Genomic DNA, 60,948 nt, shown 5'->3' on the forward strand with positions numbered 1-60,948 from the left:
CGGGCAGGCAGTTCAAGGCTCTGAAGCTTCTGAGGCCAGTACATCTCCTCCACCTTGAAGGAACTTGCCATCTTCTGGGGATCCCTCAGTGGCAGTCAGCTGTCAACTTTCTCAGGCCCTATCGTGACAAAGTGTTCTTGTACTGGCACCTCATAGCCTCCAGTTCTGAGGAGAATCCGGGCAGGTGAGAAAGATGCCGGCTGCCCCAGGTTCCATGCCAGCCTGAAACCCAGCAGCATGAAGAGCCCTGCCTATGCCAAGCACCCAGCTCCTGTGGGCCTGGCCATCAGGGGCCTGGGACCCACCCTGTTGCCCTTGCTTGCACTGACCTCCTCGCCATACTTCCTGCCCAGCTGCAATCACAAGGGATGATGGGGAGCTGGGCTGCTGCCTGGAAATCAGCTCCTCGAACAGCCAGGGCCGCGGGCACAGGAAGTGCTGAGCAAGGATTTGCTAGGGCCAAACCGGACACATTATGGCCTCTTGAAAAGTTGCCCATATAGTCACCTTAGCCAGAGTGAGACCCTATCTCAAAAAAAAAAAAAAAAAAAAAGTTGCCCATATGGAGGACACGCCTTTAATCCCAGCACTTGAGGAGGATCGCCATGAGTTCAAGGCCGCCTTGAGACTACATAGTGAATTCGGATCAGCTGGGCTAGAGCAAACCTGTACCTCAAAAAAAAGAAAGAAAGAAAGAGAGAGGAGAGGAGAGGGGAGGGGAGGGGAGGGGAGGAGAGGAGAGGAGAGGAGAGGAGAAAAGAAAAAGAAAAAGAAAAAGAAAAAGAAAAAGAAAAAGAAAAAGAAAAAGAAAAAGAAAAGTCCCCTATATGGGCTAGAGAGATGGCTTAGTGGTTAAGGCATTTGCCTGCAAAGCCAAAAGACCCAGGTTTGATTCCCCCGTACCCACATAAAGCCAGATGCACAAGGTGGTACATGCATTTGGAATTCATTTACAGTGGTTAGAGACCCTGGCACTCTATCTGCCTCTTTCTCTTTCTCTCTCAAATAAATTAATTAAATTAGCTATCAGGACTAGGGAGATTGCTCAGTGGTTAAAGGTGCTTACTTTCAAAGCTAGGGTTCAATTCTCCAACACCCAAGTAAAGCTAGATACAAATTGGCACATGCATCTGTGATCCCAACACACCTAAGAAGCCTTAAAGTTGTTCTCTGAACTACACACACACACACACACACACACACACACACAAATGAACATATAAATTGATCTTGGAGTGGTAGCATATGCCTGTAATTCTAGCAGAAGCAGGAGGATCATGAGTTCAAGACCAGCCTGGGCAACATAGAGAAACTCTGTCTCATAATAGTAATAATAATAAATAAGGGGCTGGAGAAATGACTCAGTGGTTAAGACACTTGCCTGCAAAGCCAAAAGACCCAGGTTCCATTCCACGTAAGCCAGAAGCACAAGGTGGCACATGTGTCTGGAGTTTGTTGCAGAAGCCAGAGGCCCTGGTGCACCCATTCTCTTCCTCTATCTGCCTCTTTCTCTTGCCTCTTCTCTCTCACACATACATAAATAAATTTTTAAGTATTTTTTAAAAGTAAACAAGGGGCTGGAGAAATAGTTTAGTGATTAAGGTGCTTTCTTGCAAAGCCAAAGGAAACAGGTTCGATTCCCCAGGACCCATGTAAGCCAGATGCACAAGGTGGCACATGCTTCTGTAGTTCATTTGCAGTGGCTAGAGGCTCTGGCATGCTCATTCTTTCTATCTGCCTCTCTCTATCTCTCTTTCTCTCTCTCTCTCTGTCTCCCTCTCTGTAAATAAATAAATTAAAATATTAAAAATTAAAAATATATTTATTTAAAAAATAAATAAGAGGCTACAGAGTGAGTTCCAGGCCAACCTGGGCTAGAATGAGACCCTGCCTCAAAAAAAAAAACAAACAAAAAATAAATTTAAACAAATATATTAATAAATAGAGTGTGGAAAATTACATGTGGGCCTGGAGAGATGGCTTAGCAGTTAAGCGCTTGCCTGTGAAGCCTAAGCACCCCGGTTCGAGGCTCAATTCCCCAAGACCCACGTTAGCAGATGCACAAGGGTGGCGCATGCGTCTGGAGTTCGTTTGCAGTGGCTGGAGGCCCTGGCACACCCATTCTCTCTCTCTCTCTCTCTCTGTCACTTTCAAATAAATAAATAAAAATAAACAAATTTTAAAAACAAAGAAAATTGCATGTGTACCAAACATGTGCAAACTGCTCATTATTCCCCAAACAATTCAGTATAACAACTATTTACATAGCATTCATATAGCACTAGGTATTTTAAGGCACTTAAAGATGATTTGAAGTTTATGGAAGAATGTACATAGGTTAAATTTAGGTACCAGGACTGGGAGTGTAGCTATGTTGATAGAGTACTTGTCTAGCATGCTCAAAGTCCTGGGTTTAGACTCATAAAACTGGGTGTGGTGGTTCGCACTTGTACTCCTCGCATTCAGAAGGTGGAGGCTGCAGGATCAGGAATTCAAGTCAAACTTGGCTTTATACCAAGATTGAGGAAAGCCTGGGATACATGACACCTTGTCTCAAAAACAAACAAACAAAAAAACTATTGAGTAGCCATGGGTTTTGGTATCCACAATGGTACTAAAACTTTTTAACAATACTTATTTAAAGCCAGGCATGGTGGCGCACACCTTTAATCGCAGCACTCGGGAGGCAGAGGTAGGAGGATCACCATGAGTTCGAGGCCACCCTGAGACAACATAGTGAATTCCAGGTCAGCCTAGGCTAGAGTGAGACCCTAAATCAGAAAACCAAAAAAAGGGCTGGAGAGATGGCTTAGCGGTTAAGCGCTTGCCTGTGAAGCCTAAGGACCCCTGTTCCAGGCTCCCCAGGTCCCACGTTAGCTAGATGCACAAGGGGGCACACGCATCTGGAGTTCGTTTGCAGAGGCTGGAAGCCCTGGCACGCCCATTCTCTCTCTCTCCCTCTATCTGTCTTTCTCTCTGTGTCTGTCACTCTCAAATAAATAAATAAATAATTTTTTAAAAAAAACTATTTATCTGAGAGACAGAGAGAGAGAGAATGGGCGCATCAGGGCGTCCAGCCACTGCAAACAAACTCCAGATGCACGTGCTTGGGTACCGGGGAATCAAACCTGAGCTTTTTGGCTTTGCTGGCAAGCACCTGTACTGGTAAGTCGTCTCTCAGTCCTGGAATTAATTAGGGCTTCTTGCATGAGCTTGAGTAGCAGGCATTTATAATCCCAGCTGTGCCAAGGGCAAGAAGGGAAGCAGACAGGAGAACGTGCTGGAAGCTTGAGGGGATAGCCTGGTGAAATCAGAAGAGATGGAAGACGGGGACTGACAGCCAAAAGTTGTCCTCTGACCTTATACGTGTGCGTGCCCTGCACATGCCAGTATGCACAAACATGAACACACACACCAAAAGAGAAGGGAGAGGGAGAGAGAGGGTTGGGGACCTCATGCCCCCCTGCACCATCCAGGACAGAATGTTAATGCGCATGGGATCAATAGTGTACAGGTAACCACAGCTTCCATGAGCTCTTAAACGTGATGGCCATGATCCATCCAGAAGACAGAGTTCCACAGCACTCCTTCCTACCCTGTGGCTTTGCATTCTTTCTATGCCCTCTTCCACAATGTTCCCTGAGCCTTGGTGATAGAGATGTCTCATTTAGTGCTTAGTGCTCAACACTTACTCTCAGTACTCTTTCTTGCTTTCTTGCTTGCTTGCTTTTCCAGCTAGGGTCTCACTGTAGCCTCAGGCTGACCTGGAATTCACTATGCAGTCTCTGAGTAGCCTTGAACTCACAGCAATCCGCCCACCTCTACCTCCTGAGTGCTAGGATTAAAGGCGTGTGCCACCAGGCCCAGCTTTCAGCGCTTTGATGAGTTTTTGTTTGTTTTCATTTATTTGCTAAGAGAAAGAGGGAAAGAAGCGGGGGAGGGGGGTCGCAGATACAGAGAGAGAATGGGTGCACCAAGGTCTCCAGCTGCTGCAAACGAACCCCAGACGCATGTGCCACCTTGTACATCTGGCTTACGTGGGTCCTGGGGAATCAAACCTAGGTCCTTAGGCTTTGCAGGCAAATGCCTTAACTGCTTTTCCAGCCCTTTTGTTGAATTTTTACATCTCCCCAGAAGGTTCTGCATCTTTACTTGTTGATTTTGCCCCAGTTGTGCACATAAACAGGAAGTTCCTTCTCACTGCACCCTCAAATGACACACATTGGCTGGAGCCCTCAAGTCCTGAACTCAATTCCCAATGAGATTAAACAGAAAAGGAGCATCCTGGGGGCTTGGCCAGCACCGCCCCCTGGTGGAGAGGAGAGGAACTGGCTGCCCACCTGATACCCTGAAGGGAAATGCTGCATCACCAAGCCCGCCCGCCCTGCTGAAGTACACAGAACACAGAGGGTGAAGCCTGGAAAGATTTTTATCATAGAGTTTAAGAGAAAGAAAGAAAGCAGAGCTCCTTCTGTAAGGCAGGAGGATGTTCCCAAAAGTGAGAAAGCCCAGGTAACCCTGATTGGGGTCTTTTATGGGAATTTCCTGGATGGAGGCCCAGCTGGCCAGTTCAGCTTCAGGGTCCAGGTGCTTCTTAGAAGGGGATAATCGTTCAGGAATTTTTTTTTTTTTTTTTTTTTTTTTTTTTTTTGGTTTTTCGAGGTAGGGTCTCACTCTGGTCCAGGCTGACCTGGAATTAACTCTGTAGTCTCAGGGTGGCCTCGAACTCATGGCGATCCTCCTACCTCTGCCTCCCAAGTGCTAGGATTAAAGGCGTGCGCTACTACGCCCGGCTACGTTCAGGAATTTTAATCTTCCAGGAAATGAGAGTAATTTAATTTACATTCCTAGGGTCTCACTGCAGCCCAGTCTGGCCTGAAGTTCAAGACTTTAATACAGTGGTCTTTGGTGGCCACTCCAGAACCAATCTATTGCAAAGCCAGACAAGGAAGGGCAAGTGGATAAAAATGAAGCGACATCAAGAGACTTCTATGGGCCTAAAACAGTTATCAACCTGGTTGAGGAGGAAGGACATTGAATTTACAATTTATTTTGAAAACAACAAAATACTTATAAATATTAACTGTTCGCCACCATTAGTCCTCTGAACTCCACATGCACACTGTGGCAGGTGCACACCCACATATCCACACTCACACAAAAACAAAGAGTGGGGGGAGGGGGAAGCGGGGGAGGGGAGGGGGACGACCTGGACAGGTACTGAAGCTTCCCTGAGGAAGGCCGACTTTCATAACGAGGCTGCCCTGTGCGTTTACTCACTGCTGCCACCTCCAGTCTTTGGATGGCTTTGCATACGGAGCCCACATACGCTTGTGTGTGACCATTTATACACCCCACAGGGGAGCACCTCAAGTCCTTTAGCCTAGTAGGGTGTAATGTGATTTTTATCTGCATTAAAAGACATAGGTCCTCTAGAGACTCTACTAGCAAACTGTTAGAGCTGATGAAAACCTACAGCAATTTAGCAGGATACAAAATAAATACACAGAAATCAGTAGCCTTCCTATATGCTAACAACAAACACACAGAGGATGAAATCAGAGAATCACTCCCGTTCACAATTGCATAAAAAAGATAAAGTACATTGGAATAAACCTAACCCAAGAAGTAAAGAATCTCTACAATGAGAACTTTAAAACACTCAAGCAAGAAATTGCAGAAGACACTAGAAAGTGGAGAAACATCCCTTGTTCCTGGATTGGAAGAATCAATATTGTCAAAATGGCAATCTTACCTAAAGCAATCTACACATTTAATGCAATCCCCATCAAAATTCCAAAGGCTTTCTTCAATCCAAAAATTCATTTGGAATCACAAAAAAAACTCGAATATCTAAAATAATACTGAGCAACAAAAATAAGGCTGGTGGTATCACCATACCTGATTTTAACCTATACTACAGAGCCATCGTAACAAAAACAGCATGGTACTGGCACAAAAACAGACATGTAGATCAGTGGAACAGAATAGAGGACCCAGATGTAAGCCCAAGTAGCTATAGCCACCTGAGATTCGATAAAAATTCCAAAAATACTCATTGGAGAAGAGACAGCCTCTTCAGCAAATGGTGTTTTGAAAACTGGATATATATCTGCAGAAGGATGAAAATAGATTCTTCTCTCTCTCCATGCACAAGAATTAAGTTCAAATGGATTAAAGACCTTAACATCAGACCTGAAACTCTGAAACTGCTAGAGGAAAAAGTAGGGGAAACCCTTCAACATATTGGTCTTGGCAAAGACTTTCTGAATACAACCCCAATTGCTCAGGCAATAAAACCACAGATTAATCACTGGGACCTCATGAAATTACAAAGATTTTGCACTGCAAAGGACACAGTTAAAAAAGCAAAGAGGCAACCTACAGAATGGGAAAAAATCTTCACCAGCTATATATCTGATAGAGGAGTAATATCTAGGATATACAAAGAACTCAAAAAGTGAAATAATAAGGAATCAAACAAGCCAATCAAAAAATGGGCTATGGAGCTAAATAGAGAGTTCTCAAAGGAAGAAATATGAATGGCATATAAGCATCTAAAAAAAATGTTCTACATCACTAGTCATCAGGGAAATGCAGATTAAAACTACATTGAGATTCCATCTCACTCCTGTCAGATTGGCCACCAACATGAAAACAAATGTTCATAAATGGTGGCGGGGATGTGGAAAAAGAGGAACCCTTCTACACTGCTGGTGGGAATGCAATCTGGTCCAGCCATTGTGGAAAACAGTGTGGAGGTTCCTAAAACAGCTAAAGATTGATCTACCATATGACCCAGCTATAGCACTCCTAGGCATATATCCAAAGGACTCATCTCATTTCCTTAGAAGTACGTGCTCAAGCATGTTTATTGCTGCTCAATTTATAATAGCTGGGAAATGGAACCAGCCTAGATGTCCCTCAACTGATGAGTGGATAATGAAGATGTGGCACATTTATACAATGAAGTTCTACTCAGCGGTAAAGAAAAATGAAGTTATGAAATTTGCAGAAAAATGGATGGACCTGGAAAGGATTATACTAAGTGAGGTAACCCAGGCCCAGAAAGCCAAGCGCCACATGTTCTCTCTCATATGTGGATCCTAGCTACAGATGATTGGGCTTCTGCCTGAGAACAAAAATACTTGGTAGCAGAGGCCAGCAAGTTAAAAAAAGGAGACATAAAGGGAAGAGAAAGGAAGGGAGGAGGGTACTTAATAGGTTGATATTGTATATATGTAAGTACAATGATTGTAATGGGGAGGTAATATGATGGAGAATGGAATTTCAAAGGGGAAAGTGTGGGGGTAGAGAGGGAGGGAATGACCATGGGATTTTTTTAATAATCATGGAAAATGTTAATAAAAATAAAATAAAATAAAATAAAAGACATAGGTCCTCTTTCATCTTCAGGAGGAACCCATTACCTCTCCCTCAAAGACCCCAAGGACAGACTCCAGGGTGGATGGAGCCAGCAAAAGCCCCTCCTCCCCTTTGCAAAATTCTCCCTTCCTTGTTTCCTTGCCTGTGGACACTTTTCCCTAAACACTAGTGCTCCCTGGAAGGCTCTTTTGCTTTCATTTTACTCAAGTACCCATGAGGCACATGTGTAAACAGCAAGTGCAATATTTGGCATGTGTCTTGTCCCCCCTCCAAAGTCTCATGCACTGGGATCTTAGGTCTTCCGTGTGGTATTGGGAGGTGGGGAACGTCTAAGAGGTGGGGCCTAGAGGGACATAATTAGATCTCTGAGGTGCTGCTTTGGGAGGGATTTAATGTATATTTCACATGACACCATTCACTCCTGACACAACAGCTGCATTCATTGTTTTCATACCAGGTGATAAAACACCTGATAGAACCAACTTAAAGAAGGAAAGTTCAGGAACAGGAGAGATTGCTCAGTGGTTAAGGTGCTTGCCTGCAAAGCCTAACGAACGAGGTTCAATTCCCCAGTCCCCATGTAAAGCTAGATGCACAGATGGCACATGTGTCTGGATTTTGTTTGCAGTGGTTGGAGACCCTGGCACATCCATGCTTTCTTTCTCTCATAAATAAATAAATAAATTTTTACAGAAGAAGGAAAGTTCTGTTTTGGGTTGTGGTTTCAGAGGGTTTGGGTCCATCACGCAGGAGAGGCCTAGTGAAGCAGCTTAGTTTGTGGTGACAGGAGCATGTAGTCCAGGCTGTTCACATCATGGTAGATCAAGAAGCAGACAGCAAGGCAGGCATTGGAGGCTGGGTATAATTCTTCAAAGGCCTGTCTTTAGTGACATGCTTCTGTCAGGTCTACTTCCTAAAGATTCTGTGGCCTCCCAGATAGCACCCACAGCTATAGAACAAGTATTCACACCATAACAGCATGTATAATTTTTGCAAGTGGGGGCTGGAGAGATGGTTTAGCAGTTAAGGCACTTGCTTGCAGGGCCTAATAACTTTGAGTGGTTTGGTTTGATTGCCCAGTGCCCACATAAAAGCCAGAGCCACAAAATGGCACATGCATCTAGAGTTTGTTTAGAGCAGCTAGAGCCCTGGTGTGCCCATTATCTGTCTCTTTCTCTGCTTGCAAATAATTTTTTTAAATGTTTAATTAAAAACTCTCATATGTGGATCCTAGCTACAAACAAGTGGACTTCTGTATGAGTAGGAAGAAAACTCAGTAGCATAGGCCAGTAAGCTAGAAAGGAGATATAAAGGGAATAGAAAGGGAGGGAGGGGGACCTAATAGGATGGTATTGTATATGTGTAAGCAGAAGAACAGATTAATAGGGGTGAAAAGGCCTAAGTGAGGTCAGGGGAAGAGGTTGAATAAGGAAAGGTGAAGGGAGAAGGGAGGGCTAATCAAAATCTATGAGGCTATAAATAAGTCATATGGAAACCTACTTTTTTGACAATGGAACACACAGGAGCCATAGATTGTTACAAGAAAATTTTCAGTGCCAGAGATGGGATACCTTCCTGTGAGTTATTGGCCAGGGAGGTCCCTGATTCCCCCAAAACATTACAGGCCATTGCTGAGGCCCCTGGTTTCCCACCAGGAATAGATGGTAAGATCCTCTCGCTGAAGACTCCACATACGTGAGCTGCAAGGTCACTGGAAACGCCTGCTGGAGCTAAGCTGATAACCTCCTCTATGTAGACCAGCTGACAGAAAGCTAGAAAAGGCCATGCTGCATGCAGTTCAATGGGAGAGAGAGAAATCACCAGTGAAGATACCCAACAGTGGACACTGCAAGCCTCATATTTGGCCAGTCAGGCCAAATGAGTCCATGGGTGCAACAGTGGCACATCAGTTATAGGGGAAACTAACTGCTCTCTAATTGGGCTGGAGGCCCACTCCATGGGAGGGAATATATCCCGGATACTGAAAACCTATAACAGGGGTAGTCATGAGCCCTAGGTGTGTAACATCTGCTGGTGTCTGGCTAAAAGTATATACTATGCTCACCAAACTGCCCAGTAAGCACTTCTCTTAATGTTCAGGCCTTTTTATTAATGCTACTCTCACTTTGGGTAGAGAATCTTCTCTTTTCAGATGGCAGTGACCTTGGGACGACTCAGGAGGTATATTAATGCTATTCTCACTTTTGGCTAAAGAACCTTCTCTTTTCAGATGGTAGTGACCTTGGGATGACTTAGAAGGCATCATGGTGCTGAAAAGAAGTGACAGAGGGGTGGTCAGCACTGAAATATCTCTATCACACCTTCCAAGGCTCAGGGTCCATTGTGGAAGAGGTGGCAGAAAGAATGTAAGAGTCAAAGGAAGGGTAGGATTCCTACAGTGTTCTCCTCCAGACACAAAATGGCCTGGATATCCATGACCTCACAGTGCCTGACACTACCTACACAAGACCATCATAATAGGAAGAAAAGATCATGACATCAAAATAAAAGAGAGACTGATTGAGAGTGGTAGGGGATGTGATGGAGAGTGGAGCTTCAAAGAGGAAAGTGGGGGGAGGGAGGGAATTACCATGGGATGTTGTTTACAATTTTGGAAGTTGTCAATAAAAAAATTTTTAAAGGGGGGGGGGTGGAGAAATGGCTTAGCAGGTAAGGTGCTTGCCTGAGAAGCCTAAGGACTCAGGTTCAATCCCCCAGTAACTATGTAAACCGGATGCATAGGGTGGCACATACATCTGGAGGTCATCTGCAGTTGGAGGCCCTGGCATATCCATTCTCTCTCTGTGTCTTCCTCTTTCTCTCTCTCTATCTTCCTTTTTCTCTCTCTCTAAAACAAATTATATATATGTGGGGGGGGGGGGAGATTGAGATTGGGCCTAGGCCTGGTCCCTAAATCTGCCTTTGAGTATCAACAAGGGACCTTTCTCTCATGCATTTCCACCATCTGCCATAGTATAATTTAGCCAGAAGGTTCTTGCTAGAGCACAGAAAATACTCACACCAGCCCTTAAATCTCCAGAAGTGTGAGCTAAACCTCTTTTCTTCATGAAGTACTCTGCCTCGGGCATTGTGCCATATCAACAAAAATGGAGTAATACACTGCCCTTCACTAAAGTTTAGGGTGATGCGGCGTACGTGCCTGTAGGGAAGCTCAGCACAGAGAATGAAGTGAAACTGCCTCTCACCCAGTCACTCTTGTCAAGGGGCCTATGGAGTTTCCCACGCCAAGACTTCTCCCTGCTCACTCTCTGTGATGCATAGTCTTCCTCTGCCCTGCCTTCCACACACAGCTCCCTTCGTTCCCTCCCTCAAAGCCAGCTCCAATTTCTTCTCCCCACATCCTTATTTGTTCTTTGTGCAGCTCAGCTCTCCCTCTGCAACAATGCTACCCCAGTTCTAATTTAGCATGTCCCCCAAAATTTCCCAAGGTACTCTAAACATCAGGGTCATGCTCTCAGATTCTGGCTGTTCCATTAAACAAACCCTGGTTCCCCTTCCCCTTCAGACACTGAAAAATTCAGACCAAAATATAACTGAAAGATGTTAGACCTGGAGCTGGAGAGATTGCCCAGTGGTTAAGGCACTTGCCTGCAAAAGTTAAAGCCCCGGGGTTCAATTCCCCTGTACTCACATAAAGCAGGATCCACAATGTAGTGCATGCATCTGGAGTTTATTTGCAGTGGCTGGAGGCTCTGGCATGCCTATTCTCTTGGTCGGTCTCTCCTCTCTCTTCTCCCTCTCTCGCTGTCTGTCTGTCTCTCTGCTTGCAAATGAATAAATAAATCTTGTTTTTTGGTTTTTTGAGGTAGGGTCTCACTCTGGCTCAGGCTGACCTGGAATTCACTATCTAGTCTCAGGGTGGCCTCAAACTCATGGTGATCCTCTTACCTCTGCCTCCCAAATTCTAGGATTAAAGGCTTGCACCACCATGCCCAGCTGAGGGGAATATTTTTATGTCAGATTTCATCTTGGGAATTCTTTGCCATATGGATATTATATATTTGGATGCCATCTTCATGAAGAGTTTTGGTTTTAGGTTTTGATTTTCTTCCCAGGAAACTTTCTCCCATTCAGAACTCTGTCAAGCCAAGCGCCAGGGTCACATCCTGAGTTTGGTAGGTAGGCTCTGTTCTTCCAGGGTGCAAGACCTAACAGGGCTCTCAGTTTCATTTCTCTCACAGGCTACACGTCTTGTTCCAGTGGGTGTTGCATCCTCAGCTCCTGTTCTAAGTCCCCACACTCAGGCCACAACCCATCTCTGGCTCTATGTTTTCGCTTTGAGCTTGACACATTGGTGTGTCTTCATTCTTTCTCAAGTTCCATGGTGGGTCTAACATCTTTGTTTTTTCAAGGTAGGATCTCGCTCTAGCCCAGGCTGACCTGGAATTCACTATGTAGTCAGGGTGGTCTTGAGCTCATGGTGATCCTCCTACCTCTGTCTCCCAAGTGCTGGATTTAAAGGTGTGCACCACCACGTCTGGCTTTCTAATGTCTTTTTAAAAAATATTTTTATGGGGCTGGAGAGATGGCTTAGACGTTAAGGCAATTGTCTGCAAAGCCGAAGGACCCATATCTGACTCTCTAGATCCCACATAAGCCAGATGCACAAAGGTGGTACATGCTTTTAATCCCTGCACTTGGGTAGCAGAAGTAGGAGGATCACTGTGAATTCAAGGCCACCCCCAGACTACAGAGTGATTTTCAGGTCAGCCTGGGCTAGAATGAAACCCTACCTCAAAAACAACAAAACAAAGCTGGACGTGATGGCACACACCTTTACTCTCAGCACTTGGGAGGCAGAGGTAGGAGGATCGCCATGAGTTCAAGGCCACCCTGAGGCTACATAATGAATTCCAGGTCAGCCTGGGCCAAACTGAGACCCTACCTCAAAAAAAAAAAAGTCCCCTTTATGAGCCCTTAGAGCCAAAACAAATACACGACCTCTCTGTTAGCTATCTTTAGAATGCAGAAGACATAAGACAATCAGAAGGGAAGCACTCGCCCTGGAGCCCGACAGCTACAGTCACAGGAGGAAAGCTCTGCTAAAACTGGGGTCAGTGGGCACAGCAAGTCTTCAAGAACTTGGGATAAAATGACAAGCTAAGAGTATAAAATCAGCATAAGAGTATAAAATCTAGCTAGGCTGATCTGGAATTCACTCAGGTGGCCTTGAACTCACCTGCCTTCCGAGTGCTGGGCTTAAAGGTGTGCGCCACCATGCCCCACTAAATAAAGTTTTTTTTAAGTTAAACATAGGGTTGGAGAGATGGTTTAGCAGTTAGGGCACTTGCCTGTGAAGAAGCCTAAGGACCCATGTTCTACCTCTCTCCAGATCTCACCCAAACCAGACCGACAAAGGTGAGGCAAGGTCGCACATGCCCACTAGGTGGCACAAGCATCTGGGTTTGGATTGTAGTGGCTGATACCCTGGTGTGCCAATTCTGCCTCTGTGTGTGTGTGTGTGTGTGTGTGTGTGTGTGTGCGCGCGCGTGTAAAAAAGGAGGCACCAGAGAGATGGCTTAGTGGTTAAGTGCTTGCTTGTGAAGCCTAAGGATCCCGGTTCAAGTCTCCATTCCCCAGGACCCAAGTAAACCAGATGCACAAGGTGGCACATACATCTGGAGTTCGTTTGCAGTGGCTGGAGGCCCTGGTGCGCCCATTCTCTCTTTCTCTCTCTCTTTCTCTCTGGCTCTTCCTCTGTCTGCCTGTCTGTCTGTCGATCTCAAATAAATAAAAATTTTAAAAAAGAGGAAGAAATAACAATAGACAAATACTATGGAAAAGGGAAGAGCTGGCCTAGTGGCTCATGCCTATAATCCTAGTGCTGGGGAGACTGAGGCAGGAGGATTGTCATGAGTTTGAGGCCAGCCTGGGCTACAGAGTAATACCTTGTCTCTAAAATAAATGCCAGTCATGGTGGCACATGTCTTTAATTCCAGCACCAGGGAGGCAGAAGTAGGAGGATCACCATGAGTTTTAGACCAGCCTGGGATTACATATAGAGTGAGTTCCAGGTCAGTCTGGGCTAGAGTGAGACCCTATCTTGAGGAAAAACAAAATCAGATGGAAAAAAAAATGGGCGTGGTGGTGCATGCCTTTAATCGCACCACTCAGGAGGCAGAGGTAGGAGGATCTCTATGAGTTGGAGGGCAGCTGACACTACATAGTAAATTAACTCAAAAAATCAATACATACATACTTAGATGATAATATATGGAAAATGGAAGGTGGAGCGTCGGAATTGAAGCTTTTTTTTTTTTTAAGTTAGGAATTGAAGCTTTTAAGAACCTGGTGTGGTGGTGCACGCCTTTAATCCCAGCACTTTGGAGGCAGAGGTAGGTGGATTGACATGAGTTCCAGGCCACCCTGAGACTACATAGTGAATTCCAGTCTGGGTTGGAGTGAGACCCTACCTCAACCCCTCCCCGCCCAAAGAAAGGATCCTCGAAATAGTTTGGGAGTGGCACAAAGTATATTGATTAATTTGATTTATATGCATGATATAAATTAGCCACTGAGCTGGGCGTGGTGGCGCGCGCCTTCAATCCCAGCACTTGGGAGGCAGAGATAGGAGGATTGCCGCGAGTTCGAGGCCACCCTGAGACTACATAGTGAATTCCAGCCTGGGCTAGAGTGAGACCCTACCTTGAAAACAATAGTAAACTAGCGACGGAAAGAAGGAGCAGCCGGGAAGAGCGCCCGCGGCGGTGCCAACCGGCCCTGCGCTAGTCTGCGTCCGCGCATGCTCCTCGCATTCACATCAGCCCCAAGAGTCAGGCTCAGTTCACCCTCTGAATCAGCATTCAGATCTTACTGATTTACTTACTTACTTACTTCTTTATTTACAGTTTTTCAAGGTAGGGTCTCATTCTAGCCCAGGTCTCAGGGTGGCCTCGAACTCATGACCGTCCTCACTTCTGCCTCCTGAGTGCTAGGATTAAAGGCGTGCGCCACCAACCACTCCCAGCTGTTTTTTGTTTTGTTTTGTTTTGTTTGAGGTAAGGTTTTCCTCTAGCCCAGGAAGTCTTGTTTTTTGAGGTAGGGCCTTGTTTTAACCCAGGCTGACCTGGAATTCACTATGTGTCTCAGGCTGGCCTTGAACTCACAGTGATGCTCCTACCTCTGTCTCCTGAGTGCTGGGATTAAAGGCATGTGCCACCATACCCAGCTTTGCATCTACAGACCTAACCAACTACATATTCTTTTTTAAAATATTTTTTGTATTTATTTATTTATTTATTTGCAAGCAGGGGGATGAGAATGGATGCACCAGGGCCTCTAGCTGCTGCAAATAAACTCCAGATGCATGTGCCACTTTGTGCATCTGACTTTATGTGGGTACTGGAGAATTAAACTTGGATCTTTGGGCTTTGCAGGCAAGCACCTTAACCAGTGAGCCATCTCTCCAGCCCAGATTTGGAATAATCTAAAAAAAGTCAAACCTGCATCTGTCCTGAGCATACACAGACTTTTTTTTTTTTTTTGGTCATTTTTCCTGAAACAATCCAGTATGAGAACTATTTCCAAAGTATTAATATTGCATTGGGCATTATAAGTCATCTAGAGATGATTTAAAGTCGAAGAATGTAGGCTGGAGAGATGGTTTAGCTGTTAAGGTGCTTGACTGCAAAGCCTAAGGACCTGGGTTCCATTCCCCAGTACCCACGTATAGCCAGGTGCACAAGGTGGTGCATGCTTTTGGAGTTCGTTTGCAGTGGCTAGAGGCCATGGTGTGCCCATATTCATTCTCTCTCTCTCCCTCTCTCCGCCTCTTTTTCCCTTCTCAAAGAAATGAATTTTTTTCTTTTATTTTTTTTTCTTTTTTTTCTTTTCTTACTTTTTTCTAGAAATGAATTTTTTAAAGTCAAAGGGTGTGCAAAGGTTCTATATGAATGCTATGATGTTTTATATACATCCCTGGGTTTTATTGTCTTTGGAGTTCCTGTGATCAAGCCCATAGATACTAAGAGACAACTATATGCCCATCCATTTTATAGATGAAGACTGTGAGGTCCACAGAGTTAAGTGCTCTGCAGAGGGGCTCAGACAGAAGGCAGTGACTCTGCAGGCTAGGTGCCTACGTGCCACATTCCCCATCCATGGCTGCCTCCTCCCCTCCATAACTAGCAAGATTAGTTTTATTTAGGATCCCATAGGCTCCCCACTCCAGAGAAAGGCCCTCAAGTCCTTAATCTGGGTCAATGCACAGGCTACACAGGACAGGTTCCTGAGCAGGGCTCAGCAGTACATACGCAGCAGCCCAGCTATTCAGGAGGCTGGGGCAGGAGAAGTGCTTGAGCCCACCTGGGCAACCTAGCAAGGCCCAATCTCAAAAAGAAAAACAAGGCCTGGAGAGATGGCTTAGCGGTTAAGTGCTTGCCTGTGAAGCCTAAGGACCCCGGTTCAAGGCTTGATTCTCCAGGACCCACGTTAGCCAGATGCACAAGGGGGTGCATGCATCTGGAGTTCGTTTGCAGTGGCTGGAGGCCCTGGTGCACCCATTCTCTGTGTCTTCTATCTGCCTCTCTCTCTGTGTCTGTCGCTTTCAAATAAATAAGTAAAAATAAAAAATTTAAAAAAATAAAAGAAAAGAAAAACAAGCCAGGCGTGATGGGACATGCCTTTATTACCAGTACTTGGGAGGCAGAGGTAGGAGGATCGCTTTGAGTTCAAGGCCAACCTACGGCAGAGCTCAAGCTCTACCCTTCACCAGCTTATTCTCTCCAAACTCCAGTAGAAAACACAAGGGCTCCAGACCCAAGGTCCTCAGCTCACTGCGTGCAAAGATTGTGTGGGCTTTTAAGAGAAAGCAGCAAATCTTGGGGAAAAAAAACAAAACAAAACAACAACAAAGAAAAACAGTCCCCTTGGAGGATTCCATTCAGCCAGAAACCACAGACTAGTACCAGTTCTGCCCATTGTCCTCACTAATGATGAGCAATGGTGATTAATCCTAAATCCTTGCAAACAGCCTCAATTGATACTATAGTTCAGAGAAGACTCACTGATAACACCGGTGAAAAGTGTGACAAGGTCAAGTTCTGTTCCTGTTTCTAGTTCCTTTCACAACCTAGAGTTAGTGCTATGCACATTTGACAGATAAGGAAACAAGGTTACTGAGGTTAGGTAACTTGACCAAGGTCATGCATTTAGAAAGTGGTAGAACTCTTTCAAACACATAGCTAGGAAAATGCTCATCGTTTGTAGAAAAGTTTTCAATAAGGCCTAAGAAGGGTTTCCAGTTAACCCTCCTTTACCCAGAAAAGTAATTCCCCCGAATGCCCCGCACGCCATGTGCTCTGGGTGCAAGGGCGTACTTGATATTCTGATTAAGAGTGCTCTTGGTAAACAGGGCAGACCACAGGAAAAAAATGAACAGAAATCAGCAGCAGTCTTCTCTGAATTCACTGTGTGCTTGGAGATCCCCTGGCAAAAGGTAACACCATATGTGTTCTTCAAAACAACTTATAGAGGCTAGAGAGATGGCTTAGCAGTTAAGCGCTTGCCTGTGAAGCCTAAGGACCCCAGTTCGAGGCTCGGTTCCCCAGGTCCCATGTTAGCCAGATGCACAAGGGGGCGCACGCGTCTGGAGTTCGTTTGCAGAGGCTGGAAGCCCTGGCGCGCCCATTCTCTCTCTCTCTCCCTCTACCTGTCTTTCTCTCTGTGTCTGTCGCTCTCAAATAAATAAATAAAAAGTTAAAAAAAAAAAAAACTGATAGGACGGAGTGTGCTGCACTGCCACCATTAGGGCACAATAGCAGTTGGGGTCTCCTCTCCAACCCCTGCAGGGCTGAGGGAAAGGCAGGAGAGGGCAGCCACGGTGTCCAGCCACAGCTGTGCAGCGTGGCTGGCAGCCGGCCCCTCTCCCTCTGGTAGCATTAGTGTCCCCATCTGCAAAATCAAAAGATAGCCAGCTGCAAATGGCTCAGGGAGATCTCAGGGACTTAGTTGATGATCCCAGGACTTCTGCCTCTTAGGAGACAGGGTTCTTCCACCGTGGAGACCCCAGGTGGGAACATCATGGGAAACAGAAAGAGATCCTCTGAAGATTCTGGACTCCAACAGCAAGCTTCCCACCCTCTTCTCCATGGCTCCCTGTGTCCGGGGTAACTCTGTACCTTGTATTCTTAGCCATTCCTTGTTTCCCTACTTCCCTTTGACCCACAACAATGCATCTAAGACTGACTGCTCAGCAAAGGGAAAGGTTGCTCTCCCACACGAGTTGAGTCCAACTCATGGGCACATGGGTTCACCTGCCATTGTGTGCATCTGTATTTCCCACCAGTGACACGGTGTTTTGAGGAAGGTCTTAGACAATCCTGGGTGCCAACCCTTTGGTGCCAGGTCCAGGACAGCCCTTGCCAACCCTCAGTGACAGTCCTATGCCTGGTCACCGGACCCAAGGGGCTCCTGGGAATATGGCAGTGGTGCAAAACCACCTCTGCTTCTTGTCCTGCTTTCAAGTCCTCATTCAGTGTCAAAAGGGAGACATTCTCAACTGTCTCCCAGAGCCAAGGGCTCTTTTCACTTCTTGGGATTAACAGGTGCCTTTCTACCCTACCCCAAACCACTTACTATACCACTGAACAAACTTCAAGGTCACTATGGCCTGCTCCAAGCCCCCAGAGTGGTCCCAACATAGGGTCACCTTGATGTCACCCTAGACTTTCCCACCATACAGCATCACCAGGATTTCTGACAGGTAAGGGTCATGTCCAGCCAGCTTTGCCCCACCCACCCCATAGTGGCCAGGGGTTGCTTGTTCCCCTAATGGCAGTGTATGCAACAGACCCAAGTGTTAGCCATTTGCTTTGAACAAAATAGATTTTGTTGGGCTTGAGAGATGGCTCAGCAGTTTAGGCACATGTTTGCAATGTCTAAAGACCCAGGTTCAATTCCTCAGTACCCACATAAAGCCAGATGCACAGAGTGGTATCTGGAATTTGTTTTGCAGTGGCTAGAGGCCCTGGTGTGCTGATTCTCTCTCTTTCTCTCTCCTTACAAATATATATATATATATTTTCAAGCACACAGTTAATTCCAAGAATGCTGAGGATGGGGGTAGGGGTTGTAAACAACAGATGTATTCCTCTTCACACACAGCTGATCCTGCATGCCTGTGACCCTGGCCATTTTTGGTGCTTGTCCTTGTATGAGGTGGGCACCAGCTAGGCCCTGTATACAGCACTGTCTCTCCTCTGTCTGTTTTCTGTAGGATTCTTACTGGTGCAAGCAGCTGAGTGCTTGACTGCCTGGGAGCTCAAGTCTGCTTACAGGGCAAATTTTGTGCTGAGGCAGCAGCTGGGTCCAGGCAGCAGGAGAGCAGGTCCCCGCCAGGTGTCCTGGACGACCAGGGAGATGAGCCAGCAGCAGCTCCTTCCCACACCTGTCCTGAGGTCAGGATGAACTTGAGTCTAGCTGGGTCTCAGATCCAGAGTTCCTGAGTCTGCAAAACCTGGGCCACCTCTCAAGATTGAGGGAAGCCTGCTGCTGTGTCTAGGTCTGGGGGGGACCAGCATCCACACAGGCCATCTCCAGACTAGACAATCTGCTGAGGGGAGTCAGGGACTCCTGCCTGGGCAGGACATCATCCTGGTAGTTCAACCTGCACGAATGATTGGAGCAAAAATAGATATAGGTGATTGTTTCTCAGAGTGAGTTCAGTAAAATCTTGCTGACTTGGGCCTCTGAGTGACCACTTGGATGCTGGCCATACGGAATGAGCTACCAAGACAAAGGAGCCTGAGCCGCTTGCAGGGGGAAGTTGGTCTCAAGTGGTCTCTATAACTGTGTACCAGCAAGTTCTAAAAGCGGTAGGGAGCCCCAGGAGTGTCAATATCAGGCTTCCAGAAAAGCTTGAGGTGCTTATAATGCTGCAAGTGCAGAGGGGCCAGTTCAGGGGACAAAGCCCTAAAAGGTCTATGGGGTACCTTGAATGGCCAAAGGTAGGGAAGGGCCTACAGGAAAGGCAAAGGCACCCTAGTCCCCTTGCTAGAGACCCCAGTCCTCTGACTTCCCCGGAGGGGTGCGGGACTACAGGACTCAGGCCCTCCTCCCGTCAACCCTTCGCGCCCCTCACTTTCCTGGTCCCTTCTCCGGCGGAAAGAGGAAGTGTGCGGGGCTCGGGGCTTTCAGCGACACCCGAGGGGCATGCGATGTTCCTGCCCTGAATACCCTGCCTGGTAATCATTTGAGCCCCAGAGGAATATCGAGCCCTGGCTAACCGAATTTTTCTTTCGGTTTGAGCCAGTTTCCCCCGTTTTGACTCAGATCCGGCCCCGTAAGGAAGGAGCTTTCCGAACTGCCCCCCCCCCCGCGGTCCTGGGGTTCAGGAGGAGCGAAGAGAGCGCGCTCCCCACCCCTCGCCCAGCGCTGCAGAACCCGCTGCGCCCAGAGCCCAAGCCGAGGTGCCCAGGGTGGTTGGGCACTAGGAGCTCTCGTGATTGGTGGAGAACGTGCTTAAGCCACCAAAATAATACAAGGAAAATGATTGGGAAGAATCTGTCACCCTTCCCAGCACAGGCAAAGCCTTGTGGGACTTTCTCGCTCTGCCTTAACTAGTATTTTTGAGCCCCATCTCAAATCTCTGGAGACACAGAGCTGCCCAGCTGCCATTCTGCAGTTTTTCTGCTAGCAGCCCACAGTTCTGCTTATTGCTCCTCCAACTGACTCACAAGGGGAGGTGGGGATTTCTGAGCTGTTTCAAAACTTACCCAGAATATTAGGGGTTTCATGCTGCTCCTATTTACTTTAAAAAAAAAAAAAAAGTCCCAAGGCCAACAAAGTATGATGCAAACACATGTAGAAGTGAGAAGGATAAAGTGGTCAGGAACCTTCCAGAACCTAATGACCTTTCTGCTGTGTTGGGGCGCCTTCCAGAACCCAGGTCTCCTGGGTTCATTATTTCCCCAGCTGGGGACCACTCTGTGCCTTCTGTTTTTCCTTGGGCTGCAAGTGACAGCTAATACTTAGAGGGCACTTTCTTCAGTTCTAAGCTGTTTATTAGAAATAGTTAATCCAGCTGCACTTTATGGCACTCACCTTTAGGATTCCTGTGAGTTTGAGGTCAGCCTGGGACCACATAGTAAATTCCAGGTGAGCCTGGGCAAGAGTGAGATCCTACCTCTAAACCGCTCCCCCTGCCCTTGCCTCCCCAAAACCCCCTGAAGTTTGTCAATAAAAGAAATGTGAACAAATTTAAACCCTGGGAATACATAGTGAATTCCAGGTCAGTCTCGGCTAAAGTGAGACACTATCTCAGAAAAACAAAAACAAGGGCTGGAGAGATGGTTTAGTCATTAAGGCACTTGCCTGCAAAGCTAAAGAACCTTGGTTCAATTTCCCAGAACCCACATAAGCCAGATGCACAAGTTCACTTGCAGTGGCTGGAAGCCCTGTTGCTCCCATTCTCTTTCTCTCTCTCTTGCTTGCTCACTCTTGCTCTGCCTCTTTCCCTCTCTCAAATGAATAAATAAAAATAAAATATTTACTAATGGGGAAAAACTGGAAGCTTTTCCATAAAATCAGGAACAAGACAAGGGTGTCCACTGTTCCCACATTTATTTAATATAGTTTGGAAGTCTTAGCCATAGCAATAAGGCAAGGGACACACATAAAACGGATACAAATTGGAAAGGAAGAGATCAAGTTATCATTATTTACAGATGACATGATTCTATACATAAAGGACCCTAAAGACTCTACTAGCAAACTGTTAGAGCTGATCAAAACCTACAGCAATTTAGCAGGATACAAAATAAATACACAGAAACCAGTAGCCTTCCTATATGCTAACAACAAACACACAGAGGATGAAATCAGAGAATCACTCCCGTTCACAATTGCATAAAAAAAATAAAGTACATTGGAATAAACCTAACCCAAGAAGTAAAGAATCTCTACAATGAGAACTTTAAAACACTCAAGCGAGAAATTGCAGAAGACACTAGAAAGTGGAGAAACATCCCTTGTTCCTGGATTGGAAGAATCAATATTGTGAAAATGGCAATCTTACCTAAAGCAATCTACACATTTAATGCAATCCCCATCAAAATTCCAAAGGCTTTCTTCATGGAAATAGAAAAAACAATCCAAAAATTCATTTGGAATCACAAAAAAACTCGAATATCTAAAATAATACTGAGCAACAAAAATAAGGCTGGTGGTATCACCATACCTGATTTTAACCTATACTACAGAGCCATAGTAACAAAAACAGCATGGTACTGGCACAAAAACAAACATGTAGATCAGTGGAACAGAATAGAGGACCCAGATGTAAGTCCAGGTAGCTATGGCCACCTGATATTCGATAAAAATGCCAAAAATACTCATTGGAGAAAAGACAGCCTCTTCAGCAAATGGTGTTGAGAAATCTGCAGAAGGAAGAAAATAGATTCTTCTCTCTCTCCATGCACAAGAATTAAGTCCAAATGGATTAAAGACCTTAACATCAGACCTGAAACTCTGAAACTGCTAGAGGAAAAAGTAAGGGAAACCCTTCAACATATTGTTCTTGCAAAGACTTTCTGAATACAACCCCAATTGCTCAGGCAATAAAACCACAGATTAATCACTGGGACCTCATGAAATTACAAAGATTCTGCACTGCAAAGGACACAGTGAAAAAAGCAAAGAGGCAACCTACAGAATAGGTAAAAATCTTCACCAGCTATATATCTGATAGAGGCGTAATATCTAGGATATACAAAGAACTCAAAAAGTGAAATAATAAGGAATCAAACAAGCCAATCAAAAAATGGGCTATGGAGCTAAATAGAGCATTCTGAAAGGAAGAAATAGGAATGGCATATAAGCATCTAAAAAAATGTTCTATGTCACTAGTCATCAGAGAAATGCAGATTAAAACTACATTGAGATTCCATCTCACTCCTGTCAGATTGGCCACCATCATGAAAACAAATGATCATAAATGTTGGTGGGGATGTGGAAAAAGAGGAACCCTTCTACACTGCTGGTGGGAATGCAATCTGGTCCAGCCATTGTGGAGATCAGTGTGGAGGTTCCTAAAACAGTTAAAGATTGATCTACCATATGACCCAGCTATAGCACTCCTAGGCATATATCCAAAGGACTCATCTCATTTCCTTAGAAGTACGTGCTCTACCATGTTTATTGCTGCTCTATTTATAATAGCTGGGAAATGGAACCAGCCTAGATGTCACTCAACTGATGAGTGGATAATGAAGATGTGACACATTTATACAATGGAGTTCTACTCAGCGGTAAAGAAAAATGGAGTTATGAAATTTGCAGAAAAATGGATGGATCTGGAAAGGATTATACTAAGTGAGGTAACCCAGGCCCAGAAAGCCAAGTACCACATGTTTTCTCATATGTGGATCCTAGCTACAGATGATTGGGCTTCTGCGTGAGAAGGAAAATACTTAGTAGCAGAGGCCAGTAAGTTAAAAAGGAGATATAAAGGGAAGAGAAAGGAAGAGAGGAGGGTACTTAATAGGTTGGTATTGTGTATATGAAAGTACAATATTTGAGATAGGGAGGTAATATGATGGAGAATGGAATTTCAAAGGGGAAAATGTGGGGGGGAAAGGGAGGGTATTACCATGGGATATTTTTTATAATCATGGAAAATGTTAATAAAAATTGTGAAAAGAAAAACAAAAACAAGAAATAATAGTTCATGCAGGCTGAGTTTACGGGCACAGGCCTGTAATCTCAGCTACTCTGAAAGCTGAGGCAGAAAGATGATGAAGCCAAGACCTGCCTGGGTAATTTAGTGAGACCCAGCCAAAGAGGTTGGCTCAAACCTTTAATTCCAGCCCTTGGGGGACTGAAAGAAAACTGTCTGCCAAAAATTTGAGGCTAACCTGGGCTACAGAGTGAGTTCCAGGTCTGTCTGGCCTAGAGAGAGACTCTGCCTCGGATATAGCTCAGTAGTAAAGCACCTGCCCAGCATGCTTGAGGCCCCATGTTAAAAACAAAGACAAACTTTGCCAGTGCATAGCATCTAGGGACCGTCACTGAGCTCCTGCCCTTAATTCTTCCTCTGCCTTCCTGATGCTTTACTTACCATCCGTGAGATCCCCTGAACTCACTGCAAAACATCAGACGAGGGTTGGGGAGATGGCTTAGCGGTTAAGGTGCTTGCCTGCAAAGCCAAAGAACCCAGGTTCAATTCCCCAGGACCTATATAAGCCAAATGTACAAGGTGGTGCATGTGTCTGGAGTTTGTTTGCAGTGGCTGAAACCTCTGGTGTGCCCATACATACACACACTGTCTCTCCCTATATTTCTATCTGTCTGTCTGTCTATCTATCTATCTTATCTATCTACCTACCTACCTATCATCTATCTGCCTCTTTCTCTCTCTGTCAAATAAAAAACTTCATACAAGGGCTGGGGAAATGGCCTAGCAGTTAAAGCATTTGCTTATGCAGCCTAAGGACCTTAGTTCGATTTCCCAAGATCCACATAAGCCAGATGCACAAGAGGCACATGTGTCTGGAGTTTGTTTGCAGTGGCTAGAGGACCTGGCATGCCCATTCTCTCTTTCTCTCTATCTGCCTCTTCCTCTCCCTCTCCCCCCTCCCTCTCTCTCTCTCTCAAATAGATAAATAAATAAAATATTTCAAAACAACTAAAAAGAAAAACTTCAGACAAGTCCCTTTCCATTTGTTTTTTTTAATAAATGTATTTTTATTTATGTATTTGAGAGAGAGAGAAATAGGCAGGTAGAGAGAAAGCCTTCTACCTTCATCTGGATCAGTACTATACATGCAGGTCTGCAAAAGCCTGCTGAGGCCAAGGCAAGAAGAGAAGTCATTTATGACAGAATAGCGGTCCCCAGGCCAGACCCCCTGAGTGAAGACTGCAGTGCCAAGGGGGATAGCTGAGGAGAGGAAGGGGCTGGACAATTTCAGGATGTTTATAGTGGACCAGGGTGGTGCCTGATATGGGAAAAGGAAACTCAAGGCTCATCTTTGATTGACAGTGAATGTGTACATGTTTGTGGGAGCCTTGGGGAGCTGTGGGATGCTCTGCAAGCATTTGCCTGTGCACATCCATAGGTGTTTGGCATCCATGCTCAAGGGATATAGCTCTAATGCACAGTGGTATGGGGAGCATGAGGTTGGCAAAGCAGGAAAGAAGAGGGCTTGGGTGCACATGGAACCACTGAGACTTGGGTTTATGTTGCCACTGTCACAGGTCAACAAAGACCAGCACTTCCCAACCCTGCAGCAGTCCCCAGCTGGATAATACCAAGCTCATGAGAGCAGTGACCTTGGGTCTGGCAGGGGGTATTTTGGAAACTGCAGGAGAGTAGGAAATTCCTAAAGGATCCTGGGTTCTTGGAGCTAATGGAGCTGGTGTCCCTCCAAGCTTAAAAGCTTTAGTTTTGGGCTGGAGAGATGGCTTAGTGGTTAAGCGCTTGCCTGTGAAGCCTAAGGACTCTAGTTCGAGGCTCAATTCCCCAGGACCCATGTTAGCCAGACACACAAGGGGGCGCGCCATCTGGAGTTCGTTTGCAGCGGCAAGAGACCCTGGCGCGCCCATTCTCTCTCTCTCTCTCTCCCTCTTTCTCTCTCTGTATGTTGCTCTCAAATAAATAAATGAAAATGAATAAAATATTTTTTTAAAAAGGTGTGTGCCACCACACCCAGGTAAGGAACATTTTTTTTTAAAAAAAGCTTCAGTTTCCACATTTGAAATGTCAAGTGTCCTGTTGCACGCCTGCTATCCCAGCTCTCAAGTGGCAGAGGCAAGAAGACCCCAACTTCGAGGCTCTTATCAAAAAAAAAAGTGGGGCATTGTGGCACATGCCTTTAATCCCAGCAGAGGGAACACGGGTGAGAAGAGGGACCAGCATGTACCAAGTCCTTGGTGCAGGGAGAAGCCTATCATGCTGAGACAGTTCCATCTCTTTGTGTGTGGTGAGGGCTTATTTAAGTACTTGCTTCTTTAAAAAAAAAAAAATTGGACATGCCAGGACCTTCAGCCACCGCAAAGTCCATAAGCATGAGCCACCTTGTGCATCTGGCTTATGTGGGTCCTGGGGAATTGAACCTGGGTCCTTTAGCTTTGCAGGCTAGTGTCTTAATTGCTAAGCCATCCCTCCAGCCCTTAAATATTTACTTCTTTACTGATTTTTTTTTCCCCAAGTTCAGAAGCATGCCTTTATGGGTTGGATACAGTTTGAGTCTCCAAAGCATGCATGTGACAACATTTAATCTCAGTGTGAGATATTATTGGAATGTTGTAGTCAGTTCCACATTGCTGGGATGAACTTCCAAACCAGACACAATCTACAGATCCAAGGGGGAAGTCCATCAATGGCAGAAGAAGCTACTTCCATACATTCAAGCACAGAGAAACAACCAAATAGTCAGCACAAACCAAAAATAGCAAGTACGGACCAACACCAAGCAGGACCCCACAACTCATACTGCTCTCTTACATCTCTGGGCTGGAATTCAGATCCACCACTAAACACACCTTCAGGCTGGACTCCAGGATTCGCCCTCAGCCAGGCAGCTGGAGCCCCAAGTTACAAGCTGAATAAAATACCTGAGTCTATGGGGAACAAACATTCACATCCAAACCACTACATGACGGGTGGAAACAGTACATGGTATTTGCGGGTGGAACCTCAGGTGATCAGAATTAGAGACGAGCAGGGTAGGTCCTCATGATGGAATCTTGGTGGCTTTACAAGATAGGGAGAGAACAGAGGAGGCATACTCTCATGCTTTCAGTCTCTCACCCTGTAATGCCCTACGCTGCCTTGGGACTCTACCAGCAAGAATTCATGGCCAAGTACAGGCTGTCAACCCCAGAACTCCAGAACCAAGAGCCAATGTAAACCTCCTCCTATCTTGCTCAGCTTGCGGTACAGTGTTACTGGGAACATAGAGTAGGCTAATCCACACCCAGAATCTGCCCTGTTAGAAGCCGTCTTCACACACTACTGTCACTACAGCATTGTGACAGCTTGTTAAAGGCCTAGTTTTCACCCTTACAGTAAGCTTGCAAGCTACATACTGCTCTCCCCATTTCACTCATGAGAACACTGAGGACTCCTCACCGTCACATCCTGTGCAAATGAGGCCACAGGCCTGGTCTACCTGGCGTGGTGGCGCACGCATTTAATCCCAGCACCTGGGAGGCAGAGGTAGGAGGATCACCATGAGTTTGAGGTCACCCTGAGATGACATAGTGAGTTCCAGGTTAGCCTGGGCTAGAGTGAGACCCTACCTCAAAAAACCAAAACCAACCAAACAAACAGAGCTGGCGATGCAACTGGGTATGCTGGTGCGTGCCTGTAATCCTAGCAGTCAGAGGCTGAGACAGGAAGATGTGGAGTTCATGGCCAACTCCTGGACTACATAGTGAAGCCTTGTTTTTTGTTTTTTGTTTTTTTAATTAAAAAAAAAAGGGTGGAGGTGGGGAGGCTGGAGAGATGTCTCAGCATTAAAGCTATTGTCTGCAAAGCCTTCAAGTAAAGCCAGATGCACAAAGTGGCCCATGTGTCTGGAGTTCCTTTGCAGCAGCTGGACCTGGCGTGCCCATTCTCATTCACATTCATATTCTCGTTCTCTCTCCCAGCTACACGCTCCCCGCCCATCCGCGCCCCACCGGGTGAAGTGGCACACACCTTTAATTTCAGCCCTCAGGAAGGTGAGGTAGGAGGATCCAGAGTTCGAGCCAGCCTGGGCTACAGTGAGACCCTACCTCGAAAAAGATAAGACAGTGGGGCAATACCTGTGTTCTGCTCTCAGCTGGGTCACGATCCAAGCTAGCTCTGGAGGCGGGATGTAGGGGCGGATGAGTGGTAAGAGGCTTGCGGCCATTGCTGGGTCAGCCCACCCTCCCCAGCACAAAACAGTCCTGTCACCCCCATCAAGCCTAGGAGTTACCCTAGTAACTGGTGTCCTAACACACAGCAACTAAAAAGGGACGAGACAAGGTGAAAAAATGAAAATTAAAGCCGGGCGTGGTGGCAAACGCCTTTAATTCCAGCATTCCGTAGGCTGAGGTGAATCGCTCTGAGTTCGAGGCCACCCTAAGACCACAGAGTGGATTCTAGGTCCGTCTGAGCTGGAGAGAAGCCCTACAGCAAAAAGAAAAAGGAAATTAAGAAAACACAGGCGCGTGCACGCACACGATTTTCCCGGAAGCCTGTGCGGAGAACCTCGGCAGAGGTTTTCGGACCCTTCTCTCTAGCCCTTCACTCGGAGAGCGTATCTGAAGCTGCCCAGACATCACCGCTGCAATCTGGGAGCGGACCCAACTTCCCCGCGGCCCTTCACAGCAGGGTAAACTGAGGCCAGACCGTTCGCTCCTCGCCCCCACTCGCTGGCGGCCCGCGTGCAAACCCGGCTCGGGCTCAGGCAGGCGGAGCGCAGAGGCTGGGGCCCCTGGAGCCCGGCTCTCCGGCTCTGATGTAAGCTGATATTTTAATTCTCTTACAAGGAATGGTGTTTAGAGAAATGACTTAACCGGATTACTCATCGTCGATAATGACTTGGCCCGACTCCGAGGCTATTCCTAGACGTGACGCTTGAGGCTTTGATTCTTTCTCTTTACTTTTGCTCCTCTCGCTTTTTTTTCAATGCCAAGAAATTACTGCTCGACTAAGTGGAGACTCCGCCCCTACACGCCCCCTTGCATAGCACTGTGGGAGATGTAGTTTTCTCCTGGTCACACCACCCCCTTCCCTTGGTCTCTGCAGGGTTTACGCGGCAGAGTTCACTCAACAGCTATATGTTTCGTATTACTCAGCTATTAAATGGAATAGACAGTCAAGCATAGGATTGAAAGGCCCACAGATCTCATTTTAAGTAAAATTACACCAGCTTCATTTTATTAAAATTTCCTTGTTCGGCGCATTTTGTACTGTCTCAGTCTAAATTTATTATTTTGTGAAACAAAGAAACACCAGAAAGCAGGCTCTAGTTTCTCTGATCTCACGACCTGGCACACAAAACAGCCCTTCCTTATTCGTTGTTTGTGGCTGAGCCCATGAACTTGTACAGCGCTTGTTCTCTTGTTTCTTAGTGCCCTCAACCGTGCTCTGGGGACAAATATAGTGCCCACTTTGTAGCACTGGGGAGACATGAGCTGAAATAAGTCAGGCAAGACACTGGTGCTGGGGCACCCACCCGCCAACCCAAGCCTTGGCTCTGGAAATGAAGGGAAAGAGGGTGGTGAATTCTCCCAGCTGCCTGTGAGGTCGGCTTAGGGCTCCACGAGGGACTTTGCTCTACTCATGCGTCCTAATGTTAAACTCAGTGCTGGTGCACAGTAGGACTACAGGACACACATTGGATGGATACAGCATTATGCTCGACTCCCAGCCTGCAGCCTTTAGAGGCTAAACAACTTTCCCAAGGCCACATAGCTCGTCTGTGTTTGAGTGCAGATGAAAACCCCAAATTTCTCCCTACCCCAGGAGAATTCAACCGTCACCTATGAGGCTCAGGAAGTTCAGAATGTTGAGTCTCCGCGTTGGGTGATGGCAAGGAGATTCCCCCCACCCCAGCCCCAGCCCTACTTGGGAAGCTGCTCCACCCAGATTTAGCTGGGAGTTGGGGAGGGTGAAAAGTGGGTTTTTAAGTGCCCTGGGGCAGTGGCCACAGCTCTGTCCAGCAGGAAGTAGCCTCCTGGTGATCTAGGATCCACAGATGAGCACTGCCGCCTTCCCACCCCCTCATCTCCAGCAGGTCCCCAAAGGCCGGCCACAAGTTATTCTTGTCGTTTTTCTAAAAGGAGCATTTGAAACCATGAGCCCATTTTTTCCATTCCTGAGCTTGGGTATCATCTATTTCTAGCGTTTGTTGTTTTCCATGAGTTGCAAATGCCACTGTGAAGCCGTCCTTTCCTGGACAGCTAGCATGGGGCTGGGGGTGGGAGCAAGGCAGGGCCAGTGTTAAAAATACTTCCTGCTTCATTTTGCCTTTGAAAACAAAGCCCCAGGGATATTTTGCAACTGCTGAGCCTGGGAACAGAGCTTCTGGGGCAAAAACCAGGCAGTGTGTTCTGTTTGCTGAGAACACTGAGTGCCTTTGAAAGTCCCACTAGAAGCAACAGCACTGACTTTGCTGTGTGACCTTCTCGGCTAGCTTAACCTCTCCAGGCTGGAGCATTCCAGGGAGAGAACAGCTTCCGAATCAGGTGCCGTTCCTTGAAATAAACTAAGAAGTGTTTGAAGGCAGTCTTAACTCAGTCTTTCCTCAAACATTCTGCCTTAAGGGATCTAGAATGTCCTCAGCAGGATTCATGTAATTGGAGGGAGGAGAGATGAAAGGGAGACATTACAGAGGAAATCAAGAGCTAGAAAGATGGGTCAGCAGTTAAGGCACTTGTCTTCAGAGCCTAAATACCAGAATTCAATTTTCCAGTACCGACTTAAAGTCAGATCACAGGGTGGCACATATATATATATATGTTTGTAGAGGCTGGAGGCCCTGGAGCACCCATTCTCTCTGTCTCTCTTCAATATCTCTGCTTGCAAATAAATACATTAAAAATATTTTGGGGGGGTTGGAGATATGGGTTAGTAGCTAAGGTACTTTTCTACGAAGCCTAAGGACCAAGGTTTGATTCTCCAGTACTCACGAAAGCCAGATGCACAAGGTAGCACATACATCTGGAGTTATTTGCAGTTGCCAGAGGCTCTGGCATGCTCATTTTCTCTCTTTCTCTTTCTCTGCCTTTCTCTCTCTCTTTGTCTCTCAAATAAATAAATAAAATCTCTAAATATATACTTTTTTTTTAAAAAAAAGAAGAGATCAAATAGTTGATAGAGTACTGACCTACCCTGTGCACAAAGCCCTGGGTTCAATTTGATCTCCAGCCCTCCATAAACTGAGTGCAGTAGTGCATGCCTTATAACCCTAGCACTTAGAAGGTCGAGGCAAGAGTTTTGGACATTCAAGTTCATCCTCGATGAGTAGATCTTGACTCAAAAACCTAAAAGCGCTGGGTGTGGTGGCGCATGCCTTTAATCCCAGCACTCAGGAGGTAGAGATAGGAGGATTGCTGTGAGTTAGAGGCCAGCCTGAAATAGTGAATTCCAGACCAGCCTGGACCATAGTGAAACCCTACCTTAAAAAAAAAAAGAGAGAGAGAGATAAATGACTCAATGCACAGTGGCAGATGTCTGTGAAGGCACAAGGCTCAGCAGCTAGGAAAGAGAAGCTTATGAGTTCTAACTGAAGACATCTCCAAGATCTGTGGTTGATTAAAAAGGTAAATTTTGGGCTGGGCATGGTGGTGCACACCTTTACTCCCAGCACTTGGGAGGCAGAGGTAGGAGGATTGCCGTGAGTTCGAGGCCACCCTGATACTACATAGTGAATTCTATGTCAGCCTGAGCTACAGTGAGACCCTAGCTTGGGAAACCAAAACAAAGTAAGTTTTGGGCTGGAAGGATGGCTTAGAGGTCAAGGTGTTTGCCTGCAAGGCCAAAAGACCCAGGTTCAATTCCCCAAGACCCACATTAGCCAGATGCACAAGGGGGTGCACTTTGTTTGCAGTGGCTGGAGGCCCTGGCATGCCCATTCTCTCACACTCTCTCTCCCTCTTTCTCTGTCAAACAAATAAATAAATAAATACAAATAAAAATAAATACTTTTTAAAAAATATTTTTATTTTTATTTATTTGAGAGTGGCAGAGAGGAAGAGGAGGAAGAGAAAGAGAGAGAGAGAGAGAGAGAATGGGCGCACCAGGGCTTCCAGCCACTGCAAATGAACTCCAGTGCGCCCCCTTGTGCATCTGGCTAACGTGGGACCTGGGGAACCGAGCCTTGAACCGGGGTCCTTAGGCTTCACAGGCAAGCGCTTAACCGCTAAGCCATCTCTCCAGCCCAGTAAATACTTTTTTTTAAAGTAAGTTTTGAGCTGGGGAGATGGCTTAGCAGTAAAGGCCCTTGCCTACAAAGCCAAAGGACCCAGGTTTGATTCCCCAGGACCCACGCAAGCCAGATGCCCAAGGGGGCACATGCATCCTGAGTTCATTCACAGTGGCTGGAGGCCCTGGGGCACCCATTCTCTCTCTCTCCCTCTCTGCCTCTCTCTCTCTCTCTCTCTCTCTCTCTCTCTGTTTCTCTCCTCACTTTCTCAAATAAATAATGATTTAAAAAGTAAGTTTTAGAATGGACAATGAAAACTGTATCAGTTAAAAACACACATAAAACAAAGCTACATGCTTTACCACACCAGGGATCCGGATATTTGTGAAAATAAGTAGGGAACATTCTAGAATACTGTCTCCAATCTGATAAAGAGGAAGGAGGGAACTGGATTTGGGGTAGGGCCAGGGAAAGTCATAATGCTTTTACAGGAAGAATGTGTTTATATGTTGGTGGTTTGTTTTTCTTCTGGAGACATGCGGAGAGACACCAAGACATGGAGGAGCTGGAGAACCCCTCAGGCTATCCTGGGCTGGTGCCTAGTGGTAGAAGGGTACAGATGGAGGGTGTCTGTGGGCTGGTGTGGAGGCGTGTAAGACAGAAACTTGAGCAATGGGAGTGTTTGTGTTTTTAGGGAGGCAAATGGAGTTATCATTCTTCAGCAGGATTTATTGGCTATTGTAAATTACTTTCTGTTGCACAGAGTTGCCTTGGGAGACAATTAAATTTAGATCATATTATTGTTCCCAGATTGGCTCAGGCAGGTGTTGACTTGCTGAGTCTTTGCACAACAGCTTTTGCTAAGAGTGTGCTCTGCTGCCCGGATGGCAGGATCACCCCATCCCAAGGTGGGATGAGCTGCTGTTTTGTAAGGTGGTGGTTCCAGCCCAGGGAGTATCCAATCCAGGAGGGAGGGGCTGGCCTAGATTGTATCCCTGAAGGCACCCTCCAGGTCTCCATACCCAATCTGGCATCACCATGAGTGGTGGTCCAATCAATCCTTACAAATGATTGTGGTGGCATCCTTTCATAGTATCTTGGCCAGTCTCAGATCTCCTGAGCAACTTGTAATCTTGGAAGTGGGGAGCACTGTTATGACTGCCATTCTAATGATTGTTCTGGGCAATTAGAAAATATTAACAAGAAAATGTCTGTTAACAAACATGCAAGATTTGGACAAGGGATTCATCCTGCAGAGCCCAGTGTTGCCTGATCCAGGCTGTGCTATCCCAGAGCCCATGGGTCATGCGAAGAGACTCAGTCTGATCCATGTGTTCAATGTGAAGAGGCGCACCAGTGTGACTGGAAAGGGGGTGAATGGAACCATAGGTATGAGAGCTCTTCTTCCTGGTTGAGCTCTGGTTACCTCTTAATAAGCTATGGTGCTCAAGCTAATTAATAGCTCTTGTTTGTTTGACTATAAAATGAGAACAGTGATAGTGTGAAATTCAAAGTTCTGTAAGCATTAAGATAATTAACAGATTTAGTTTGTTTGTTTGGCTTGTTTATCGAGGTAGGGTTTCACTCTAGCCCAGGCTGACCTGGAATTCACTATGTACTCTCAGGGTGGCTTCAAATTTACAGGGATCCTCCTACCTCTGTCTCCCGAGTGCTGAGATTAAAGGTGTTTGCCACCACGCCTGGCTCTCATTAACAGACTTCTTATTTTTCAGGCAAGCCCAACATACTGACTCCGCCCCCCTTTTAGGAGAGAGAGCAAGAGAACAAGAGAGAAAGAATTAGCGTGCCAGGACCTCCACCCACTGTAATGGACCTGGACACATGCACTACCTTGTGTGCATGTGCGACCTTGTGCATGCGTCACCTTGGGTGTCTCTTTACGTGGAAGTGGGGAGTCTAACTTGGGTTCTTAGGTTTCACAGGTAAGTAAGTGCCTTAGCCGCTAATCTATCTCTCCAGCACAGATTTTTGTGTGTGCTACCTATACACTAGGAAGTAGAATTCAAATCAGCTTGTCACTTTCTGAGACAATTTTCTTTTTCATTTTAGAGAGAGAGGGAGAGAGAGAGAGACAGAGAGACAGAGAGAAAATTGGTGTACCCCAGCCTCAGCCACTGAAATTGAAGTCCAGATGCTTGCACCACCTAGTGGGCATGTGCCACCTTGCGCTGGCCTTACCTTTGTACGGCTGGCTAACATGTGATACAGAGAGTTAAACCTGGGTTCTGAGGTTTCTCAGGCAAGTGCCTTAACCGCTGAGCCATCTCTCTAGCCTTATGCTTTTAAGTCCCAAGCCTCAACTTCCTCTTCTAGGACCTGCACAGGTCCAACTGACAGCTCCGGGTTGCTCATACCTCCTCTTGTCCTAGTCACCCTAAGCCTCACCCTCTTCTTCCTCAGCCTTCTCTTTGCATAGCTCAGTTTGTGGTTGCCACTCGATTGGCATAGGATTTGCGGACAGTGGCCATTAAGCGTATGTCTAGAACATGAAGCATATCTGGAAACCCACAGATCCTAGGACAAGGATTTGCTAGCTTGGGGCCTTCAAGGCTAACACTGGCCACCTCTCTCCTATGTTGGGCTGGATGCGTTGGGAAACGGCCATGCTAAGTGAAAGTCAGATGCACTTTGCTTATCCCATCTAGACTTTAGTGTGTACTGCCAAGACAGAGTTTTCCAAGTCTAGTGGTTTTTTGGTTTTTTTGAGAGAGAGAGAGAGAGAGAGAGGGGAGGGGAGAGAAAGAAAAAAAAAATAGTTGCGCCAAATAAACTCGAGACCGAGTTGTTAGGCTTTGCAGGCAAGCGCCTTAACCCCTAAGCCTTCTCTCCAGGTTAGAGGACGCACACTACAACTCCCAGAAGTCGCCGGGCTTAGGAGGTGGCCCCTGCCCCACCCCAGAAAACGAGATCCACCAATAAAAACTCAGTATGAGGCGGGGGCGGGGCGACGCCCCCACAGGGAGCAGTAGCAGAGGGTCTGCCTGTGAGCCGCGCTGCGGGTGAATAGCGCGGAGAGCGCTGAGTCTAGAGTGTCTTGTACTTCGAGGGTCTCTGGGCTGACGGAAGACGCGGGACCTCGTCGGGCCATGGGTAAGTGGCTCCGCAGCCTGACCCTGGATGGGGCTTGGTGGCTCCGTGTGGAGGGCGAGGGTTGTGCTGGGTGTGCCTGCTGCCTATCTTTGGGGAGCGGAATGGGATCAGGGACCTGGGCGCCGGGATGGCACCTAGGAGCAGGGATGGGATCGGGGACCTGGGCATCCGGATGGCACCTAGGAGCAGGGATGGGATCGGGGACCTGAGCATCAGGACGGCACCTAGGAGCAGGGATGGGATCGGGGACCTGGGCTCCCGGATGGGACCTAGGAGCAGGGATGGGATCGGGGACCTGGGCTCCCGGATGGGACCTAGGAGCAGGGATGGGATCGGGGACCTGGGCACCCGGATGGGACCTAGGAGCAGGGATGGGATCGGGGACCTGGGCTCCCGGATGGGACCTAGGAGCAGAGATGGGATCGGGGACCTGGGCACCCGCACTCGCTCGCACCGGTGGGGTGAGGCTGGGCATCTGCGCGCGCTCTTCGAAAAAAGGAGACAAAAAGTTTGGTGACCAGGGGCTTCCCAGGAGTTATCTTGAAACTTTTTTTGCCCACGTCTTTACTGAAATTTACCAAGCCCTGTTCGGTTGGTTTGTCATCCCACTTCCTGCTGCGGTTTCAATCTCGAGCTGGTCTCAGCTAATTTGTTGTGACAGCTGTCAGCAGCAGTTTCTTTGCCCCGGGCCCCTCCCTGCCCCCGTGACATCCCCGCGGGTTCTCAGAACCCGCCGGCGCCGCGGAGAAGAGGCGCCAGGTCCGCGGCTGCGGCGCGGCGCTTTCCATTGCCACCGCCGTTTCCTGAAAGTGCGCGAGTTTTGAAGAATTTGATCTATGCGTTTTGAAGAATCCACTGTTCCTCTTTCGGCCCAGGGAGTGTGCTGATGATTTAGCGGCCATCGGCATCAGACCCCTTTGTCCTCCTTTCTATTTCTGTCTCTTTGTGTGTGTGTGTTTTTTTTTCTCTCTCTCTCCCCACCTCCTCTCATCTTTCCCTTTTTGTCATAGTTCAAGGGTCCCAGCCCCAGGCAGGAAAGAAATAGCTGTCCTTTGGTCTCCTTGTCAATTCACTATGTAGTCTCAGAGTGGCTTCGAACTCAGGGCAATCCTCCTACCTCTGCCTCCCCAGTGCTGGGATTAAAGGCATGTACCACCACGCCCTGCCTTTTTTAAAACTTTATTTATTTATTTATTTATTTTGAGAGAGAGAAAGAGGCAGATAGGGAGAGAGTGAGAGAATGGGTGCGCCAGGGCCTTCAGCAACTGCTACAGAACTCCAGAAGCATGTGCCACTTGTGCATCTCTGGCTTACCGGGGTTCCTGGGGAATACAAGCTGGGTCCTTTGGCTTTGCAGACAAATGCCTTAACCGCTAACCATCTCTTCAGCCCAGGATCTTGTCTTATTTCCCCTCTGTTGCCTTGGGTTTCCAGAAGGAATAGGGTGGTGGCCTAGTGGTGGAGAGGGCAGAAACATAGGCTGCCAGTGTGCAAGGAACAAATTTGGCTTTGCACTCAGCAAGGGCTGAGGAGCAGGACTCTGGACCCTCCTTAGTGTTCAGAGTGAACCTTGGGTTGGGCGGCACTGTCCTACACCCTGGCCCTCTGGCGTAGTGGGGCTCGCCAGAGGCCGGAAACCCAGAGTTCAGGGACATCCCAAGTTATGCTGATATGTCTAGCTTCCCCTTGCTTAAGGAGACTTGGGCTGCCCCAGAAGGTACAAGGGAGGGTTACTAGGTGACCCTTGCCCACCTTTTGGGCACTGTTGGTAAATAATGCACATCTTGGGGTCTCAGTGCCTACAGTGGTGCTGGACCAGGAGATGGTAGCTAGAGGGTCTGCTCTTCGCAGCAGTTAGAGTCCACTTTGACTGCCTGGTGTAGAACTTGACATGACAGAGGCAGGATGGGCCCAAGAACCAACCCTTCCATCTTTGAGTACAGTCAGAGAAACAGACCTGGAGGCCAGCTCAGGCCTGGCTGTGAATGAGGAACAGTCCTCCAATTCTCCTTGTCCCCTCTTCTTTCCTCACGATCTCCTTTTCCTCAGGTTCCAGGAAGCTGGTCTGGACTGGCCCACATTACCTTTTAGGCCAGGACAACAGGCTTGAAGAACCCTGTGTGTGTGTGTGGGGGGGGGGACAGGGACTAAGAGGGGAATGGAAAAACAGAGGGAGTGGCCTCTGTAGGAGTTCTGCTTCTACTTTTGGGTTTCTTGGGCATTTTAGGGTGGGAACATGGGAATGGATCTATAGATGGAGTTCTTTCGGTTATCATGTACCACCCCCACTGAGGGGCAGGGTACTTGGGGCTCAGCACTTCCTGCAACAGGATCTCTTGGCACACCCTTGAGCTGGAGAGCAGTGGGACTTGAGTCTCACATTCCGCTCCCCTGTGTTCCTCTGCCTTTATGTACCCGTCTCATCTTGGCTCCAGCTGCTCAGACCCTGCAGCTCTCCCTCCTTGGCTGTGGTGCTGAGGCCACACTGAGCCTGATGCTGCATCCTGGATCCTCAGACACCCATATTCAGTTTGTCTGCCCTCAGAGCTGGCTCTTGCAGCACCCCCTCCCCAGACTGCCCAGTGCAGCAAGCCCCAGGAGGAGACTGCCAGGCAGCCAGGTCCTGGGCCATGGAGTGGACTGGCAGCTTCAAAGGCTGTCTTTGTCTCCAGTGAGCTAAGAGAAATTTAACCCAACCACCTCGGGGAGGGGGTGGGGCAGTGTCTGCTGGTTGTTATTGAGGTTGCTGTTGCCATTTTTGTTATAATTGACCAAGTGTTGCCAGTCAGTGACTTTTCATGAAAGGAAGTGTCACTTCCTTCCCATCACACCAAGGGTGAGTGGGTTGGGCAAAACAAAGAGAGGGAGGAATAGGGGTGCTCATGCCTGACAGCCTTTTCAGCTCAAGGCTATGTGGCTTTGGATTGGTCACAGCCCCCCTGGGCATCAGGGGGCCCAGATCAAGTGCACTTATCCCTCATGAGTAGGCCAATCTTTCAGGAGCATACTAGGGACAGTGAGCCACCAGCGTCATATCTCACCCAGCCGCACTTGCACTCAACTGTGGTTTGTGGGGGAAACCTCATTTCTGGCTTTCTTCTGCTTACATTAGTCTTTGGGCCTAGCATACCCATCTTATACACTGGAAACTGAGAAGTACTGATGGAATTGGTAAGTGATGTGCCCAGTCTGATGTGCTGGCACACAACCTATAATCCCAGCACTCCAGAGGTTGAGCAGAACCACAAGTTCAAGTCCAACTTAAGCTACATAGTGAGACCTTATCTCAAACAAAATCAACAAAAATGTACCTGTGTGATTGAGGCCCTCCCCTCCTCCTTCCCGCCCAGTCTCATCTAATTTTAGCCCATTGAGGAATGGGAAGCAGGCTCACTGAGCTGCTGATACCCCATGTATATCCCACTGCCCTTTCCCACCTTCAGCCCTGGCTGAGTCCATCCTGAGGGTATCTTCCATGACTCCTCCACCGAATGCTACTTTGCAGGGAGACCACTAGCCATGGGCCCAGGTAGCTTGAGCCTTCCTTGGCCAGGAGTAGGCCCAGCCCTCTCTGATAGCAGATGTCAGTTTCTTGTTTTTCTTTTCCTTTCCTTTCCTTTTCTTTTCTTTTCTTTCTTTCTTTTTTTTTTTTTTTTTTTTTTTTTTTGAGGTAGGGTCTCACTCTAACCTAGGCTGACCTAGAATTCACTATGTAGTCTCAGGCTAGGCTCAAACTCACATCAGTCCTCCTACCTCTGTCTCCCAAATGCTGGGATGCTGGGATTAAAGGCGTGTGCCACCACACCCAGCACATGTTAATTTCTCAAGAGAATCTCAGTACCTATCAACAGTTTTTCTTCCATGAGGTTATGAAGACAATGCCCATGTTCCAAGATGATGGAAGCCTGGGGAGCTTTAAGGCCAGGCACCTGGACTCACACTGGTGGAGGTTCTGCCCCTCCTGTCCTGAGCCTGCTTTACTGATTGGTCCACATTGACCTGCTCTTATTAGCAAAATATAGGGGTGGTGCAGATACACTCAGGGAAAGTGAGTAGTTTGCACCCTCTGAACTTAAGTAGGAAAATGTGGGTCTCTCTGTCCCATCTAAAAAGGTTTAGGTCTTAGGGTTTCATGTTTTGGAACAGTTAGACTTTTCTGCTACTGGAAAGATGTGTGGCCTTCGGCAAGCTGTCTAACTCCTCTGAGCCTCTGGTATGACATCTGTTAACAGGAACTAATCCCTACAGGGTGACTGGGAAGATCCAGTAAGGCATGGAGAAGATGCTCAGCCCAAGGCCTGCCAGAGCACTGGTGGGGATTGGCAGAGCTGCAGGAAAAGGAAGCAGGGGGTGGCTTGAGAATCAACTTTCTGGGACATGCTGTGATTGGAGAGGGACTGAAGCTAAGTCCTCACTGCAGTGTTTGGAGTCTAGAAGCTGAGCTGCCTCAGTCACAAAGTGTGGAGTTGATCTGAAATCAGTTATACTGCTGGGCGTAGTGGTGCACACCTTTAATTCCAGCACTGGGGAGGCAGAAGTAGGAGGATCACTATGAGTTCGAGGCTACCCTGAGACTACATAGTGAATACCAGGTCAGTCTGGGCTAGAGGGATACCCTACCTAAAAAACAAAAACAAAACCCCCAGAAATCAGTTATAACCCAGGAGGGGCTTGGGCAGCCCTCCTGCTGCACTCTGCTTTCCCCATGCACTGCCTAGAGAGGGACTGTCACATGTTCATCTGGTCTGGCCACCTACCCTCTCTGTCCCTGTGCCCCCAGTAGAGTAAGGAACTCAAAGGTTGTGGGGTGAATTTCTGCAATGGAGTATCAGGGCTTTTCTAGCTGCACAAGAGGAGCAGACCAGGAATAAACTCAGTGGGAAGGACACAGGGATTGAGGAGGGGCACTTGGAGTCATGGACACGTGTGGTCCTAAATGCAGGATTATGAAAGTGTTATTCCTCTTCAAAGTAGTTTCTAAATTTAAGTGCAATTCAACCAAAACCTACTAGTGTTTTTTACTTTTATTTATTTAGAGAATGTAACTACATTATCCTAAAATTCAGATAGAATGTTTTTTCTAAGAGGAATATTGATGGGAACCTTGTCTGGTATGTAGTAACTTATTTCACAAGGCTATAAAAATTAAAATTACATGGATGCACTCCACAGTGACTGGAACAGAATGGAAAGCCTAGGGGAAAACCTAGACATTTCTTGTAAGTATGGAATCATGAAGAATGTAGCATTTCAGGTCACTGGGAGAGGCCATCACTCCAATACTGGAAACCACCTTATCAGTGGGGGTGGGGGAATATAAGCACATCTCCACCTCACACTGGACTAATTTCAGGTATGCTAAAAGGAAGCATCTAAAGCCTGGCATGGCACACGCCTTTAATCCCAGCACTCAGGAGGCAGTGGTAGGAGGATCACCATGAGTTTGAGTCCACTCTGAGAGTACATAGTGAATTCCAGGTCAGCCTGGGCTAAAGCAAAACCCTACCTTGAAAAACCAAAGGATAAAAAAAAAAAGGAAGCATCTATTATCTCTTCCCATTATCATTACTGTCTAGAGGATGGGGAGTCTTGTCTGAATGACATTCTTCTGGAGATCAGAAGCCCACCTCTCCCCTTACAAATAGGATAGCGAGGCACTGTCCAAGAAGGGATCCAATCCAGCATGCCACACTTGGGTCTTGCATCAGGAGATGCAGGAGCTAGGAGACAGGCATGTGGGAGGACTGTCTTAATCTATAGCTGTGGGCTTCAAGTTTAGTTTTCATAGCAGAACCCATTTTGCAAATGGGCATTTACCTGAAACCCAGATCTAGAGGTGATGGGGAAAGGGGAGGTTAGAACATGCAGGGATAAGACAGAGGGCACCCTGCTCCTCGTCTAAGGCCCAGAAGCCAGACTACATAGTGAATTCCAGGTCAGCCTGGGCTAGAGCGAGACACTACCTCAAAAAACAAAAAACAAAACAAAATGGCTGGATGTGGTGGCGCATGCCTTTAATCCCAGCACTCGGGAGTCAGAGGTAGGAGGATTGCCATGAGTTCGAGGCCACTCTGAGAGTACATAGTGAATTCCTAGTCTGGGCTAGAACAAAACCCTACCTTGAAAATCAAAAAAAAAAAAAAAAGAGAGAGAGAGAGAGAGACCCAGAAAGCTTTGACCAGGACAGAGAGAGTAGAGACCAAGTTCATTTGGGGACTTGGGACCAGAGATAAAGAGAAGAGTTTCCCTTTGTGGATAAAGGCAGGATCTCTGATCCCCTTTCCCATCTGGGGCCAAACAGCTTGGATTTGGTGACCTAATTTCCAGGTAACTTGAATACCTGATTCCAGGATATTTTCCCTGAGCCTGACCTAAGCCTAGTGTCCAGATTCCAGGACCAAAAATGAACAAAAGGAGCTAGAAATCCTGTGGTTGGGGGCTATCGACCTATAGCTTACCAGGGATCTGGAGAACTTTATAACCCTGATGCCCCACACAGGACCTGAAACATTGTTCCATACACACACACACACACACACACACACACACACACACGTTTGTTTTATGTTTTTCAACGAAAGGTTTCACTCTAGCCCAGGCTGACCTGGAATTCATTAGTCTTGGGGTGGCCTCAAACTCACAGCAATCCTCCTAGCTCTGCCTCCAGAGTACTGGGATTAAAGGCATGCACTACCCTGCTGGGCAAAAAAAAAAAAATTTAAAATATTTTTTTTTGTTCATTTATTTATTTATTTATTTGACAGCGACAGACACAGGGAGAAAGACAGATAGAGGGAGAGAGATAGAATGGGCGCGCCAGGGCTTCCAGCCTCTGCAAACGAACTCCAGACGCGTGCGCCCCCTTGTGCATCTGGCTAACGTGGGACCTGGGGAACCGAGCCTTGAACCAGGGTCCTTAGGCTTCACAGGCAAGCGCTCAACCTCTAAGCCATCTCTCCAGCCCAAAATTGTTTGTTTTTGAGGCAGGGTCTCACTCTAGCCCAGGTTGACCGGGAACCCACTCTGTAGCCCATACTGGCTTTGAACTCATGGCATCCCTCCTATTTCAGCCTCTTAAGTGCTAGGATTATAAGCATGAGCCACCACATCTGGCTTAAACATCAGTACTTAAAGTGCTTCCCCAGGTTGTTGTAATCTTTCCCTCCCCCAAAAAGGGGGGGGGGCTAAGAGGTAGTATCTTGATCTAGCCTAGGCTGACCTCAAATTCACTATGTAGTCTAAGGGTGGTCGAAATGTCTGTCATCCTACCTCACATGCAACCTCCTGGGAGCTGAGCTTAAAAGTGTGCGCTACCATGCCTGCTACACTGTTTTTTATTATTATTATTGTTTTATTTCTTCGAGAGAGAGAGGGAAAGAGGCAGGTAGGTAGGGAGAGAGAGAGAGAGAATGGGCATGCCAGGGACTCTAACCATTGCAAACAAACTCCAGATGTTCTACCTTGTGCATCTGGCTTTACATGGTACTGGGGAATTGAACTTGGGTCTTTTGGTTTTGCCGGCAAGCACCTTAACTGCTAAGCCATCTCTCTAGCCCCCAGCCACCTTATTTTTTTTTAAATTTTTTAATTTTTATTAACATTTTCCATGATTATAAAATATATCCCATGGTAATTCCCTCCCTCCCCACCCCCACACTTTCCCATTTGAAATTCCATTCTCCATCATATTACCTCCCCATTACAATCATTGTAATTATATATATACAATATCAACCTATTAAGTATCCTCCTCCCTTCCTTTCTCTTTCCTTTATGTCTCCTTTTTAACTTACTGGCCTCTGCTACTAAGTATTTTCATTCTCACGCAGAAGCCCAATCATCTGTAGCTAGGATCCACATATGAGAGAGAACATGCAGCCACCTTATTTTTTGAGGGCCAGGTAATGGTGACATGTCAGCTGTTTTGCAGAAAGGCTGCAGTGTGAAACCTGGATCACAAGAGCAGATGGAGAGGCACTGGTGACCAGTGGCAGGAAGAGAGGGGCCGCATGCCGAGGCGGCAGGCCAGAAAGGAGGGCTCGGGAAAGGGGTGGAGAGACAGGCAGGACTGTCTGTTGGACCTGAGAAAAAAACTGAGACACAGTCGCTGAGGATGTGGTTGGAAAGGCCTTGGTCTGGCAGGTCAGTTGTTAACACCTAGGATTTCTGGAGACAGGCAGTGTCTTGAATGTCAGCAGCTCTCCGGAAAGGGTGACCAGGTTTCTTTCTCTTTGGCACACCTTCAGTTAGGTGTCTCTGTGGGTTTATTTGGAGACTTCATCAAGGTTTTGCCAGGGGTGACAATAACAGTAGCAAGTCACTAGACTGGTGCTCAGACAGACTTTGTTTTGAGTCCTGGTCACAGGGAGATAAGCCTCTTGACCTTTCTGGCTTCAGTTTCTCCCCCTTTAAAATGGGATTCCTCCTGGGACTAACCGAGAGAACTCTGCCTGACATATCCAGAGACCGTGTGATGTGAGCGAGAGGCTGCAGGAGCTTCGATGAACACTGGTCAACTGAAGGGATCCTAAACCATGGCCCTGTGCACCCTGCCACCTAGCCCTCTGGGTCATGTGGGGATGTGTCCATGATCCTGAGAAGATTATGTTCTTTCTGGGCTGGAGGGGAACTCTTAGAGCTCTGAGCAATAGGGTCTTCTGAGCAGTACAAACCAGGAACAAGCCCCTTTGCATTAAATTAATAAAAAGAAAATAGAAAAGGAAAGATTATCAGGAATGAATGCTGTAGAACATATATCTGTAATCCCAACACTCAAGAGTTAGAGGCAGGAAGATCACCAGTCCAAGGCTAGTCTGGACTACATAATGAGACTGTCTCAAAACAACAAACAAACAAAACCCAAGGACTTGGGCTGTAGATATGGCTTAGCACTTTAAAAGTTTGCCTATGAAGCCTAAGGACCCAGGTTTGATTCCCCAGTACCATGTAAGCCAGATGCACAAGGGGCACATGCATCTGGAGTTCATTTGCAGTGGCTGGAGACCCTGGCATGCCCATTCTTTCTCTCTGCCTCTCTTTCTCTTTCAGATAAGTAAACACAATTTTAAAAATTTACAAAAAACAAGAGGACTGGAGGCTGGAGAAATGGCTTAGCAGTTAAGGCACTTGCCTGCAAAGCCTAAGAACCCAGGTTCAATTCCCCAGGACCCATGTAAACCATATGTACAAGATGGCACATGCATCTGGAGTTTGTTTTCAGTGTCTGGAGGCCTTGGCATGTCCATTCTTTCTCTATCTGCTGCTATCACTCTCTCAAGTAAATAAAAATAAAGCTGAGTGTGGTGGCACACTCCTTTAATCCCAGCACTCAGGAGGCAGAGGTAGGAGGATCCCTCAGGTCAACCTGAGACTACATAGTGAATTCTAGGTCAACTTGGGCTAGAGTGAGACCCTACCTCTAAAAACAAGACAAATTTATATGTATGTATATATATATATAAACACCAAGGACTATAGTTTAGTTAAACTGTTCTTAGTGGTGGTTGGGTAATAAAAACAAAGCATTAGGGCTAGAGAGATGGCTTAGCAGTTAAGGTGCTTGCCTGAGAAGACTAAGAACACATATTGGAATCTCCTGGTCCCATGTAACCAGATACACAGTGATGCAAGATGCAATGTTGCACACGCACACAAGAGGGCACACACATATGGCGTTCACAGCGGCTGAAAGGCCCTGGCACATCCATTCTCTCTCTCTGCCTCTTTCTCTGTCTCTAAATAAAATAAGGGCTGGAGGGAATGACTTAGCAGTTAAGGCTTTTGCCTGCAAAGCAAAGGACCCAGATTCAATTCCCCAGGACCCACATTAGCCAGATGCACAAGGGGGTGCAAGTGTCCAGAGTTTGTTTTGGGTAGCTGGTGGCCCTGGTGCACCCATTCTCTCTCTCTCTTTCTCTCCCTCTTTCTCTGTCAAATGAATAAATAATAAAACATTAAAAACAAAACAAATAATAAAAATGTTTTAAAAGCAAAGCCTTATGCTATATATGTATGAAAATTTCAGAATGAATTTTATTTCTTTATATGCTAACCAAAAATTTTTTTCTTTCTGGGCATGGTGGTGCATGCCTTTAATCCCAGCACTCGGGAGGCAGAGGTAGCCTGGAATAGAGTGAAACCCTACTTCAAAAAACCCAAAAAAAAAAAAAAAAACAAATTCTTTTTTTTTTCTTTTTTTTTTTAAAATTTTTATTAACATTTTCCATGATTATAAAATATATCCCATGGTGATTCCCTCCCTCCCCACCCCCACACTTTCCCGTTTGAAATTCCATTCTCAATCATATTACCTCCCCATTACAATCATTGTAATTACATATATACAATATCAACCTATTAAGTATCCTCCTCCCTTCCTTTCTCCACCCTTTATGTCTCCTTTTCAACTTACTGGCCTCTGCTACTAAGTATTTTCATTCTCACACAGAAGCCCAGTCATCTGTAGCTAGGATCCCCATATGAGGGAGAACATGTGGCGCTTGGCTTTCTGGGCCTGGGTTACCTGACTTAGTATAATACTTTCCAGGTCCATCCATTTTTCTGCAAATTTCATAACTTCATTTTTCTTTACCGCTGAGTAGAACTCCATTGTATAAATGTACCACATCTTCATTATCCACTCATCTGTTGAGGGACATCTAGGCTGGTTCCATTTCCCAGCTATTATAAATTGAGCAGCAATAAACATGGTTGAGCATGTACTTCTAAGGAAATGAGATGAGTCCTTTGGATATATGCCTAGGAGTGCTATAGCTGGGTCATATGGTAGATCAATCTCTAGCTGCTTTAGGAACCTCCACACTGTTTTCCACAATGGCTGGACCAGATTGCATTCCCACCAGCAGTGCAGAAGGGTTCCTTTTTTTCCACATCCCCGCCAACATTTATGATCATTTGTTTTCATGATGGTGGCCAATCTGACAGGAGTGAGATGGAATCTCAATGTAGTTTTAATCTGCATTTCCCTGATGACTAGTGACGTAGAACATTTTTTTAGGTGCTTATATGCCATTCGTATTTCTTCCTTTGAGAACTCTCTATTTAGCTCCTTAGCCCATTTTTTGATTGGCTTGTTTGATTCCTTATTAGTTAACTTTTTGAGTTCTTTGTATATCCTAGATATTAATCCTCTATCAGATATATAGCTGGCGAAGATTTTTTCCCATTCTGTAGGTTGCCTCTTTGCTTTTTTCACTGTGTCCTTTGCGGTGCAAAATCTTTGTAATTTCATTAGGTCCCAGTGGTTAATCTGTGGTTTTATTGCCTGAGCAATTGGGGTTGTATTCAGAAAGTCTTTGCCAAGACCAATATGTTGAAGGGTTTCCCCTACTTTTTCCTCTAGCAGTTTCAAAGTTTCCGGTCTGATGTTAAGGTCTTTAATCCATTTGGACTTAATTCTTGTGCATGGCGAGAGAGAAGAATCTATTTTCATCCTTCTGCAGATATTTATCCAGTTTTCAAAACACCATTTGCTGAAGAGGCTGTCTCTTCTCCAATGAGTATTTTTGGCATTTTTATCGACAAATTCTTTTTAAATATTTTATTTTTATTTATTTATTTGGCAGAGAAAGAAGGAGAGAGAGAGAGAATGGATGCACTAGGGCCTCCAGCTACTGCAAACAAACACCAGATGCTTATGCCCCCTTGTGCATCTGGCTTATGTGGGTCCTGGGGAATCGAACCGAGGTCCTTTGGCTTTGGCTTTGCAGGCAAATGCCTTAACCACTAAGCAATCCTTCCAGCCCAACAACAACAAAAAAAAATTAAGTGCCTGCTTAGGAGCTGGGCAGATGGCTCACTGGGCAGGCAACGTGCTGGCAGCACAAGCATGAAGACCTGAATTCAGATCTCTAGCACCCATGGGAAAGTGCTGGGTGCGGCAGCACACACCTGTAATCCCACAACTGAGGAGGCAGAGATGGAATTCTTGAGACTCACTGGCTAGTTACACCTAATCATCAGGCGACCCTGTCTAAAAGAATACTGTGGAAAAGACACCTGACATTGACCTCTGGCCTTCACACACACACATACACACAAACATATATGCCTACATACACATGCATACCTAATACACATGCACATGAACAAAAGAAAAAAGTGTCCAGCTGCTGGGCCTAGTAGCGTACACCTTTATTCCCAGCACTGGGGAGGCAGAGGTAAGAGGACTGCTGTGATTTTGAGGCCAGCCTGGGACTACAGAGTGAATTCCAGGTTAGCTTGTGCTAGAGTGAGACCCTACCTTGAAAACAAAAAACAAACAAAAAAAGTGTCTGAAATGCACAAGGCCCTGGGCACAGCCTCAGCACCACATGGAAGAGGTTGTATGAAATGTGGGGTTTAGGCCAGGCTCGGTGGCTCACGTCTAACCACAGTGCTTGAGACGTAGAAGCACAAGGGTGGGTTCAAGGCCAGCCTGTGCTACATGAGGTCTTGTCCCAGAAAACACACAGGGACCAAACAAAAAACCTTTATCTGGACATCATGGCACATGCCTATAATTCTAGCACCCTGGAGGCAGAGGCAAAAGTATTACCACAAGTTCAAGGCCAGCTTGGATTCCATAGAGAGTTCCAGGCCAACCAAGGCCACATAGTGAAACTCTGTCCTCAAGTATAAATGATACGGGTCTTTGGTCCCATTCCTGATGCCAGCCTGCCTTGTGGCCTGAGGCAGTTTGGTTGATTTTAAAAGTGCCTGCTGCACTTTTACCACTTTCCACACAGGACTGCCCTAAATACAGCAGCGTGTGGGGCTCCTCTTAAGAGCATGGTCTCTTGAACCTCATTCTCCCTAATCTGGTGTCTACTGTGTGTGGGAGGAAGGGAGGTTAACTGGGGATCTGGACAACAGTTGGCAGTTGAGTCAGGTTGGATGAGAGGAAGGAGCAGGAGTGCCAGGGATAGCTAGGCCTGGGCAAGGCCACTCAAGGGAAGGATTGGTAGCCAAGATCTGAGGGTCACCAGGAGCCCTGCAGATGAGGGCAGCATGGGACATGAGCAGAGGCAGGTAGCTCTGCCCATGCTCAGTGGAAGGTCACTTCTGTCTGTCCCACACTCTTCTCTTTTGGAGTGTTCCCAGAGTCACAGCTGTCCTGGTGCCCTGGAGGCGGTTGCTGGACATGGAGCTCTCAGTGGAGCCTTGGCAGTTCCCTGTGTAGCTGAGCTGCTGCAAAACTTTCTGCCTGAATGTAGGCACATATGAAAGACAGAAAGTCCTCTGGTGCTGTGCCCTGCCCAGCCTCTGACTTGACCCAAGATGATGAGGGTGAGGGTTTCCTGCATATATAGGGGGTGGATGGAATGGAAGAGTAAGAGAAGTCGCTGCCAGGCCAGGGTGAGCCCTGGTGAGTGGGTGTATTATTAAGAAGAACAGTCCAAGTGCAGGTGGACTGGCCAGCAGAGGACACCATGGAGGGAAGGGCAGGACTCACCGCTCCCCAGCTGATGTCCCTAGGGGTGGGAGCACTGCTCCTTGGCTACCTGCTCATACCTGTATCTAATGTGCCGTCCCCCTTCCTTTCTATCTTTCTTTTCTCTCCTCCAGCAACATCTCCTGTCAAAGGGAAAAGGAAACAGTCAGAGGAAGGTGACCCCTTAGAGCCTGCTGTGTCCTCTAAACCAGATGCTGAGCAGAGTAGGAACCAGAGCCCTGTCCAGCTGGAGGTGAGTTCAGCGTCTCCTGAAGCCTCTTCCTGCCACCCTCAGGCTAGGCTCATCCTCCAGGAGAACCTGAGACACCCCAGGCTCTCTGGAGGAAGACATTTTCCTGCCTCTACATTGCAGAGCCAGCTGGGATCCCATGTTGGAAGGCGCAGGACCTGGGAACTAGGCTAGGTGGGGACTCACCTGTCACCCGTGACAGTGTTTTGAGCTTAGATTTTGTAGCAGAACTCTGCAAATCAAATGACCTGGACACTGGTCACAAAGCAGACAAACATAGTAGTTCACGGTGTTGAATATTAAAATTAGCCAGGTGTGGTGGCACATGCCTTTAATCCCAGCCCTCGGGAGGCAGAGGTAGGAGGATTGCCGTGAGTTCGAGGCCACCCTGAGACTCCATAGTGAATTCCAGGTCAGCCTGGGCCAGAGTGAGACCCTACCTCGAAAAACAAAAACAAAAAACAAAAAATTAAAGTTTACATTTCCACCTAATCCATTCAAACTGATCTCATGGCCAGAGGGGCAGAACCATGGCAGAGGCCCTGTGGAGGTGCTGGAAAACTGCTGGCACCTTTGTTTCTTTAGCGCTTGCCCCCGGGTTCTGGGACTGAGCCTGCCTTCCAGGAACTCTGCTGGAGGAATGGAGTAGCAAGTTCCGAGCAAGATGAAGAAGTGCTCTTGGCCTGAAGGAGGCAGGACTGCCTGTTGGCCACTTCCAGGCCTCAGGCTGCCGGACCTCTGGTGCTGTAGTCTCCACTCCTGTCCTGGGTCTAGGCATTAAGCTGACAGCTGTACTTCTATGACCGAGGAATGATCTTCCTCCCAGGGCAGGAAGCTGAGTGCTCTCAGAGAGCCTGGGGATAGGAGCAAGGCCTCCCCAGAGCAGTGGTTTCTAGGGTCTAATTAGGGCCCATCCATGCCTCCTGTTTTCTCCCCAGGACTCCCCCGAGGCAGGTGGGGAGCGGGAGGAGGAGCAGGCCTTCCTGGTCAGCCTCTACAAGTTCATGAAGGAGCGACGCACGCCTATCGAGAGGGTGCCCCATCTCGGCTTCAAGCAGAGTGCGTCCCTGGAGGGCTGGTGCAGGGGGGGCCACAGGGGTCCTCACCCACGCAGGGCAACAGTTGGGTATCTCTGCTCCGGGTGACTGTGGACACTGCCATCCCACCGGGGTTACCAGTGGAAAGGATGCCTCCCTGTAGGCAAGGGGCGGAGCTGGGATTCCATCCTTTGGCCACAGGCCAGCCTGCCCCATCTGTCTCAGTGGTCCTGTCTCTGAGGTGCAGGCTGCAGGACCCAACAGCTGGTCTTGCCCTTTTCCTTTAGTTAACCTGTGGAAGATCTACAAGGCAGTGGAGAAGCTGGGGGCCTATGAGCTGGTAAGGGGGGAGCTCTTGAGTGTCACCATGCCTCACCTATCCCAGCTGTACCCCGGGAGGGCTGGTCTGGGGAGGTAAACAGGCAGGAGGAAAAACAGGAGCCTGAGTCCAAGCCTGTATGCTGTGGGAGGTGGCCTGGGACTTTGCTGTTCTCAGCACGTTTTCTCTGTTACCCATCTGCTCTGCCCCCTCCTCTCCCAAACCTGCTTGGGCTAGCAGTGAAGTGGCCCCTGGGATGGGAAGGATGGTGGGCCCAGACAGCCTTCTCCAGCAGCATTCTTACCCATGGCTGGAGAAGGAGCCTCAAAACTGTAGCCTTTGCCTCTATCCCTGCAAGGGGGATCTGGAGCTGAGAGGGCCCCATGGCCAGGGACACCTATCAGTGGTCTTAACTGGTGTCATTTCAGGTGACTGGCCGCCGCCTCTGGAAGAACGTGTATGATGAGCTGGGGGGCAGCCCAGGTAGCACGAGCGCAGCCACGTGCACACGTCGCCACTATGAGAGGTATGGGGGACACCAGGAGCCCACAGGGTACAGCACACCCGGGCCTTCCCTCCCTGGGCCTTGGCTGAGAGTGAGGACAATATGCAGAGAAATATGCTATCTGTGGGCAGAGAAGCCAGAAGGACTTTTGTAGTTCTGTCCTTGTGAGGAGTGAGATCTGTGGCACGATGAGGAAGAGCTGTAGCCTGGAGCTGGGAACAGATGAGAGGGACTTCCTGGTGCTGGAGATGATGGTGGGACGTCTGTGGCTCAAAGGAGGCCCTGCCCAGCAGTGCAGGGTGGCTGCTGGCCTCCTGGTGGACACACTGGCTCCTCCCCAGGTTGGTCCTCCCATACGTGCGGCACCTGAAGGGGGAAGATGACAAACCACTGCCACCCTCTAAGCCCCGGAAGCAATACAAGATGGCCAAGGACCTGCGGGTAGAGGATGGCGCCACAGAGAGGCCAAAGAAAGCAAAGGAGGAGAGGCAGGTGGAGCAGGTGAGCACTGGGTGGGGCAAGGCCCCGCCCCTCTGAGCTCCCTTGCTGGCCCTCCTCCCTGCTTAGAATGCCAGAACCTGCTGCGGGGAAAGGAGCTATGGGACTCCCAGTACTCTGAGGTCCAGCACCCATTCATTCAAGCCCTATGCTTGGATAGTAGGCTGTGTCCACTCAGGACAAGGACAGAGCACCTTGGGAAAGTTTTGCCCAAAGGTACTACAAAGGCTATCAATGGCCCTTGGGTGCCTCCTGAGGCCCTGCTGCCTCCAGGTTCCCAGGTTGGACGCATGACATGGCTTTTTCTCATTCTAGATGATGCCAGCAGAGACCAAAACAGATGCCGGTGGCCTGACAAAGCCGCCTAGCCAGCAACCTGCAAGGGATAGCACAGGACAGCTGGGGCCAATTTCTGGGTCCTCTATACCCTTTGTGGGTGCCAGTGGTTGCCCCGAAGCCTATAAGAGGCTCTTGTCCAGCTTCTCCTGCAAAGGAACACATGGCATCATGTCACCACTGGCCAAAAAAAAACTCCTGGCCCAGGCCAGCAAAGCAGAGGCCCTGCAATGCCAGGAAGAGGGCTGCCACCATGGTGCAGGAGGCCCTGACAAGGCGTCTACAGAGAGTACCCAGAACCCAAAAAGGTTGCCTGAGAACTCTGGCCACCAGCTGGCCCTCCAGGAGGGGTTGCAAGCCTCTGGTGGCAGCAGCAGGGTAGAGGCTCAGCTGGGCCCTGGCCCAGCAGCCCCCATCTTCTCAGGATGTTTCCATTCCTACCCCACTGAGGTGCTGAAGCCTGTCAGCCAGCACCCCCGGGACTTCTTCTCCAGGCTTAAAGATGAGGTGCTGTTTGGGCCTCCTGGCAAAGAGGAGGGGCTATCAACCAAAGAGCCCCAGCTAGTATGGAGTAGGGATGCCAGCCTCCCCTCTGCATTCCATAAAGGCGGGTCCAAGAAGAGCAATTTCTACCCAAAGCCCAAAGCCTGCTGGGTATCTCCCATAGCCAAGGTCCCTTCTGAAATCCCTGTGAGCCTTTCCTCCCTCCCCAGCAGCCCACGCCTTGGCCTCAAGCGCAGCCTGGAAGAGGAGGGCTTTGCTCATGGTGGAAAAAAACTGCGAGCAGTGTCTCCCTTTCGGAAGGAGGTGGATGCCAAGGAATGTGGGAGCAAGCCCACAGCACCTAGCCTGGCCACATCCTGCCTGCTGGGCCCGGCCTTGGGACCTGCCCCCCTGGAGGCCTATAGGGGCACCATGCTGCACTGCCCTCTGAACTTTACCAGAACCCTGGAGCCTCAGAAGGGACAGGCCACACTTCCCTTCAGCCCCCTGGTCATCCCAGCCTTCCCAGCCCACTTCCTGGCCACCACAGGCCCCTCAACCATAGCAGCTGGCTTGATGCATTTCCCCCCCACATCCTTCAACAGCGCTCTCCACCACAGATTTGGCCCAGCTTCATCAGCCTGGCATGTGCCACCTGTCACAGCCTACACAGCACCTCACTTCCACCTCAACACCAAACTGTAGGTTGGAGCCTGCGGTGCTGTGCTGTACTGTGGAGTGTTTAATGGAGCCTTGGATAGGCAGATGCTGCTGGGGGCTCTGAGCTGGAGCCTGCTGCTACCCAGGACTTTGTGCCAGGCAAGGGGGAGGCACTAGGAAAAGTAGGTTTGTCTCAAGAAAGCACCCTGAGCCCAAGGCTCAGGGACCAAATTTGGACAAGATCCTGAAAGAACCATGCAATATGGCAGCCTCCAGCGAGCATTTCTTGTGGAGGTCAAGAGCAGATGGATAGGCTGAGGCGCCAGGGGGTATCTCAAGGCATCCACATTGGCCTTGAAAAGTCCAATAAAAAGACACTGGTCTGATTGCACCCAGCTCTGAGGTGTATACCTTTGAACTTTTGCAGGGGGAGGTGAAGAAAGGTGGGAGTGAGCTTGTGGGTGGAGCCATCAGTGCTGAAGCCTAGGGGAGAGGAGATACCACCCAGTGGCCTGCGCGCCACTATTCCACTGCAGAGGAGGCCCAGAGCAAACTTGGCTTCCTGAGCAAAGGGGAACAAGCCCTGTCATGTGTCCTGGCCTTTGGTCTACTTTCCCAGCTGAGCTTCAGGACACCTGCCTATTGAAATAACATGTACAAAGCTCAGCACATAATCGTAACTTGCCCTGGCATATGAGGGCATTGCTGTGCACTCCAGCACTCTGAGCTGAGCCACAACATTCCCAGCCTAGGGACAGATGGGCCCAGCATCTCTTAACCAGACTAGAGAGGGGCATTTGGAGATGGGGTCTTGTGTTGCCCAGGTTAGCCTTTCAACTTCACTCTTGGCCTCAAGAGACCCTTCTGCTTTAGCCTCACCAGTAAGTGGGCTGCAGGTGTAAGCCACTGTACCTGGAAAGAGGGGCTTTTGAGGGTGCAAACAGCAGATGCAGACCTGTGAGCCTCGCCGCTGAATGCTCTTGGTGACTTGCCACTACCATACCTTCTTGCCTGTCCCACACAAGCAGACCAAGAAGGTACCCTGGACCAAGATGACTGGGGATGTGGTAGAGGGGAGCGTGGGGGCCTGTGTCTGCATGGGAATCTATCTACGAGCACCCGTAGATTTCAGGTCTGGTTGCTCCAAGGGCACACGGAGAGACTCTGTAGTCTAGCACCCTCCTTTCTACAGGCTCTGAGTGGGGAGCATTAGGCCCCTCTCAGATGTGACTCTCTTCCATCTTCCCTAGGGAGCCTGTTTGCAGCACAGCTTCATAACTGACTGGCCCCAAGGTGCCAATAGGCCAAGTCAGCAGTTGGCCCCTGACCTGCTTCTGGGAACTCACCCTGCTCCTAACCTCAAATCCCTTTTAAATTTTTTTTAATTTTTTTTTTTTTTTTTTTTTTTTTGAGAGCGACAGACACAAAGAGAAAGACAGATAGAGGGAGAGAGAGAGAGTGGGCGCGCCAGGGCTTCCAGCCTCTGCAAACGAACTCCAGACGCGTGCGCCCCCTTGTGCATCTGGCTAACGTGGGTCCTGGGGAACCGAGCCTCGAACCGGGGTCCTTAGGCTTCTCAGGCAAGCGCTTAACCGCTAAGCCATCTCTCCAGCCCTCAAATCCCTTTTGTATAACCCCCTTAAGCTTACACATGAATGGCTGCTCTCAGAGATGGGAGGGATAACTGAGGATGCTTGGTGCTAAAAGGTGGCCAGAGGGTGGCTGTCCCTCTTTTGGAAACACACAGACTAAAGCACCCCAACTCACCACCTTCCCCCTGGGAGGACCCAAGATGCCCACCTGAGCATACAGTGACTAGTGACTAGCCCTGAGCTCCTTGCACTCATGGGCTGCCATATCTGTGAGCCCAGTGGTTGAAAAAGGGGAAGGACTGCTCTGTTCCACACTCCAGGCAGACAAATGCCCTGGATGCCGGGCTACACTTTATACGGCCAGATCCCTTGGTAACACAGAAGTAAAGGCTACCTATTGTGTGCGGGGGCCTGCCTGAAATAGGGCATATTACCTAAGGGTCCCCTTCATCTGCAAAGAGACATTGATCTCACCTTGCAGGATGATAGGCAGGTGTTGGGGCAGCAAGATTTGGGTGACGATTGTTCAGGTCTATGATAGCAGCGCCATCTAGAGGTAAGTCTTGAGAACACACTTCTGTTGGGACTTGAGTACTAAACCGGATTTCTGGACTGGACTGTAAGTCTCTGCTTAAGCATAAAAGATGTTAGCACTGAATATACGTCAGATTTCTGGAAAATCTCAGGATATTGTACCCTGAGCTATGGCGTGCCTGTCTCACACGATTCTGACCCCCCCCCCATAGGAAGGTACTGTCCCCACTTACAAATGGAAATTCAGAGGTGAGATGACCTTAAATGCCAAGATGAAGCAAGCCAGGAGGACCTGGCTCTCAGGTGTGCTGCCTTATACAAGCTGTCCTCTACTCCTGACCCTGACAGACTGCCCTCAGGATCTGAAGGAAGCAGACACCTATGTTTACAGCATAAATTGTGTCTCAGGGCCATTTTCAGGTCTACTTTCAAAATGTTTGTGGCATTTGAGCTGCAGACTTGTGCAAAGTGAAGACTACCCTGGAAGTTGTGTTGCACCCCCCCCCAGTCCCTGGCGATTGTGCCACCTTGTTTCAGGTACACTGCAGATGATGGCTAGCCCATCGTATCAGGATCGGGATACAGCAAGCTGACTGGGCGAGCTGTTACTGTCCTGGAGACAGTTAGCATGGAGTCAAAAGACAACAAACACTGTTCCAGAAATGTGTATGAAGAAAAAGGGAGGGTGGCTGCAGTGTGACGCTCTGCTGAGGGTGTCATACGTGTGAGGAGAGAGCGAGGGTGGACTGCAGTGTGACGCTCTGCTGAGCGTGTCATACGTGTGAGGAGAGAGCGAGGGTGGACTGCAGTGTGACGCTCTGCTGAGCGTGTCATACGTGTGAGGAGAGAGCGAGGGTGGACTGCAGTGTGACGCTCTGCTGAGGGTGTCATACGTGTGAGGAGAGAGCGAGGGTGGGGTGCAGTGTGACGCTCTGCTGAGCGTGTCATACGTGTGAGGAGAGAGCGAGTGTGGCCTGCAGTGTGACGCTCTGCTGAGCGTGTCATACGTGTGAGGAGAGAGCGAGGGTGGGGTGCAGTGTGATGCTCTGCTGAGGGTGTCATACGTGTGAGGAGAGAGCGAGGGTGGGGTGCAGTGTGACGCTCTGCTGAGGGTGTCATACGTGTGAGGAGAGAGCGAGGGTGGACTGCAGTGTGACGCTGTGCTGAGCGTGTCATACGTGTGAGGAGAGAGCGAGGGTGGGGTGCAGTGTGACGCTGTGCTGAGCGTGTCATACGTGTGAGGAGAGACGAGGGTGGGGTGCAGTGTGACGCTCTGCTGAGGGTGTCATACGTGTGAGGAGAGAGCGAGGGTGGGGTGCAGTGTGACGCTCTGCTGAGGGTGTCATACGTGTGAGGAGAGAGCGAGGGTGGCCTGCAGTGTGACGCTCTGCTGAGGGTGTCATACGTGTGAGGAGAGAGCGAGGGTGGCCTGCAGTGTGACGCTCTGCTGAGCGTGTCATACGTGTGAAGAGAGAGCGAGGGTGGACTGCAGTGTGACGCTCTGCTGAGGGTGTCATACGTGTGAGGAGAGAGCGAGGGTGGACTGCAGTGTGACGCTCTGCTGAGCGTGTCATACGTGTGAGGAGAGAGCGAGGGTGGACTGCAGTGTGACGCTCTGCTGAGCGTGTCATACGTGTGAGGAGAGAGCGAGGGTGGGGTGCAGTGTGACGCTCTGCTGAGCGTGTCATACGTGTGAGGAGAGACGAGGGTGGGGTGCAGTGTGACGCTGTGCTGAGCGTGTCATACGTGTGAGGAGAGAGCGAGGGTGGACTGCAGTGTGACGCTCTGCTGAGCGTGTCATACGTGTGAGGAGAGACGAGGGTGGGGTGCAGTGTGACGCTGTGCTGAGGGTGTCATACGTGTGAGGAGAGAGCGAGGGTGGACTGCAGTGTGACGCTCTGCTGAGTGTGTCATACGTGTGAGGAGAGAGCGAGGGTGGACTGCAGTGTGACGCTGTGCTGAGCGTGTCATACGTGTGAGGAGAGACGAGGGTGGGGTGCAGTGTGACGCTCTGCTGAGTGTGTCATACGTGTGAGGAGAGAGCAAGGGTGGACTGCAGTGTGACGCTCTGCTGAGGGTGTCATACGTGTGAGGAGAGAGCGAGGGTGGCTGCAGTGTGACGCTCTGCTGAGCGTGTCATACGTGTGAGGAGAGAGCGAGGGTGGGGTGCAGTGTGACGCTGTGCTGAGCGTGTAATACGTGTGAGGAGAGAGCGAGGGTGGACTGCAGTGTGACGCTGTGCTGAGCGTGTCATACGTGTGAGCAGAGACGAGGGTGGGGTGCAGTGTGACGCTCTGCTGAGCGTGTCATACGTGTGAGGAGAGACGAGGGTGGGGTGCAGTGTGACGCTGTGCTGAGCGTGTCATACGTGTGAGGAGAGAGCGAGGGTGGGGTGCAGTGTGACGCTGTGCTGAGCGTGTCATACGTGTGAGGAGAGAGCGAGGGTGGACTGCAGTGTGACGCTCTGCTGAGCGTGTCATACGTGTGAGGAGAGAGCGAGGGTGGGGTGCAGTGTGACGCTCTGCTGAGCGTGTCATACGTGTGAGGAGAGAGCGAGGGTGGGGTGCAGTGTGACGCTGTGCTGAGCGTGTCATACGTGTGAGGAGAGAGCGAGGGTGGACTGCAGTGTGACGCTCTGCTGAGCGTGTCATACGTGTGAGGAGAGAGCGAGGGTGGGGTGCAGTGTGACGCTGTGCTGAGCGTGTCATATGTGTGAGGAGAGAGCGAGGGTGGACTGCAGTGTGACGCTCTGCTGAGCGTGTCATACGTGTGAGGAGAGAGCGAGGGTGGGGTGCAGTGTGACGCTCTGCTGAGCGTGTCATACGTGTGAGGAGAGAGCGAGGGTGGGGTGCAGTGTGACGCTGTGCTGAGCGTGTCATACGTGTGAGGAGAGAGCGAGGGTGGACTGCAGTGTGACGCTCTGCTGAGCGTGTCATACGTGTGAGGAGAGAGCGAGGGTGGGGTGCAGTGTGACGCTCTGCTGAGCGTGTCATACGTGTGAGGAGAGAGCGAGGGTGGGGTGCAGTGTGACGCTGTGCTGAGCGTGTCATATGTGTGAGGAGAGAGCGAGGGTGGACTGCAGTGTGACGCTCTGCTGAGCGTGTCATACGTGTGAGGAGAGAGCGAGGGTGGGGTGCAGTGTGACGCTGTGCTGAGCGTGTCATACGTGTGAGGAGAGAGCGAGGGTGGGGTGCAGTGTGACGCTGTGCTGTGGGTGTCATACGTGTGAGGAGAGAGCGAGGGTGGACTGCAGTGTGACGCTCTGCTGAGGGTGTCATACGTGTGAGGAGAGAGCGAGGGTGGGGTGCAGTGTGACGCTGTGCTGAGCGTGTCATACGTGTGAGGAGAGAGCGAGGGTGGACTGCAGTGTGACGCTGTGCTGTGGGTGTCATACGTGTGAGGAGAGAGCGAGGGTGGGGTGCAGTGTGACGCTGTGCTGAGGGTGTCATACGTGTGAGGAGAGAGACGAGGGTGGGGTGCAGTGTGACGCTGTGCTGAGCGTGTCATACGTGTGAGGAGAGAGCGAGGGTGGGGTGCAGTGTGACGCTGTGCTGAGGGTGTCATACGTGTGAGGAGAGAGCGAGGGTGGGGTGCAGTGTGACGCTGTGCTGAGGGTGTCATACGTGTGAGGAGAGAGAGAGGGTGGACTGCAGTGTGACACTCTGCTGAGCGTGTCATATGTGTGAGGAGAGAGCGAGGGTGGACTGCAGTGTGACGCTCTGCTGAGCGTGTCATACGTGTGAGGAGAGAGCGAGGGTGGACTGCAGTGTGACGCTCTGCTGAGCGTGTCATACGTGTGAGGAGAGAGCGAGGGTGGACTGCAGTGTGACACTCTGCTGTGGGTGTCATACGTGTGAGGAGAGAGCGAGGGTGGACTGCAGTGTGACGCTCTGCTGAGCGTGTCATACGTGTGAGGAGAGAGCGAGGGTGGGCTGCAGTGTGACGCTCTGCTGAGGGTGTCATACGTGTGAGGAGAGAGCGAGGGTGGGCTGCAGTGTGACGCTCTGCTGAGCGGTGTCATACGTGTGAGGAGAGAGCGAGGGTGGGACTGCAGTGTGACGCTCTGCTGAGCGTGTCATACGTGTGAGGAGAGAGCGAGGGTGGGGTGCAGTGTGACGCTCTGCTGAGCGTGTCATACGTGTGAGGAGAGAGCGAGGGTGGGGTGCAGTGTGACGCTGTGCTGAGCGTGTCATACGTGTGAGGAGAGAGCGAGGGTGGACTGCAGTGTGACGCTCTGCTGAGCGTGTCATACGTGTGAGGAGAGACGAGGGTGGGGTGCAGTGTGACGCTGTGCTGAGGGTGTCATACGTGTGAGGAGAGAGCGAGGGTGGACTGCAGTGTGACGCTCTGCTGAGCGTGTCATACGTGTGAGGAGAGAGCGAGGGTGGACTGCAGTGTGACGCTGTGCTGAGCGTGTCATACGTGTGAGGAGAGAGCGAGGGTGGGGTGCAGTGTGACGCTCTGCTGAGGGTGTCATACGTGTGAGGAGAGAGCGAGGGTGGACTGCAGTGTGACGCTCTGCTGAGGGTGTCATACGTGTGAGGAGAGAGCGAGGGTGGACTGCAGTGTGACGCTCTGCTGAGGGTGTCATACGTGTGAGGAGAGAGCGAGGGTGGGGTGCAGTGTGACGCTCTGCTGAGGGTGTCATACGTGTGAGGAGAGAGCGAGGGTGGACTGCAGTGTGACGCTCTGCTGAGCGTGTCATACGTGTGAGGAGAGAGCGAGGGTGGACTGCAGTGTGACGCTGCTGCTGAGGGTGTCATACGTGTGAGGAGAGAGCGAGGGTGGGGTGCAGTGTGACGCTCTGCTGAGCGTGTCATACGTGTGAGGAGAGAGCGAGGGTGGGGTGCAGTGTGACGCTGCTGCTGAGCGTGTCATACGTGTGAGGAGAGAGCGAGGGTGGACTGCAGTGTGACGCTCTGCTGAGGGTGTCATACGTGTGAGGAGAGAGCGAGGGTGGGGTGCAGTGTGACGCTCTGCTGAGGGTGTCATACGTGTGAGGAGAGAGCGAGGGTGGGGTGCAGTGTGACGCTCTGCTGAGGGTGTCATACGTGTGAGGAGAGAGCGAGGGTGGGACTGCAGTGTGACGCTCTGCTGAGCGTGTCATACGTGTGAGGAGAGACGAGGGTGGGGTGCAGTGTGACGCTCTGCTGAGGGTGTCATACGTGTGAGGAGAGAGCGAGGGTGGACTGCAGTGTGACGCTCTGCTGAGGGTGTCATACGTGTGAGGAGAGAGCGAGGGTGGGGTGCAGTGTGACGCTCTGCTGAGCGTGTCATACGTGTGAGGAGAGAGCGAGGGTGGGGTGCAGTGTGACGCTGTGCTGAGCGTGTCATACGTGTGAGGAGAGAGCGAGGGTGGACTGCAGTGTGACGCTCTGCTGAGCGTGTCATACGTGTGAGGAGAGAGCGAGGGTGGGGTGCAGTGTGACGCTCTGCTGAGCGTGTCATACGTGTGAGGAGAGAGCGAGGGTGGGGTGCAGTGTGACGCTGTGCTGAGGGTGTCATACGTGTGAGGAGAGAGCGAGGGTGGGGTGCAGTGTGACGCTCTGCTGAGGTGTCATACGTGTGAGGAGAGAGCGAGGGTGGGGTGCAGTGTGACGCTGTGCTGAGGGTGTCATACGTGTGAGGAGAGAGCGAGGGTGGACTGCAGTGTGACGCTCTGCTGAGCGTGTCATACGTGTGAGGAGAGAGCGAGGGTGGGGTGCAGTGTGACGCTCTGCTGAGGGTGTCATACGTGTGAGGAGAGAGCGAGGGTGGGCTGCAGTGTGACGCTCTGCTGAGGGTGTCATACGTGTGAGGAGAGAGCGAGGGTGGGGTGCAGTGTGACGCTCTGCTGAGGGTGTCATACGTGTGAGGAGAGAGCGAGGGTGGGGTGCAGTGTGACGCTCTGCTGAGGGGTGTCATACGTGTGAGGAGAGAGCGAGGGTGGGACTGCAGTGTGACGCTCGTGCTGAGCGTGTCATACGTGTGAGGAGAGAGCGAGGGTGGGACTGCAGTGTGACGCTCTGCTGAGCGTGTCATACGTGTGAGGAGAGAGCGAGGGTGGGGTGCAGTGTGACGCTCTGCTGAGCGTGTCATACGTGTGAGGAGAGAGCGAGGGTGGGGTGCAGTGTGACGCTGTGCTGAGCGTGTCATACGTGTGAGGAGAGAGCGAGGGTGGACTGCAGTGTGACTCTCTGCTGAGCGTGTCATACGTGTGAGGAGAGAGCGAGGGTGGGGTGCAGTGTGACGCTCTGCTGAGCGTGTCATACATGTGAGGAGAGAGCGAGGGTGGACTGCAGTGTGACGCTCTGCTGAGGGTGTCATACGTGTGAGGAGAGAGCGAGGGTGGACTGCAGTGTGACGCTGTGCTGAGCGTGTCATACGTGTGAGGAGAGAGCGAGGGTGGACTGCAGTGTGACGCTCTGCTGAGGGTGTCATACGTGTGAGGAGAGAGCGAGGGTGGACTGCAGTGTGACGCTGTGCTGAGCGTGTCATACGTGTGAGGAGAGAGCGAGGGTGGGGTGCAGTGTGACGCTCTGCTGAGCGTGTCATACGTGTGAGGAGAGAGCGAGGGTGGGGTGCAGTGTGACGCTCTGCTGAGCGTGTCATACGTGTGAGGAGAGAGCGAGGGTGGACTGCAGTGTGACGCTCAGCTGAGGGTGTCATACGTGTGAGGAGAGAGCGAGGGTGGGGTGCAGTGTGACGCTCTGCTGAGCGTGTCATACGTGTGAGGAGAGAGCGAGGGTGGGCTGCAGTGTGACGCTCTGCTGAGGGTGTCATACGTGTGAGGAGAGAGCGAGGGTGGGGTGCAGTGTGACGCTGTGCTGAGCGTGTCATACGTGTGAGGAGAGAGCGAGGGTGGGGTGCAGTGTGACGCTGTGCTGAGGGTGTCATACGTGTGAGGAGAGAGCGAGGGTGGGGTGCAGTGTGACGCTGTGCTGAGCGTGTCATACGTGTGAGGAGAGAGC

General features: G+C 49.1%; 1 protein-coding gene across 2 annotated transcripts; it reads left to right on the plus strand.

The window, feature by feature from the left end:
• Positions 1–31,741: 31,741 nt before the first annotated feature.
• On the plus strand, positions 31,742–52,267 carry Arid5a (AT-rich interaction domain 5A). Of its 2 annotated transcripts, XM_045147570.1 has the most exons (7): positions 34,222–34,352; positions 47,919–48,037; positions 48,973–49,093; positions 49,359–49,411; positions 49,819–49,916; positions 50,237–50,396; positions 50,709–52,267. In XM_045147570.1, exons 1-7 carry the CDS (start codon positions 34,349–34,351, stop codon positions 51,915–51,917), a joined length of 1,764 nt encoding a protein of 587 aa, XP_045003505.1. In that variant the 5' UTR covers positions 34,222–34,348; the 3' UTR covers positions 51,918–52,267. The 2 variants fall into 2 exon arrangements, with proteins under 2 accessions (XP_045003506.1, XP_045003505.1); XM_045147571.1 differs by lacking the exons at positions 34,222–34,352; positions 48,973–49,093 and adding an exon at positions 31,742–31,854.
• Positions 52,268–60,948: the final 8,681 nt, after the last annotated feature.

This window comes from Jaculus jaculus, chromosome 4 (genome assembly GCF_020740685.1).
Source record: "Jaculus jaculus isolate mJacJac1 chromosome 4, mJacJac1.mat.Y.cur, whole genome shotgun sequence".
Lineage (NCBI taxonomy): Eukaryota > Metazoa > Chordata > Mammalia > Rodentia > Dipodidae > Jaculus > Jaculus jaculus.

Coding starts and splice junctions, on each gene's coding strand:
- Arid5a (XM_045147570.1), top strand. Junction 49,917..50,236: donor ACACGTCGCCACTATGAGAG/GTATGGGGGACA, acceptor GCTCCTCCCCAG/GTTGGTCCTCCCATACGTGC. Junction 50,397..50,708: donor AGGAGAGGCAGGTGGAGCAG/GTGAGCACTGGG, acceptor TTCTCATTCTAG/ATGATGCCAGCAGAGACCAA.